Source organism: Bombina bombina, chromosome 3 (assembly GCF_027579735.1).
Source record: "Bombina bombina isolate aBomBom1 chromosome 3, aBomBom1.pri, whole genome shotgun sequence".
Taxonomy (NCBI): domain Eukaryota; kingdom Metazoa; phylum Chordata; class Amphibia; order Anura; family Bombinatoridae; genus Bombina; species Bombina bombina.
Genome location: NC_069501.1, coordinates 710,820,182 through 710,892,270, shown reverse-complemented (window position 1 = coordinate 710,892,270; position 72,089 = coordinate 710,820,182). Strand labels below are relative to the sequence as shown.

The following is a 72,089-nucleotide window of genomic DNA, read 5'->3' as shown; positions in this document are numbered from 1 at the left end:
GCTAAAGTACAAAAAATAAAAAAGAACTAAGTTACAGAAAATAATAAAATATTTACAAACATAAGAAAAATATTACAACAATTTTAAACTAATTACACCTACTCTAAGCCCCCTAATAAAATAACAAAGCCCCCCAAAATAATAAATTCCCTACCCTATTCTAAATTAAAAAAGTTACAAGCTCTTTTACCTTACCAGCCCTGAACAGGGCCCTTTGCGGGGCATGCCCCAAGAAGTTCAGCTCTTTTGCCTGTAAAAAAAAACATACAATACCCCCCCCCCAACATTACAACCCACCACCCACATACCCCTAATCTAACCCAAACCCCCCTTAAATAAACCTAACACTAATCCCCTGAAGATCTTCCTACCTTGTCTTCACCATCCAGGTATCACCGATCCGTCCTGGCTCCAAGATCTTCATCCAACCCAAGCGGGGGTTGGCGATCCATAATCCGGTGCTGAAGAGGTCCAGAAGAGGCTCCAAAGTCTTCATCCTATCCGGCAAGAAGAGGACATCCGGACCGGCAACCATCTTGATCCAAGCGGCATCTTCTATCTTCATCCGATGACGACCGGCTCCATCCTGAAGACCTCCACCGCGGACCCATCTTCTTCCGGCGACGTCCAACTGCAGAATGACGGTTCCTTTAAGGGACGTCATCCAAGATGGCGTCCCTCGAATTCCGATTGGCTGATAGGATTCTATCAGCCAATCGGAATTAAGGTAGGAATATTCTGATTGGCTGATGGAATCAGCCAATCAGAATCAAGTTCAATCCGATTGGCTGATCCAATCAGCCAATCAGATTGAGCTCGCATTCTATTGGCTGTTCAGGGCTGGTAAGGTAAAAGAGCTTGTAACTTTTTTAATTTAGAATAGGGTAGGGAATTTATTATTTTGGGGGGCTTTGTTATTTTATTAGGGGGCTTAGAGTAGGTGTAATTAGTTTAAAATTGTTGTAATATTTTTCTTATGTTTGTAAATATTTTATTATTTTCTGTAACTTAGTTCTTTTTTATTTTTTGTACTTTAGCTAGTTTATTTAATTGTATTTATTTGTAGCAATTGTGTTTATTTAATTTATTGATAGTGTAGTGTTAGGTTAATTGTAGGTAATTGTAGGTAGTTTATTTAATTATTTTATTGATAGGGTAGTGTTAGGTTTAATTATATCTTAGGTTAGGATTTATTTTACAGGTAAATTTGTTATTATTTTAACTAGGTAACTATTAAATAGTTCTTAACTATTTAATAGCTATTGTACCTGGTTAAAATAATTACAAAGTTGCCTGTAAAATAAATATTAATCCTAAAATAGCTATAATATAATTATAATTTATATTGTAGCTATATTAGGGTTTATTTTACAGGTAAGTATTTAGCTTTAAATAGGATTAATTTATTTAATAAGAGTTAATTAATTTCGTTAGATTAAAATATATTTAAGTTAGGGGGGTGTTAGTGTTAGGGTTAGACTTAGCTTTAGGGGTTAATACATTTATTAGAATAGCGGTGAGCTCCGGTCGTCAGATTAGGGGTTAATAATTGAAGGTAGGTGTCGGCGATGTTAGGGAGGGCAGATTAGGGGTTAATACTATTTATGATAGGGTTAGTGAGGCGGATTCGGGGTTAATAACTTTATTATAGTAGCGCTCAGGTCCGCTCGGCAGATTAGGGGTTAATAAGTGTAGGTAGGTGTCGGCGACGTTGTGGGGGGCAGATTAGGGGTTAATAAATATAACATAGGGGTCGGCGATGTTAGGGCAGCAGATTAGGGGTACATAGGGATAACGTAGGTTGCGGCGGTTTACGGAGCGGAAGATTAGGGGTTAATAATAATATGCAGGGGTCAGCGATAGCGGGAGTGGCAGATTAGGGGTTAATAAGTGTAAGGTTAGGGGTGCTTAGACTCGGGGTACATGTTAGAGTGTTAGGTGCAGACGTAGGAAGTGTTTCCCCATAGGAAACAATGGGGCTGCGTTAGGAGCTGAACGCTGCTTTTTTGCAGGTGTTAGGTTTTTTTTCAGCTCAAACAGTCCCATTGTTTCCTATGGGGGAATCGTGCACGAGCACGTTTTTGATGCCGGCCGCGTCCGTAAGCAACTCTGGTATCGAGAGTTGCATTTGCGGTAAAAATGCCCTACGCTCCTTTTTTGGAGCCTAACGCAGCATTTGTTTTAACTCTCGATACCAGAGTTAAATTTATGGTGCGGCCAGAAAAAAGCCCGCGGAGCGTTAACAGCCCTTTTACCGCCGAACTCTAAATCTAGGCCCTAGTGTAATACTGTTTAGGTATTTCAGAATTAGTAGGAATAAAACTCACCATATATCTGTCAACGCGTTTCGGCCTGCCAAGGAGGCCTTTCTCAAGACAGGAATCTCCACACCTCCAACAATGACTTTTTAATAACGTTCCAACCACACCAACTAGTTTGAGTACACACCTGTTGTTCACAAAAGTTTTTTTCATCACTTTTTTCCAATATTTTTATATAATAACTTTTTTTGGCGATTTGTTTGCGATTTGTTTTTGATATACACATATATGTTTTTGTGGATCACATCCGATTTTATTCACATGCTAACTATAATTGCTTTTGTAGATCTCTTTTTTGGAGACTGTTTCTAAATACTTTTATACATAATTTTTTTCACAACATTCACATCTTCTTGGTATACTAGTACTATTGCACTTTCTTCATCACAATTGTTGTGCTTACGATACGAGGGAGGTCACTCATACGACCTCATCATTATACTGTATATGTGAGACTCACAATACTCTGCATCCAGACAGCCATATTCGTTTTTAATCAATTTTTAGGACACATTTATATGTAAGAGGGTTTTATTAACATGGATCCATGTATTTAATTGTTTTAACCATATAATACTCTGTGAATTATACCCGGTTGTTTTTATTGTATGATATTTTGTGCAAATTGTAATAAATATTCTTTGTTAAATACATCATACCTAACTTCTAAATCTATCCTTATAACACCTGATTCCACATAAGAATTTTTTCTAAAACACCTAATATATGCTACCCTAACCCAGGGTCTAGCATCAAAACTGCAATTATCAATCACATAAGACCCTGCCTATTTTTTGGCGCTCCTATCTATTTATTCTTCTTTGAGACATGCAAAGGTCACTCCCATACTAAAAAAAAACCTCCCTTGATCCTAATTCTCCTGCAAACTACTGCCTGATATTACTACTTCCACTAAAATCAAAGCTCATGGAAAAACTAGGTTACAACTACCTAACCCACTTCCTGTCCTCCAACTCCTTGCTTGACCCCATGCAATCTGGATTCCACCCAAACAATCAACTAAAACTGCCCTCACCAAGGTTACTAATGATCTTCTTTCTTCTAAAAGTTATGGTCAATACTCTATACTTATCTTACTTGACCTCTCATCTGCCTTCAACACAGTTGACCACCCCCTCCTCCTACAGACCCTCAGCTCTCTTGGTCTTTGTGACACTGCTCTCTCTTGGATCCACTCGTATCTTTCTCACAGGTTCTTTTCAGTGTCATTTGCTGGTGTCTCCTCCTTTTTAATGCCTCTGTCTTTTGGAGTACCTCAAGGCTCCGTCATTTCTACTTCTTCACTGGGTAAAGTTATCAACAGCTAAGGCTTCAAATATCACCTCTATGCTGATGACACCCAGAATTACCTCTCCACCCCTGCTCTCTAACCCTCTGTCCATTTTTACGTCAGTGACTGCTTATCTGACATTTCTTCCTTAATGGCCTCTCACCACCTAAACATTAACATGTCCAAGACTGAGCTCCAGCGAATCCCCACCTCTAGCTCTACTTTGATTTCTGACTTTTCTATCCCAGTTGATGGCATCACTATCTCCCCATCACCCCAAGTTCGCTGACTTGGAGTTACACTTGACTCAAATTTGTCCTTTATTCCCCACATCCAATCGCTTTCTTCATCCTGCCGCAACCACCTACGCAATATTTCCAAAATTCCCCTTTTCTGAGAACTGACACCACATAATCCACTCCCTTGTAATTTCCCGACTTGACTACTGCAATAACCTACTCACTGTCCTTCCTCTCTCCCACCTCTCCTTCCACCTCTACTCATCCTAAATACCTCTACCCGGCTAATCCACCTTTCCCTTTGCTCTGTATCTGCCGCACCTCTATGTGAGTCTCTTCATTGGTTCCCCATTCACAGCAGAATTAAATTCAAAATTCTCACCCTGACCTGCAAAGCCCTTATCAATGCCGCTCCCCAGTACCTATCCTCACTAGTAACAAAATATATTCCAGCCCGCCCACTAAGATCCAACAATGACTTGCTCCTTGCATCTTTCATTATAACCTCTTCCCATGTTAGACAGCAGGACTTCTCTCGTGCGGCACCTACCCTCTGGAATGCTCTCCCTAACTCTAGTCAGACTTTCCCCTAATCTTCTTCTTTTAAACACTTCCTTAAGACTTTTTGTTCAGGGAAGCCTACCACCTAACTCAGTAACAAATTAATTCCACTTACCCAATAATTGCGCTAATCTAACTCTGTATTAACATCATGCTCACTCTTGCAGTCCTCATCTGCTGTTTCTCACCCTCCTACTCTTCTAGATTGTAAGTTCCCATGGGAATAGGGCCCTCATTTCCTCAAGTATGTGCTTGTCAAATGTTGTCTTGTCTCTTACAACTTTTTTTTAACTTTGTTTTATTTAAATGAATTCTACCCATGGACAGTGCTGCGGAATATGTTGGCGCTTTATCAGTAAACTATAATAATAATAATAATTATACAGTAATAACTATAATAAACATAAGTAATACAATCTCTTTCTTTCTCTGTTCAGTTCAGACTTCAAAGGGGTGGAACTCACTGAATATTCAAGAGGAAAAGGGCAGAACTCTTCAGCACTGTGGATCTCTCATTAATATATATAAAGGGGGGTCAAGCCCAGTACAATACAGCACTGCATGATATAACAATTTTTTACACTTTCAGAAAGTAGGAGGGAGAGAGCAGTTCCCTGGGCTGAACAGGGGAGTTCCCAGGTTATGTCTAAATGCTCTCTCACCAGTCTTGTGAAATCTAAGCATTTTAAACAAACTGGTGTCCCTGATTTGTCTCGCCAGCTGTATGCAGTTGAAGTTTGCTCAAAATTCACAATTGATTTATTTTAACTATTAGAAAAGTAATATATACTAAAATATAGACAAAAACAATATAAATTGTAGTGAAAACATTTCAGTTTAATTTGGAATTGATGCAAACAGAGCCTTTATATGAGCCCCAAGGGTTCTCTATTTACCTTGTCTCTCCCATGTGAAATTTTGTATCCCACAGAGCTTTATTACTTTCTATGGAAGGCATCTCTCATCTCTCTGGGATTTCAAGGTTCCTCCCCTTTTATTAGAAAATTCAGTGAGTTCTGCCTCTGTGAAGTAAGCACTATAATCAGAATTTGTAAAATCACTAAATACATTGCTATACACAAAATAAAATACAAAATAGAAAGTGCAAAGTTTAAATGTAATAAAATTGAATCTGAAGTGTATATAACATAGAAGCACAAAGTGTAAATGCAGCAGAACTGCAATGTCCTGCAATGCTTTATTGCACTGGGCTTGTCTCTGCTTCCCATACAGAAATGCTGGGCAACACCCCTTGTAGAAGCAAAGCAAAATCTGCCTTTTGAATATTTCACTAGGGATGTCGCAGTGCTGGAGGATTATTTTAAAGAGGTTTTTGAATATCAGGACCAGAGAGAGAGAGAGAGAGAGGGAAAGAGAGAGACATAAACAGAGAGAGAGAGAATTGTTTTTTTTTTAAATTTATGTATTTACTGGTTTCTGTGGTAAAACAACAATGTATGGTTGAAACTTGAAAAATTAGAATATCGTGCAAAAGTTAATTTATTTCACTAATGCAACTTAAAAGGTGAAACTAATATATGAGATGGACTCATTATATGCAAAGCAAGATAGTTCAAGCCGTGATTTGTCATAATTGTGATGATTATGGCTGACAGCTCATGAAAACCCCAAATCCACAAATTCAGAAAATTAGAATATTACATGCAATCAATAAAACAAGGATTGTACATACAGGTAGAACAATATCGGACCTCTGAAAAGTATAAGCATGCATACTGTATGTACTCAGTACTTGGTTCGGGCCCCTTTTGCAGCAATTACTGCCTCAATGCGGTGTGGTATGGAAGCTATCAGCCTGTGGCACTGCTGAGGTGTTATGGAAGACCAGGATGCTTCAATAGCGGCCTTCAGCTCTTCTGCATTGTTCGGTCTCATGTCTCTCATCTTTCTCTTGGTAATGCCCCATAGATTCTCTATGGGGTTCAGGTCAGGCAACTTTGCTGGCCAATCAAGCACAGTAATCCCACTGTCATTGAACCAGGTTTTGGTGCTTTTGACAGTCTGGGCAGGTGCCAAGTCCTGCTGGAAAATTAATTCAGCATCCCCATAGAGCTCGCCTGCGGAAGGAAGAATGAAGTGCTCCAAAATCTCCTGGTAGACGGCTGCATTGACCCTGGACTTAATAAAGCACAGTGGACCAACACCAGCAGATGACATGGCTCGCCAAATCAACACAGACTGTGGAAACTTCACACTGGACTTCAAATATCTTGAAGTGTGTGCCTCTCCATTCTTCCTCCATACTCTGGGTCCTTGGTTTCCAAATGAGATGCAAAATTTGCTCTCATCAGAAAAGAGGACTTTGGACAACTGAGCAACAGACCAGGTCTGTTTTTCTTTAGCCCAGGTAAGACGCTTCTGACGTTGTTTGTTGTTCAGGAGTGGCTTGACACGGGGAATACCTTTTGAGGCTTTCCCTCCTTATGAAGGGTGTCAATTATGGTTTTCTGCACAACTGTCAGGTCAGCAGTATTTCCCATGATTGTGATTCCTACTGAACCATTTAAAGGCTCAGGAACCCTTTGCAGGTGTTATGGCTTAATTAGCTGATTAAAGTGGGACACTTTGAGCTTAGAATATTGCACCTTTTCACAATATTCTATTTTTCTGAGATTGTGGATTTGGGGTTTTCATGAGCTGTAAGTCATAATCATCACAATTATGACAAATCACGGCTTGAATTATCTTGCTTTGCATGTAATGAGTCTATCTCATATATTAGTTTCACCTTTTAAGTTACATTAGTGAAATAAATGAACTTTTGCACGATATTCTAATTTTTCGAGTTTCATCTGTACATTCTGGGTTTTGTTTTATTTATTTTTTTAGTATTTCTATCAGAGGTGCACAAGCATGGCAGAATGAAATGTTTAATTATTTAAAAAACAATGAGCATATCTATATCTAGGTGTGGCTGTTTCAGTGTTTTAATTTCTTTACAAGTCTATATGTGTGTCAGTGATATCAGGGCTTGGCAAAAGCTTGGTCACATTAATTAAATAAAAATAAATATGTAAGGAGCTGAATTATGAATGAAGGGACTTGTTTGCGTGAGGATAGGTGTTTATGTAAGAATCTGCAGACTTAGGAAAGGGGTGGAGAGTTAAAGGTAGGAAATCGGATAAGATGTACCAGAAAATAATACTAATAAGGGAATTAATAAAATGATATAGGTAGTAAGAAGATGTGTGATATGTGTGTAGGAAAATCATAGAATACAGTTGTAGATAAGCAGTAAATAAGGGAAAGAGGAAGAAGAATGTGTGGGAGGTGGGATGAATAGAGTGATGCAGATGAGTAGGAGAAAGAGTAAAGAGGTTTCTGTGTGAGCATTGATGTAAGTAGGGAGAGGAGGGTCATAAAGGGGGAAATAGAGAACATAATCAGATTTAAAGGATATTGGAAAAGAAAGTTGTTGAAGTAGAGGTGTGGAAGAGAGAGAAATAAGGAGAAAATGGAAAGAGATACCAGAAATAAGAGGTGATAAGTAGAAAAAGAAAGCCAAAGAGATAGGATGCAAGAAGAAATAAACGAAGCTAAATAAACTTGCGTTAAAGAAAATAAAGGCATTTCACATTAGGAAACAAAGCAAGGTTGACTGGTTTTCCTGGTAGAATATACACAAATATATCAAAACCACATGTATTTCATTGCTATACTTAGGCAGAGTATATTCTGGTTCAGTAGAAGCACAGTTCAGGTAGAATACTTGGGTATGCAGCAGCAATGAACTTTTCAAAAAGCAGAATGTACAGAATTCTCGACAACACAGGGTTCATACAGAATTCTTGAGTATGCAGCAGTAATTAACTTTAAATAAGAGGGAATCATGTCCGCCCGGCATTTGATAAATCAGCCCCTTGGTGTTAATTGAGGTGACTTTGGAAAATTTCTACTTTCATTTTAGTAGCCATTGTTACTGCATATTACCAAATCAATATGTGTAGTAGGAGAACCGGCCCCCACATGGGCCGGATTACGCGTGGCGCACTAACAGTTGCACGCAAGCGATATCAGGTTTATTGCGGCTGTTTGCATTTTTTTCGAAGTAGCGCACACATTAGAAGTTGAATGTAAACGCAATCACTTCAGCACTATTGAATTTAAGGTGTGTCAGAATAGCGTGACCTCAGAGTTCTGGTTAACTATTACGCTCAAATAAAAGTGTCACAAAATACATCAAAAATACATTTTAACCCCTTAATGACCGGACCATTTTTCAATTTTCTTACCCTTAATGACAATGGCTATTTTTACATTTCTGCAGTGTTTGCGTTTAGCTGTAATTTTCCTCTTACTCGTTTACTGTACCCACACATATTATATACCGTTTTTCTCATCATTAAATGGACTTTCTAAAGATACCATTATTTTCATCATATCTTATAATTTACTAAAAAAAATGATAAAATATGAGGAAAAAATGGAAAAAAACACACTTTTTCTAACTTTGACCCCCAAAATCTGTTACACATCTACAATCACCAAAAAACACCCATGCTAAATAGCTTATAAATTTTGTCCTGAGTTTATAAATACCCAATGTTTACACGTTCTTTGCTTTTTTTGCAAGTTATAGGGCAATAAGTACAAGTAGCACTTTGCTATTTCCAAACCACTTTTTTTCAAAATTAGCGCTAGTTACTTTGGAACCCTGATATCTGTCAGGAATACCTGAATATCCCTTGACATTTATATATTTTGTTTTAGAATACATCCCAAAGTATTGATCTAGGCCCATTTTGGTATATTTCATGCCACCATTTCACCGCCAAATGCGATAAAAAAAAAAAAAAAGTTCACTTTTTCACAAATTTTGTCACAAACTTTAGGTTTCCCACTGAAATTATTTACAAACAGCTTCTGCAATTATGGCACAAATGGTTGTAAATGCTTCTCTGGGATCCCCTTTTTCAGAAATAACAGACTTATATGGCTTTGTGGTTGCTTTTTGGTAATTAGAAGGCCGCTAAATGCCGCTGCGCACCACACATGTTTTATGCCCAGGAGTGAAGGGGTTAATTAGGGAGCTTGTAGGGAGCTTGTAGGGTTAATTTTAGCTTTAGTGTAGTGTAGTAGACAACCCCAAGTATTGATCTAGGCCCATTTTGGTATATTTTATGCCACCATTTCACCGCCAAATGCGAGCAAATAAAAAAAAAAACTTTACATTTTTCACAATTTTAGGTTTTTCACTGAAATTATTTACAAACAGCTTGTGCTATTATGGCAGAAATTGTTGTAAAAGCTTCTCTGGGATCCCCTTTGTTCAGAAATAGCAGATTTATATGGCTTTGGCGTTGCTTTTTGGTAATTAGAAGGCCGCTAAATGCTGCTGCGCACCACACATGAATTATGCCCAGCAGTGAAGGGGTTAAATTAGGTAGCTTGTAGGGAGCTTGCAGGGTTAATTTTAGAGATCAGCCTCCCACCTGACACATCCCACTCCCTGATCCCTCCCAAACAGCCCTCTTCCCTCCCCCACCCCACAATTGTTACCGCCATCTTAAGTACTGGCAGAAAGTCTGCCAGTACTAAATAAAAGAGTTTTTTTTTTTTTTAAATAAAAATTATAAAATATTTTAGTTGTGATGGACCCCTGCCTTAGCACCAACCTCCCTGATCCCCCCTCCAGCTCTCTAACCCTCTCCCCTACCTAATTACCGCCATCTTGAGTACTGGCAGCTGTCTGCCAGTACCCAGTTTGGCCCCACAAACCAAACTATTTTAATTTTATTTATAACTTTTATTTGTATGTTTAATTATTTCTGTAGTGTAGCAGCCCCCCCACAATACCCCCACCCCCTCCCCCTCCCAGATCCTTTTAAATGTAAAAAAAATAAAATAATTTTTTTCCCCTTCCTTTTTCATTGGTGTCAGTGTGGCTAAACATCGCGCACACGCTCCCTCCTCCCACCGGACAAAGGCACCATCGGCACCATCACTACCGGTGCAGAGAGGGACACAGAGTGGCTCTCTCTGCATCGGAGTCTTGTAAAGGGGTATTGCAGGATGCCTCCATATCGAGGCATCACTGCAATACCCTCAGAGCTGCTGGAAGTGATTGTGATCACTTCCAGCACTCTGTTAGACAACTGACGTACCAGGTACGTCCATTGTCATTAACTGCTTGTTAATGCATGACGTACCTGGTACGTCAGTTGTCATTAAGGGGTTAAAGTACAGTTACACTCATCATAACACTAGCCAATAAAAATGATTATTTAAAATGTGCATAAAAGAGTTATAAGGGCTCAAAGATAACATAGAGATACAAACATATACTGTACATGTCAAAATATGTATGTATATCTATATATATAATTTATTTAATCTATAACCAGCTAGTGAGGATATGGGTGGCTAAGGAAAGTACAGACACCATCCCTTTAAGAACAAATCAGCGTATACATCACAGTCATATTGAGACAAATCAAATGAATATTTATTAGGGCAAAAAAACGAATTCAACTGAGCCTATATCAGGGATCCCTGAATAAATGTTACCTGTATAAATATTGCAACCTAAAATATATCATAGCCATGTAATGTGGCACAACGTAATCAGCAATCTGTTAAAGTTCCACCTGGAATAGTGAACAATGTATCCACATCATGTTGCAGTTCATAAAAGTGTAACAAAGCAGGGCTAAGTTAGTGACAGGGAATTCACTGTATAAATCCCTGCAGCATGTAAACAGACCAGCGGTCCTACTAAAGACCAAGCTCACCGGATCACCAGATCTTCCGCAGGGACTCACCAGCTCTGACTTGGTATATGTTAATATGCAGGTCTTCTTACCCCTTATGCCAGGACCGACTTTTTCCAAAACACACTGATTCATTGTGTCTGCCTAAAATTCGTGATGTCACTGGCTGGGTGTTGCTGCTGCTTTTTTTCAAGACTGGTGTCCTATTATTAGGAAAAACATGATTCGTACTGAATGAATATTGGTACAAATAAAGTTCAAGTAGAAAGTGTCCCTTCAATCAGTTGAGAGGAATGGGCTCAGTGAACAGAAAATGTAGAATAGAGGTCACCCCAAATCAGAACAAGCTGCACTATCAATCTGCGCTACTATACACAATAGATACAATAGATAGTGTAACACTGACCGCTAAAACAAAAGAAATGATCAGGATAAAAGAATTGCCACAAAGGACTGTTTAGTTACCAAATCAGAGAAAAATGTAGCAAAGAAATGTTTAAGCACCAGAAAGACACTATATATACATAAGACAATACAATAGAATAGTGTTTAACTTGATCCGGATTAACAAAATAATACTCCTACGAGTTGATAAGAAGCATATATCTCCCACATATAAAAGGTATGGTAGGTATCCCACTTACTAGAAACTACCTCAATCATATGAGGTAAAGTGCCACATTAGTGAGGGAGAGACCTCGGTAGTGAAAGACTGTGGGTCGTCTTCTTTTCCTCCTGAAGTATCGTAGACTTGGTTTAGATAGAAAAGTGCTGCCTCTCCCAGTACCTGGCATTCAGAATGTCACAATCATGTAAGGAGACCAGTGATTTACAGGACTGCTTGTTTGACTAAAAATTCCTCTGCTGTTTCTTCATATTGCTTCCAAGTCTAAAATTACAATGTGCAAAATAAAAGGGATATACTCAGTCCCCACTGCGAACAGTGATCATGAGATATACAGAGGCACCAAACAAATCAGGCTGATGATAATTCTACTGTAGGTCCGTAAACCATAAGGAAGCTCTTCACAAATGAAATGGTTCTAGATACAAGAGAAGATAAAAAGAAGGCGCTCCAATGGCGTATTATCTCTGAGATCAAATCCCAACAATGCTAGAAATAGACCCCTTGGAAGGATACTCACAGATTCCTGGCACTTATCACAAAGTGCAATATAGAGTGATCTGGGTAATTAAGAGCAATACAGAAAAAATAATGCAATACAGTCCTGGTCTCCCACACCTTACACCAAACACCATTCAGGAATTGAGGAACAGAAGTGAAATCTCAACAAGTAGTATACTTGGGAAAAAGTTTTAATTAAAAGTGTAATACACATAAAATACACTTAAAAACATAGGCCGGTTAGAGCACTTGAGAATATGCAATCGGGTTTGTGCGCAAGTAGGGTGTTAGGTTTTTTCCACTTTCTTGCTCTATTGACTTCTATGAGGGAATATATTTATATATGCGAGCGTTGAGTTAGCTTGCGAGTGAAAAATGTTTTACTTTAAACTTTGTAATACAAGCGCTACCCCATGTGCTGAAAAAGCTTACTCCTAGTGGAGTTAATGCACAAGCGGGAGTGATAATTAGAGCTCCACTCATCATCTAGCCCATTATTGGCATATCAAAGAGAAGTACAATTGAAAAAAAATACGAGAGCATTTACTACTCCATAACAACACTTGTAATGATAGTTTGTTAAAGGGACATTGTACACTAGATTTTGCTTTGCATAAATATTTTGCAGATGATCCATGTATATAGCTCATCTGGGAGTGTTTTTGTAACAATGTATAGTTTTGCTTATTTTTTAATAAAATTGTGCTGATTTTCAGAATCCTAACCAAACCCCAAATTGTCAGATGTATACGCGCGTTTACAGACTCCTACTAGCTCCTGTATATGTTATCTGTCTTTTCATAAGCAGGGAAGGGGGGGTATCTGTTCCCAGCTCCTTTTACTGGGTGTTCCAGCTAATCTCATCAACAGTGCTAAACTTGGCGCTTCTAAGTCAGGGTCGGCTCCAAGGGGGGGCATTGGGGGCCAATGCCAACCCAAATGGAATGCTGTGCCCCCTCAGAAAATATTGATATGAGCATACGCTTTAAAAATAATAAATAAAATAATGAATTGTTATGTAATACTGCATGCTGGGGGCAGATTTAGCTGCCGAACTGTGAGGTTGCATCACGCATCTGCAAGAAGCTCCTTGGGGGGTAGTTATCAAGCCGTCTACTTTACCTGCCTTCGCCAGTTCAATACACCCGCCTAAGCTCGCCTACCATCGCCGCCGCGGACCTGCAAAATTTCGCCTAAGTTATCAAAAAAGCTGTCAAAAAGCCGCGCACCAAGTACGGGGCGATGAGCAGCGGACTGTGAGAGTTATCACTCATCCGATCTTGCTGCTCTTCGGCTTTTTGACAGCTTTCTTGCTAGCCTGTCACTAAGCACCCACACTAACTACACTGTTCTACCCCCTATACCGGCGCCCCCGGAGCCCCCCGCAACTCAATAAAGTTATTAACCCCTAAACCGCCGCTCCTAGACCCCGCCACAACGCTTATAAATGTATTAACCCCTAAACTGCCGCACCCGGACACCGCCGCCACCTACATTATACCTAGTAACCCCTATCCTGCCCCCCCTATACCGCCGCCCTCTATAATAAAGTTATTAACCCCTATCCTGCTGATCCCGGACCTCACTGCAACTAAATAAATAGTTTAACCCCTAAACCGCCGCTCCCGGACCCCGCCGCAACCTATATTAAACTTATTAACCCCTAATCTGCCCCCCCTACACCGTTGCCACCTATAATACATTTATTAACCCCTATCCTGCCCCCCTACACTGCCGCCACTGTAATAAAATTATTAACCCCTAAACTTAAGTCTAACACTAACCCTAACACCCCCTAACAAATATTAATTAAATAAATCTAAATAATATTTCTATTATTAACTAAATTAATCCTATTTAAAATGAAATACTTACCTTTAAAATAAACCCTAATATAGCTACAATATAACTAATAATTATATTGTAGCTATCTTAGGATTTATTTTTATTTTACAGGTAACTTTCAATTTATTTAAACTAGGTACAATAGCTAATAAATAGTTATTAACTATTTAATAGCTACCTAGCTAAAATAAAGAGAAATTTACCTGTAAAATAAAAACTAACCTAAGTTACAATTACACCTAACACTACACTATCATTAAATAAATTATTCATATTTAAAACTAAATACTTACCTGTAAAATAAACCCTAAGATAGCTAAAATGTAATTAATAATTACATTGTAGCTATTTTAGGATTTATATTTATTTTACAGGTAACTTTGTATTTATTTTAGCTAGTTAGAATAGTTATTAAATAGTTATTAACTATTTAATAACTACCTAGCTAAAATAAATACAAAATTACCTGTAAAATAAATCCTAACCTAAGTTACAATTAAACCTAACACTACACTATCATTAAATTAATTAAATAAATTAACTACAAATAACTACAAATAAATACAATTACATAAACTAACTAAAGTACAAAAAATAAAAAAAATAAGTTACAAACATTTAAAAAATATTACAACAATTTTAAGCTAACTACACCTAATCTAACCCCCCTAATAAAATAACAAAGCCCCCCAAAATAAAAAAATGCCCTACCCTATTCTAAATTAAAAAAGTTCAAAGCTCTTTAAAAAGTTCAAAGCTCTTTTACCTTACCAGCCCTTAAAAGGGCCTTTTGCGGGGCATGCCCCAAAGAAAACAGCTCTTTTGCCTGTAAAAGAAAAATACAAACCTCCCCAACATTAAAACCCACCACCCACATACCCCTAATCTAACCCAAACCCCCCTTAAATAAACCTAACACTACCCCCCTGAAGATCATCCTACCTTGAGTCGTCTTCAGCCAGCCGACGCACCGATAGAACCGAAGAGGAGATCCGGAGTGGCAGAAGTGATCCTCCAAGAAGACTTCCATCCGATGAAGTCATCATCCAGGCGGCACTGAAGAAGTCTTCCATTCGGGCGATGTCATCTTCCAAGCGGCGCTGAAAAAGTCTTCCATCCGGGCGATGTCATCTTCCAAGCGGCGTCTTCAATCTTCTTTCTTCAGGATCCATCTTCATCCTGCCGATGCGGAACATCCTTCTTCCCCGACGGACTAACGACGAATGAAGGCTCCTTTAAGGGACGTCATCCAAGATGGCGTCCCTTCAATTCCGATTGGCTGATAGGATTCTATCAGCCAATCGGAATTAAGGTAGGAAAAATCTGATTGGCTGATTGAATCAGCCAATCAGATTGAGCTCGCATTCTATTGGCTGATCGGAACAGCCAATAGAATGCGAGCTCAATCTGATTGGCTGATTGGATCAGCCAATCGGATTGAACTTCAATATGATTGGCTGATTCAATCAGCCAATCAGATTTTTCCTACCTTAATTCCGATTGGCTGATAGAATCCTATCAGCCAATCGGAATTGAAGGGATGCCATCTTGGATGACGTCCCTTAAAGGAGCCTTCATTCGTCGTTAGTCCGTCGTGGAAGAAGGATGTTCTGCGTCGGCGGGATGAAGATGGATCCTGAAGAAAGAAGATTGAAGACGCCGCTTGGAAGATGACATCGCCTGGATGGAAGACTTCTTCAGCGCCGCCTGGATGATGACTTCATCGGATGGAAGACTTCTTCAGGGCCCCTTGGAGGATCACTTCTGCCGCTCCGGATCTCCTCTTCGGTTCCATCGGTGGGTCAGCTGGCTGAAGACGACTCAAGGTAGGATGATCTTCAGGGGGGTAGTGTTAGGTTTATTTAAGGGGGGTTTGGGTTAGATTAGGGGTATGTGGGTGGTGGGTTTTAATATTGGGTGGGGGGTTGTATTTTTCTTTTACAGGCAAAAGAGCTGTTTTCTTTGGGGCATGCCCCACAAAAGGCCCTTTTAAGGGCTGGTAAGGTAAAAGAGCTTTGAACTTTTTAAATTTAGAATAGGGTAGGGCATTTTTTTTATTTTGGGGGGCTTTGTTATTTTATTAGGGGGCTTAGATTAGGTGTAATTAGCTTAAAATTGTTGTAATATTTTTTAAATGTTTGTAACTTATTTTTTTTATTTTTTGTAACTTAGCTTTTTTTATTTTTTGTACTTTAGTTAGTTTATGTAATTGTATTTAATTGTAGTTATTTGTAGTCAATTTATTTAATTAATTTAATGATAGTGTAGTGTTAGGTTTAATTGTAACTTAGGTTAGGATTTATTTTACAGGTAATTTTGTATTTCTTTTAGCTAGGTAGTTATTAAATAGTTAATAACTATTTAATAACTATTCTAACTAGCTAAAATAAATACAAAGTTACCTGTAAAATAAATATAAATCCTAAAATAGCTACAATGTAATTATTAATTATATTGTAGCTATCTTAAGGTTTATTTTACAGGTAAGTATTTAGTTTTAAATATGAATAATTTATTTAATGATAGTGTAGTGTTAGGTGTAATTGTAACTTAGGTTAGGATTTTTTTTACAGGTAAATTTCTCTTTATTTTAGCTAGGTAGCTATTAAATAGTTAATAACTATTTAATAGCTATTGTACCTAGTTAAAATAAATTAAAATTTGCCTGTAAAATAAAAATAAATTCTAAAATAGCTACAATATAATTATAATTTATATTGTAGCTATATTAGGGTTTATTTTAATGGTAATTATTTAGTTTTAAATAGGATTAATTTAGTTAATAAGAGAAATATTATTTAGATTTATTTAATTAATATTTAAGTTAGGGGGGTGTTAGGGTTAGGGTTAGACTTAGGTTTAGGGGTTAATAATTTTATTACAGTGGTGGCGGTGTAGGGGGCAGGATAGGGGTTAATAGGTATCATGTAGGTGGCGGCGGGGTCTGGGAGAGGCGGTTTAGTGGTTAATACATATATTATAGTTGCGGCGGGGACCGGGAGCGGCGGTTTAGGGGTTAACATATTTAGTATAGCTTGCGGCGGGTCCGGGAGCGGCGGTTTAGGGGGTAATAACTTTATTTAGTTGAGGCGGTGTAGGGGGGGGCAGATTAGGGGTGTTTAGACTCGGGGTACATGTTAGGGTGTTAGGTGTAGACAGCTCCCATAGGAATCAATGGGATGTCTGGCAGTAGCGAACATGAACTTTCGCTATGGTCAGACTCCCATTGATTCCTATGGGATCCGCCGCCTCCAGGGCGGCGGTTTGAAAACCAGGTACGCTGGGCCAGAAAAGTGCCGAGCGTACCTGCTAGTTTTTTGATAACTAGCAAAAGTAGTCAGATTGTGCCGCACTTGTGTGCGGAACATCTGGAGTGACGTAAGAATCGATCTGTGTCGGACTGAGTCTGGCGGATCGAAGCTTACGTCACAAAATTCTACTTTTGCCGGTATCTAGGGCTTGATAACTTAGGCGAATCAGCCTCGCCACAAAAACGCTGCGGAATTCCAGCGTATTTGAGGTTGACGGCTTGATAACTAAGCCCCCTTGTCTTAACCTCTTATTTGGAATTGGAAGTTAATTAGAGATTTTTTGGAGTTGTCTTTAACCCTATTAATTTTACCTAACTATCGTGAGGGCCTAAGATCACAGTGCACTTTTGAGGCATCGATAGAAGCCGGTAGCCATTTAAAAACTTATATTTATATGATACAATCATATTCTTATAGGCTCACAGTACATAGGTTGTATTAAGTAGCCTGATATCCGTTAGTTAGTTAAAACACACAGGTATAGCTAAATCTAATTTACAAAATTACCAGTACCTGAAAACCTAGTATCCTCACTGCTATTGCAAACAAAGGGGTTAATTGCATTGGGGGGTTTGGGGTGCATGGCTGTTTAGGGGACATGATTGAGATTTTTGAATGAGTTTAAGGGTTTGGGCTCATGGTGATTAAGGGGTGAATTGTTTTTAAGGAGCTATTGCACTGGGGGTCTCAAGTTTAATGGCTCTGTTTTAGTGCACTGCATAGGATTTAGACTTCATTCTTTTACCTAGTGATTTAGCACATATTCTCCAAATGTTAATAGTGGGGGATAAGCCAGCCAGAAGCTACACTTTCCTGCAGAATATGTTGGTCTGCTCTTATTTTGACTCTCATACATGCTTTGTAAATGCGTGCCCCCTCATGAAAAAAAATTCCCCCCCCCATTTCATTCTTTCTGGAGCCAACCCTGTTCTAAGTAAGTTTTTAAAAGGTTTTATACTGGACTTTTAGATCAGTGTTTGTGCATATTCTTCTTTAGAGTAGTGCCTATTACAGGCAGTTATATTACAATTGGTGTATACTGTCCCTTTAAATTAATCATTATTTTTTCTCAAAATGTTCATTACTGGTTTGTATATAAACTTTATTGTAAATTATTCTGTTAGAATGTTGTTTTTTAGGAACTGCCATTTATTATTGCCAAAATATAAATATATATAAAAAATAAATAAATCACGGTTTGGGTTTCTTCAAGGTAGACATGTGCACAACGGAAAAATTTCTTTTGGTCCATTTGGGACCAATTCAGATTTTTTTCGAATTTCGTTTCGGATCGATTAGAATTCGGATACATTCGAATGTATTCGATTCAGATTTGAATAAATTCTGATGTATTCGGATGTATTCGTTTTGGATTTGATTCATAAATTCGGAAGTTCGGTATGTGGTATGTTGATTCAGATGGTTCCAAGTTATACACACAGAATTATTTCACTGTGCTATCTTACTAAATCTCACTAAATTTAATTTTTATACTGAATTGTGATTAGTCTATGGCCATTCGAATGTAACTAATGAACTAATTCGGATTTATTTGTTACAAATGCATTCGGATTAGTTTAGTTTAGAATTTTTATTCGGAACGAAATGAAACACACATGTATGTGGTTATTTATTTATGTATTCAATCTAGGGCGAGATTACATATTCAGCACAGGCTTCAGCGCAACTGCTGAAACCCACGTTGCCTGTAATTTCACCTTGCACATTGGGGAATCACATAAACCGTGCCGTAAGTTCATATACTGCTGTATATGAGGATAAACAGGCAATGATTTGAACAGTCAATAGGATTTCAGTAGCTCTCATCCTATTGGCTAATTTGAAAATTTCAGCCAATAGGAATGCAAGGAGACAATGTTACGAAGAGGATTTTTTTATTTTTTGGGGTGACTTTTTTTTTAGATTAGGGATTTTTTTATTTTCATGGGCTGCAAAAGAGCTGATTGTCCTTTTATGCACAACAATCATACAAATGCCCCCTTAGGGGCAATGGGTAGCTTAGGTTTTTTTAGTGTTTAGTTTTTTTAATTTTTGTTTAACTTAGGGCAATGCTCTACAAAGGGCCCTATTAAGGGCTATTGGTAGTTTAGTTTATCTTAGGGGGCTTTTTATTTTCATAGAGGTATAAGATTAGGTTTAATTTTTTTATTTTTTATAATTTGGTTTATTTTTATCTGTAATTTTAGACTTTTATTTTTGTAATTTTAGATTTATTTATTTTAATTTAATCTTAGTTTTTTTTAAAGTAATGTTAGATTTTTTTATTTTAAATTTAACTTAGTATTTTTTTATTTTATCTAATTGGGGTTAATTTAGGGGGTGTTAGGTTAGGGGGCTTAGAGATTAGTTATTTGTGTTGTGGGAGGATGGTGGTTTAGGCGTTAATAGATTAATTAGGTTTATTGCAATGTTGGGGGATGGCGGTTTAGGGTTAATAGGTTAATTAGGTATATTTGCTTTGTGGGGGGTTGGAGGTTTAGGGGTTAATAGGTTAATTAGATATTTTGTGATGTGAGGGTTGGCGGATTAGTGGTTTTAGATTTTATTTAGTTATTGTGGTGGGGGATGACAGTTGACAGGTACATATTTCGCATGCGTTAAGTGTTAGTTAGAACATCCAGGGAGTTACGGTACTTATATATTCAGCGCAAGACTTGCTGTGCCTGCCTATGTATGGCGAGCTGAAAATGGAGTAAAATGTCTCCATTTTCACAGCGTAAGTCCTTGCGCTGAAAATATGATACCGATTTGTGACGCGGTTCTATGTTAGTTTATGGGAGTAAAATTAGCAGGCGATGGGTGAAATATATACGCGCCGTATATATGATAGCAATACCGGACTAAAAACTGGTGATGCTGACTTTTGCGGGCGGCGCGGCATATGTAATCTTGCCCCTAGTATTTAGCAGTTCAGGTGTTTTATAGATATTTGGGGGGATGAAGAGCAACCCTTTGTAGTAGTAAAAATGTTTTTCTTTATGTTGATAGATGCATGAAACAGTAATGTTTTTATTTTTGTTCACTTACTGTATTCTTGAGCTACAAGAGATACCTAGTTCATTCAGGTGTTATTTTTTTAGTTTTCCATTTTTAAATGAAAACACATAAGTGCATAAAAACTCACTCACACCCACACTTGTTTTTTTTTAATATTTGTATTTAGATGAAGAACATTACATGTACATTCAATAAATAGTATGATGATCATTGGTTAACAATCCATTTTGCCATCTTTCTATTGGCGATATTTCTCAGATTTTAATCAGTTCCAGTCTTTGGGTTATGCCAAAGCATTGAATATCCAGTTGAGTGTGTATGTCTTCAGTTTTTCAATTTATATCTATAAACAAAACATATAATATAACATAAATAAGAATACAATTAAACATTTTGCCCCAGGGTGCCATGTATTTACCTTTTGACTGTTTAGATATGAGTATTTTGAGTTATGAGGTCTGTCTATTGAAATCTATTTGCCATTCAACCCTCAGTTGGGCACTAAGTATATATTCTGGGTTCCTTATTGGGTAAACTATTTGGGACTGTTGTGCCTCGCTCAGGGTTAATATATAGCATTCCCATTTTTTCATAAAATGTGCAGTCCTTCCTTGAAGGTCTCCCTGTGTGTCTGTTTGTTCGAATAGTAGCTGTTGAAGTATTTTGCTTTTGAGTTGTGCAAGTGTTGGAGCTCTATCACTCAACCAATGCTGCAAGATAGTATTCCTGGCCTGGAGTATTATATTGTGTACAAGTAGTGTGGTTTTTGCAGGTAGGTTTTTAATATCAAGAAATACTATTTCCTGGGCTGTGAGGCTAATCTTTTTGTCAATTATGGAGTCCGCCCACCTTGTCAGCATTCCCCAATATTTATACAGTCTAGGACAGGACCAGAGCATGTGTAGTAGGTCTGCCGCTGGATGTGAGCATTTCGGGCATTTCCCTTCATGGTTAGGTTCCCAGGTTTTGTAAAGTTTAGGTATTATGTATGCTGTTCCAAGAATTTTAGTATGTGTCTCTCTCATAATGGCTGAGAATGTTGCTTTCCGCGTTTTCGTTATGCTTTGTTGTATCAAAGCAGTGGTTATATCTGTGTCTAGTATATGGGTCTATTTTCTCCTATATGCTGTAATGTGTTTGCATTGTCTATGGCTACTTAAGATTTGTGTATTGGTGAAATCAATTTACTTCCCTGTGTGTTTATGTTACTCAAATGATTTAGACTGCTATCTGTTGCTGGAAGTTTTTTAGAGCGCATGCAGTTCTGTTATGTAATGTTTTACTTGTAGGTATGCATAGTGATGGTTGTTTGTTATGTTGTACTTTGTTTGCAGTTGTAGGAATGTCTGAATGGTTTGATAATTTCCATGTAATAATTTGGAGATTGTGTCTATTCCTTTTTCTTTCCAAATTCTAAATGCTGAAGTAGTAATGCCGGGGATAAAATTGGGGTTACCCTGTAGTGGGAGGAGTTTATTGGTGTCATGATGCATATGTAGTTTACAACAGATTTTCCTCCATGCGTACACTGGTTGTTGGAGTAATGGGTATTTTACTAGGTATTGGTCTGCTTTGGTTGCGCTCATATGCAGTAACATTGCAAGGGACCACAGCCTCTAGTTATCAAAGTCTGGCGGACCTGATCTGACTGTGCGAATGAGGTCTGCCAGACTTCGCTGAATACGGACGAGCAATACGCTCGCCATATTCAGCATTGCACCAACTCTGCCCCCTGCTGACTCGCGGCCGCCAGCAATCGGCCGCCAGCAGAGGGTGTCAATCAACCCGATCGTAGTAGATTGGGTTGATTTGCAGCGATGTCTGTCCGCCTGCTCAGAGCAGGCGGACAGGTTATGGAGCAGCAGTCTTTGTGACTGCTGCTTCATAACTGTTGTTTCTGGCGAGCCTGCAGGCTCGCTAGAAACACGGGGCATCAAGCTCCATACGGAGCTTGATACATATGCCCCCATGGCTCAATCGCTTGTTGCTCTGTTATAGTCTGTTATAGTGAAATACTCCTGACCTGTCATCCAGTCCAGTACATACTTTGCCTGCGCCGCCCAACTATACATCTCAACATCAGGTACTGCCATCCCCCCAGCGTCTACTGTGCTAATCATTCTTGTGTGTTTAATTCTGTGCTTTTTTTTGGCCCATATAAACGAGAATATAAGAGAGTTCCAAAACTTTGCATCTGTTTTACTTAGTACATAGGGTAACATTTGAAGTAGATCAAGCATTTTGGGGAATAAAATAATTTTCACTAAGCTGATTCTGCCTGTCATTGAAAGTGGAAGTTTTGGCCAATGTGCAATTAGGTCTTGAGCTTCTTTTTTTAGTGGTGAGTAGTTTGCCTCATACCCTGTGATAGGGTCTACATTCAATTTAATGCCTAGGTATTTGAAGCTTCCTTTCACTATTTTGAAGGTGAAAGGTTGGGGCGGGGTTCCGTTTACCATTACTGCAGCTTGCAGGGATGTATATAGTGTTTGGATCGTTGATGCAAAGTGCCCTCTTTAACCCAAAGTTTTGAAGTGTTAGAAAAAGATGTTCCCAAAGTGCCCTGTAAAAGGCCTTTTCTGCATCAACCAGCAAAGCACATGCGCTGTGTGGTTTTCTCCTCTCTTGTTGGTTCCAATAGCGGGTCAATATGTATTGCAATGTTCTAATGTTTGTGACCGCGTTTCTATTTTTAACAAAGCCTGTCTGGTCTTTATGTATTAGGCAAGGCAAAACTGTCGCTAATCTGTTAGCAAGAATTTTGGTGAATAGTTTGTAGTCCAAATTCATGAGGGATATAGGTCTGTAGAATGTTGGGTAAAATGGGTCTCTGTCTGGTTTGGGAATTAGACTAATGTTTGCCTCTGTGAATCTTTGTGACATTTTGGCTGTGCCTTTCATGATTCCATTGAATAGTGTTGTGAGGGTTTCAGCCACTTCTGACTTAACTATTTTATAAAACTCACTCATCCATCAGGACCCGGTGGCACCCACACCTGTTTATATAAATATATAATAATCATAATACTGCAGCACATCATGTGCAAAATAATACAATTCAATGTGAATATTGCATGCTAGGGAAACATTATAGGTGGAGGGCTAGTGAGATTTATTTATTTTCTCCACCTTATCTAATTATACTTAGATTGCAGATGTTTCTCATGAATAAATCTTTCATCCATTTATCATTTCCAAGGATTATGCAAGTAAAATATGTGATGTTTTGACTCAAGCACATGATTGAGTTGAAAGATGCATACTGCCAAACTATAATACCAAGAATAGGTGTAACAATTAAAATAATAACTATTATACCTATTTGTCACAGGGGTTTTGTGCAATTTCTGAAAAGCGGTGCCAGCACAGGGCATAGAACCAAAACTGATAGGAGTTAACATGTTACCATGAGTTTAGGGGTTAATAATTTTATTAGGTTGCGGCGGGCTCCGGGAGCGGCGGTTTAGGGGTTAATACATATTTTATTGTTAGGATAGTGAGGGGGGATAGCGGATAGAGGGTTAGACGTGTCGGGCTATGTTAGGGAGGCGTGTTAGACTTGTCGGGCTATGTTAAGGAGGCGTGTTAGACAGTGCGGGTGATTTAGACTTTAGTCAGGTTTTGTAGGCGCCGGCAGTTTCTAACGTGCTGTAAGTCACTGGCGACGCCAGAAATTTGTACTTGCGCAGATTTCTGGACATCGCTGGTTTGTCAGACTTAAGGCACTTTAGCATCTGAAGGCGCAGTATATGGGATAGCTCGAGTTGCGAGCTGAAACTGCGGGCGACGCGGGTTCCCTCGCTTGCGCCGCAAACTACGATCTATATCGGATCGACCCCATAGTCAATGTCAGTTCTGAGACAGCAATACACATCTGTGCAGACCCAGATGGGCTCATAGGACATATTTATTGACAAGCCATTAGTGTATTGCTTTTCTGGAGATTACTTTGACTATGTGCTTAACACTTTGTTGGAGTTAAACACAGTTTTGTGTAAACAATAGCAATATTAAAACTAGCAGCATGCAAGCTCATCAACAACCTTTGCAGCCAGTGGAAGAAAATATAAAATGTAGGTCTTTTTTCCACTACATGAAAAAAATCTTGTGAACTCTGATATTTTTGGTACAAATACACACAGATGTTACATTTATTTTTTTCTGAAATATAAATATAATATGATGTTGCTCTTAAAGGAAAACATGGAATGTTGTAGATTATATGTAATCCAGGGGTCAACAAATATGTTTAAAATTAGAAATTAGAAATTCAATTTACCACAAAACACAAACATACCACACTTACTTGATAAAATAACAGATTAGCAATTTTTAATGTGATGTGTGTGTGTGTATATATATATATATATATATATATATATATATATATATATATATATATATATATACAAACAAATATGCCATGTGAGTGGTTTACACACATACACATTTTACAGCCTTACAGTCTACAAACTTTGTTGTCAAAGTGCCCTAAAGGCTGTAAATCAGCAGCTTGTAATAAAGAGAAGAGCAGCTAGTCCCACTTAACCTCCACACCTCCAATGCCTTTATAGAACAAAAACATTAATCCTGAAGCAGAATTTAACCCCCTGGCTATCAAAATGCACTACAGCACATAACAAGTGAATACACTGTAACCCTCTCTGGTAGCCAAGGGGTTAAAATGCTCTGCTTGTTATGTTGTCATTCTAGGCAGCATTAGAAGCCTTGTACAGTCCTAACCTGTTGTTCTGAAGCTTTCATTCCTCAACAAAAGTATCTGCTACACATCAGCATGGAGCTTGGCTGTGTGAGGCAACAGAAGTACAGAAAATAAAAGTGAAACTAAATATGCCTGGCGAAAATGGGAGGGGTTTAGTTTTAATCTTTGCCCTTCTCTCCTTCATGGCTCCCTCAACTGCTGTAACATATTCCCAAACTGCTGTAACATATTCCCAATGAAACACTCGACTCTGTAAGCACCTGGCAGCACAATTCTTACTAAAATTAATGCCCTCACATTTACTGACAGGCAGGCGCCCCTCACTGCAAGGCGCCTGTAGGCACATGCCTACTGTGCCTAATGGTAAATCTGGCCCTGCAAACCTGTGATAATCACACAGGATTCGGGACAGTTGGGAAGACTGATAAAGTGATATAGGGGGGCAGAGGAGGGGAAGGGGTGAGAAGGGAAGAAGAGGAATAGAGACAATGGTATGATAGAGTTAGTAGATAAAAAAAAATGAATAGCGTGGAAAATAGACTAATAAAATCATTAAAAATGCAGACATTACCACATTTTCTTTATTGCAGATGGATATTAATTAATGACTGCAACTAAGCTTGTAAATCTGACATTTGTTTTCAGGCTGTATTCTGATGTGGTGATGTGGTGACTTAGCTTATATTATTGCATCAGAAGTAGCGCACTGGTTCCAAGTTGAAAGTAAACTCGTTCGCTCAAGCACAATTTAAATTAACACATGTCGGGATAGCACAACTTCAGAGCTTTGGTTAACTGTTACACTCAACTAAAAAGTTGCACAAACCACATTAAAAATACATTGTACCATACAGTTACACTTATAATAACTCTGTCTAATAAAAATTATTACAAAATATTGCATAAAAAAGTTATAAGGGGTCAAAGATATGAGGTCTCAGGTGTTAGAAAAAAATGCCTGAAAAAGGCTTTAACATAGAGATACTGATACTTACATATACATGTGTGTTTATATGTGTGTACATATGTATTTATTATACATGTGCGTTTCGTTTCGGCTGAATTTCGTTTTGGGCCAAATTTTGTCCAATTCAGAAATTCGAATGCATCCGAATTTCCGAATTGGAAAATCCTGAAAAATTCCGAAAATGAATAAATCAGTTTCCGAATTTTCAGATCCATTATTCATATTTGGAATTTTTTTATTGTTCTAATCTAAACGGCAGTTACCCAACATTGCCGACACTAACTAAATCACTAAATAAAGGTATTAACTCCTAAACCGCCATTCCCAAACATCGCTGACACAAACTAAACCTATTAATTCCTAAACCGCTGTTCCCAAACATTGCTGACACAAAGAAAACCTATGAACCCCTAAACCGCAGTTCCCCGACACTAAAAAAATCACTAAATAAAGCTATTAATCCCTAAACCATCGTTCCCTGACATCGTCGACACTAACTAGACCTGTTAACCCCTAAACAGCAGTTCCAAACATCGCCAACACTAACTAAACTTATTAACCCCTAAACCACCATTCCCAAACATTGCCAAAGTTAATTAAACCTATTAACTCCTAAACCGCAGTTCCCAAATATCGCTGACACTAACTAAACCTATTAACCCCTAAACCGCCGGCCCCCACATTACAACAACCTAAATTAAACTATATTAACCCCTAAACCTAACACCCCCTAACTTTAACATAATTAAATTAAACCTAAATTAAAGTTACAATTAATAACTATTTAAAAATAAATATAAACTTACCTGTGAAAATAAAATAAAACCTAAGCTAGCTACAATATAACTTTTTACTAACTACCTAGTTAAAATAAATACAAACTTACCTGTGAAATAAAAATAAAACCTACACTTACACTAATAAAACCTAACATTACTAAAAATAAAAAAAACTAAGATTACTAAAAAATTATAACTACAATTACAAAAAATATTAAACACTAAAATAAAATAAAATAAAAAAACTACCATTACAAAAGATAACAAACAATAAAAAGTATCCCTATTCTAATACGTCATTTTAAAGAAAAAGAAAAACACCCCAAAATAAAAAAAAATAATCTATAATAAACTACCAAGGGCCCTTAAAAGGTCGTTTTGTAGGGCATTGCCCTAAAGTTAACAGCTCTTTTGTATAAAAATAAAAACAAACACCAACTGACATTACAAATCCCCATCCCTCAAACTCACAAAATAAAAATAAAGGGAATTCAGCTCTTTTTTGGCCCATTAAAAATAAAATATGCCTAATCAAAAAAAAAAAAAAATAACACCCCAAAAATAAAAAAATCCCATTGCAAAAAATAACAAACAAAATTATCCAAAATAAAAACAATTATACCTAATCTAATAGCCCTATAAAAATAAAAAAGCCCCCAAAATAAAAAAAACCTAGCCAACAGTAAACTACCAATAGCCCTTAAAAGGGCCTTTTGTAGGGCATTGCCCTAAAGAAATCAGCTCTTTTACCTGAAAAAAATACAAAGACGCCCCAACAGTAAAACCCACAACCCAACCAACCCCCCAAAATAAAAAACTAAACTCTAACAAAAACCTAAGCTACCCATTGCCCTAAAAAGGGCATTTGTATGGGCATTGCCTTTAAAAGGGCATTTAGCTCTTTTGCATTGCCCTTAAAAGGGCATTTAGCTCTTTTTTTTAAAAACAAACAAACCCTAATCTGAAAAAAACCCACCCAAAAAATTGTCATCCGATTTGCAATGAAGCCCATTATCCTTATTGGATTCTCTCTGCTTTGGCTTCACTTCACGTCAGGTAATACCTGTTTTTCAAATCTATGGGATATATAAGTGAGAGCTTTATTTACATCAAGCTCCATCTCTAATACAAACATACCCCCTATATCAAGATGGTGGACTGAATGGGAGTATATTATAATCTAATTGATAGACAATTGATAGAAAGATAGTTAAATGTTTCTACACAGGCTTCTTCCTAACTATATGATGCCACAAACATTTCAGAGAGAATATATATGTTTGAAAGACTTTATACATTTTATGCATACTATATACAGTATGTAGATATCTGTAGCAATTTGAGTATATCTTTATCATTAACCAGTTGGGTTATATTGAAATCACTTTCAAATATATGCAAAAGAAAGAGGAACAAGCACATCCGCGATTCACCGTATCAATCTTTATTCAGTCAGATCCCTGACTATAACAAAATGCACACTTACAAGATACACAAATAAAACAAGCCCATAATATTGATATCGTCACACAGAAGTTCAGGTCCGGCTTTAATCGAATTACAGGGCTGGATTTCTGTTATATGTGTCTCTCCAATGATATAACATTTAGGGCTGCCAACGATAAGTAAGTAGTTACGCCAGCAAGGGTTTATAGTCTTTCAAGATATCACTCTCTACCTGAGGCTCTGTTTGTTGATAGGCTATTTTATCTGTAGTTCAGCATTTAGTTGTGCTGCTCTTTTTTTGTAGATAGTAACTTTCAAATATATATATATATATCGTGTGCATATATTTCGGGTTCCTACATTTTTGGGCCAACCCCCACATTTTGATCAAATTTGTCAAGTCTTGACATACGTACAAACATGCTGCTCATTTGTATACATTTGTATACATTTCTATATCTTATTATTAAGCAATATGTCATTCAAGGGGAAGTTTAAAAAAAATTTAAACTTTTCTTTGACTCAGTGATTACAGATTTTTTCTTCTTGTTTTCATAGCATTGAAGATTGTAGATATCCGATTGCCAATGGCTGATATAAAATCCTATGCTACTACACAGACAGTTATTATATTGTGTATTTCCTCTGCAGTGGCCAATATTATAAATTGCTGTCAGAAGAAGACAGTATTGTAAGAATGGAAGAAGGCTCATCAATTGAAAATGAACCAGAAGGTGACCTCACATCTGATGAGAGCTCGGATTAACTTCTATCTCCACAGGAAGACACTGTGCTCCCCTTAGTGTATCTGCAACATCATGAGATACCTGCAAGCTTTGTTTTTTTTATTTATCTAATAATGATGATTTGAATAAAATAATTTAGAAAAGCAGCAATGTCTCTTTCACTTGATTTATTTTTTATATACTTTAATGGTAGCTTGTGTGTGTCTGTGATGCAAAAGGTGCCTCCTTTATTTTTTACACACCTCTCTATCTCTATATATGTCTATTTTTGATCATATATAATATATATCATATAATACAATTTTCAATCTTCTTCTTTCCTATATTTAAATGTATTAAGGTCTTTAACTATGGCTGCTTTTAAGATGAGCTGACCACTTTAAAATGACACAAATGCAGGTTATTTTTTAAAAGCCCTACTCTGGGTTGGATAAGTATCTTACGCTTGTTTGAGTAAGTTTAAAATCTCAGCAGACAATTCAGAGCACAAGGGCATGATTCCTGTAGAACACAGGGCATAAAGTTTCTCTACCTCACAGATGTTAAAGTAATGGTAAATCTGAGTGTCTAAAAAACGCTAGGATTTACCTTCCCTAAAAATAAACTGGACTTTTATTGATCACTTATTAAAAAAAAAGAGTGCTAAACTTGCCCTGTCTGTGCCACGGCAGCTCGCTAAAGTCAGAGCCTCCGGCCGCCCACTGCACAGCGCTCTTTACCAATGAGGTGACGTTTCTACCTCTAAACCAATAGCTGTACTAGTATACAGAACACTGTCAGATGACAAGCACGGCTATTGGGAGAAGAGTGATGTGCCGTGTTTTTTAAACGCTTGGATTTACCATCACTTTGACAATGTAGAAAGTGTTTGGGTAACTATAGAAACTGAAGCGAAACAGGTGTTTAGATTATGAGTAGTATATAGACCACCATTACAGGATGAAGCATCAGACAATTTATTAATTGATAAAATAGCCAAAATTACAATGAAGGGCAATGTTATTGTAGACTGGGAAGTACCTGTTGCCAAATCAACTAGAAGTAAATATATCCGGGAATCTCTTGAGCAACTAGTAAAAGAACCAACATGAAAAGGAACTATATTAGATTTAGTACTTACAAACAGTGATATAGTATCTGAGGTGTCTGTGGGTGAGAACTTAGGCTCTAGTGATCATCAGTCTGTATGGTTCAATATTCAGGCAAAGGTACTAAGCAACCATAGTAAAACAAAAGTCTAAGGCCTAGATTTAGAGTTTGGCGGTAGCCGTCAAAACCAGCGTTAGAGGCTCCTAATGCTGGTTTTAGGCTACCGCCGGTATTTGGAGTCAGTCAGGAAAGGGTCTAACGCTCACTTTCCAGCCGCGACTTTTCCATACCGCAGATCCCCTTACGTCATTTGCGTATCCTATCTTTTCAATGGGATCTTTCTAACTCCGGTATTTAGAGTCGTGTCTGAAGTGAGCATTAGAAATCTAACGACAAAACTCCAGCCGCAGAAAAAAGTCAGTAGTTAAGAGCTTTCTGGGCTAACGCCGGTTTATAAAGCTCTTAACTACTGTGCTCTAAAGTACACTAACACCCATAAACTACCTATGTACCCCTAAACCGAGGTCCCCCCACATCGCCGCCACTCAATTAAATTTTTTTAACCCCTAATCTGCCGACCGCCACCTACGTTATCCTTATGTACCCCTAATCTGCTGCCCCTAACACCGCCGACCCCTGTATTATATTTATTAACCCCTAACCTGCCCCCCACAACGTCGGACCGCACCGCTATTATAATAAAGTTATTAACCCCTAATCCGCCTCACTAACCCTATAATAAATATAAGAAAAAAATTAAGGAAAATAATTCAAAGGAGAGTAGCCTTTGGTGCGGCGTGCTTCGCAGTAGAAATTACAACCTGCAGTTCGCATATACACAGTGCTCTCATAACAAGTCTGGAGCACTGGTTTCTGAGGAGTCAGGTCCCATCCGGTTTCCTTCCCAAACAAGTTCCAATTACTATAGGCCCACCGCTATATCTAGGTAAGTCCCAAGAGGTATGTAACAGAAAAACTGTACAATGTTCAAGGCTGAGCAAGCACGTACCTCCGATCCATATGACCCTCGCCAAGACTCGTCCTGTGTGTACCGGTTACTGCCGTATGGCTAGTTTCTCCATCCGTGGCAGGGTATTGTGCAGCTCCCAAGCAACCTCCGTAGTCGGTGAGGTGTATAGCTCCTCCTCTCCAGGTGTCTCTGGCAACAAGCTAGCTTTGCGGTCAGGATATTGCGCTCACCCCACACCTGTGCTCACTCAAAAATGGCCATACATAGCGTGTAAAAAAGAGAATGCGAGGAGCACAGGTATAAGTGTGTTGAAAAAAATGTTTTATTAAACATGCGCTAATGAGTGAATAAACACACACAAAGCGGTTCATCAATATTGAACAAAAAGCAGACAAACAGTGTGAGGGGGGGAAAACAGAACCACCCCGGGGTTAAGACTGAACAGAAAAAACTGCTATATTTACAGACTGCAAGTGAACAGGTATACGCGTTTCAGCATATTGCCTTACTCATTACCTGATTAAAACAATAGTGTGTGCTCCTTAAAAAGAGAAGCAGTCCGCTCCCATTGGCTAGAAGGGACCCACCCCTTTACTATAGGCACCAATAGGAACAAATATCGAAAATAATGCACAGTGATTCCTACTAAACTCAAAGTAAGGATATTAACTCCCAATGCACAGATGATAACTAAACTTAAACATCAAAAATAAAGATATCGACTAGTTGCTAGAACCTAATGGATAAGTTGAATTATAATTAATATTAATAATGTCACTATTACACATTACAATTTATAACAGTCATGCTATTGCTTCAATCTCTTGAAAGTTGCTTGAAAATTGCTCAGATCATCGATTCCCTGCAGCTCAAAAATGGGGCCCCTGCATCCATACATTCTGAAACATAACATGATAATAAAACAAAATAAATAAAACATGCTATGACGATGTATGTTTCAACAGTGTAAGCAAAATCAATAAGTAAGTGAGATAATATACATAACCTGAGTATACATGCCCTATACAAATTATGAATAGACATGAATAAACAAGTACCCTACTTAAGTTTTGTGTTTATGAGCTGTCCCCTGCATTAACTCCCCGTATTTCACAGGGCTGTCATGCCCTCACTAGATACCCATAGAGTATAAAAATAGGGTACTCTAACCATATGCAGTGTCCCTATTGGGTCAACCGATGGGCCACAGTTGTGTGAGATATGAAGCTACTAGTAGGATATTGTCAATAGAAAGCGACTGTGACAGTTAATGTATCAGTGGGTAAGTTGATATATAAGATTTAGAAAGCTCAAACAGCATAATTACTACAGATGATAAGGTGTTCATAGACCTTTGGAATGGCCATTTAACCACCTGTTCACTGAAACTAATGAACTTGATCTGTGAGTTTAAGAAGAAGTCCCTGGATGAGCTAGCAATTAAAATAAAGGAAGTTCAGAGGGAACTGAATAATAGGAGCAAGGAGACAAGCTACATTAAATTTGATACTACATTACAACAAATTGTAGCAGAAGCTAAGACCTTATTACTTGAAGTGAAACATAATAAATATCTGCGTGACCAATCGGACTATGACCTAAATCGGGTATATGTCTGGAATAAGAGGGACAGATATATGCTAAAAAAGGATCAAAACAAAAATACGTATTTTCCCAACCAACAGAGGGGAAGGAACAAGCAAAGACGAAATAGAAGAAGAAGGGTCAATTTCTATGAGAGTGAGGGGGAGTCATATGACGAGGGCTCTGGATCAGGTGGGGAAGAATTACCACCTAGAGAACAGGCGACAAGACCGAAGGAGAACACAACATTAATATCACTCCCACCTCCCATACTGAAGACCCAAGCAGCTCAATCACATTCACACTACAGAGAAGAACCAGGATGTGCAGGGGCCTCCCCAAGAGATACCAGGGAGACAGAGAATGCACAACTGGAACAGGTTTTTCGGGTCCCCCAAAGATTACCAGACGGGGGGGGAGGAGAAACACTCGAGTCAAACACACAGTTCAAGGACCAAAGGAGGTACCCCCAGAGAAGGGGACGACGAAGGGGCAACTACAGAATGTTCTGAATCTTTCCACCCATGTGTTAAGTAAACATGAGCAGGAGGTACTGAGTCTGGGACTGTCATTCACACCTACCGCGGACTTTAATTTATTCAGAACATTACTTGATGTTAACAAGCTAATTCGAAGACTCACGCTAAAAAAGTTTTACCATTCCCAACAGGGTGGAGAGCATGAGAGCCACGTTTCCATTCCTGTGAATAGGCCCACAGAAGTAAGGGGTGGGGGGGGGGACTTGATTTCCAAGAGTATTGTGACATCAGAACCCTAGAAATATTAGAGGGAGGGGGTGATCCAACTGTTGGAGGGACGGTATCAATTCCGTCCTTCAAATGCAAGTCATCCTTCTACCCATTACAAAATAGAGGTACAATTTTAGAGAAATTTCAGCAGAGAGTGGAGCAAGATCTCACCAAGCTGTACTATAGTTCAGAGAGAGGACAAAGAAGTAACATCTCTATCAACCACAAGAGAGCTCTAGATAGCTTGGCTAGTAATGATAACATTGTAGTGAGGGCCGCCGATAAGGGTGGCACTATAGTGGTGCTCAATGCAGATAGCTTTAGGAAGGAGGCATATAGACAGTTGGGCAATCCCGATGATTATGCCACTCTGGCAGGTGATCCTACAAGGGTATATCGGCGGCAGTTGGCCTCCCTTGTGGATGATGGTGTGGAACTGGGCTACATAGATGAGAACACACAGGATTACCTGATGGTGTCTAATCCAGCCATACCAACATTTAATCATCTGCCCAAGGTCCACAAGTCTGTTGACAATGTGCAGGGGAGGCCAATTGTCAGCGGCATTGGTTCCCTCTTGGAGCACCTGTCAGAGTGGCTGGACCAGGTATTACAGCCGTTGGTGAGTTCCCTGTGGAGCTTCCTTTCGGACACTAAGCATGTTCTCAATCTCCTCTCGCGTGTGGAGTGGGGAGAGAATTTTGTATGGGTAACTGCTGATGTTAAGTCATTGTACACCTCCATTCCACACGAGAGGGGATTGGAGGCCATACGTTTCTTTATGGAAAGGCAGTGTGGACCAGACTCACCCTTTGTGAACTATGTAGTGGAAGTTACCCACTTCCTACTGAGCCACAATTACTTTGAATTTGAAGGGGATTTCTTTCTCCAGAGGAGTGGGACAGCTATGGGGGCGAAGTTTGCCCCCTCCTATGCCAACCTGTTCATGGGTTGGTGGGAGCTGTCCCACGTCTTTGGAGACAGGAATCCCCTCAAAGAAGGTATCATCTGGTACGGCCGTTTTATAGATGATCTCCTATTTATATGGGGGGGCAATAGACCTGACTTGCAGACCTTCTTGGAGAGTTTGGATGATGAGGAAATGGGCATTCACTTTACCCATGAAGTCCAGAGTGAAACCATCAATTTTCTTGATGTGTCACTGACAGGCAAACATGGACAGGTTATAGCATCAGAAACCTATCGTAAGCCAATCTCAGGCAACTCCCTTTTACATGCAGAGAGTTGTCATCCACAGGGGGTGTTCAAAGGGGTTGCTAAAGGACAGTTCATCCGCCTGAAAAGGAACTGCAGCGATGCAGCAGTCTTTAGTAAACAGGCGGATGACCTAGAGAAAAGGCTTAAGGAAAGAGGCTACAAGAACTCAGTTATTTCGAGGGCAAGGAATGTTGTTAAAAGCATACCCAGGGAAAGACTACTTGAAACCTCTAGGACCAAAAAAAGAGGTTCTAACCTACCAAGCATGAAAGATGACAAAATTACCTTTCTTACGGAATATTCCAAACAATATGATGACATTTGTCAAATATTAAGAAAGAATTTTGGCATGTTGTCTGCAGATGATAAATTACAGGAGGTGGTAGAGAGAGGTTTGAGGGTCTCTTATAAGAAGAACAAATCCATAGGTAATATGATAGCACCTACCAGGCTGAGAAAGCAAGGTGAGCACACCTCGTCATGGTTGAGTTGCAAAGGTACTTTTCGCTGCCACCATCGTACCTGTGTGGCCTGCGAAAAGGTGGCAACCGGAAGACAGTTTAGCTCACTGATAACAGGCCAGGTATTCGAAATAGATTCATGTCTGAATTGTAGATCTACTTATGTGGTGTATGTCATCAGCTGTAAGATTTGTTTCCTTCAGTATGTGGGTCTCACCACAAGAGAGGCTAGGGTCCGTATTAAGGAACACCTAGCTGATATCAGGGCTGGGATACTTACCACACCACTTATACAGCACTTTTCAGGTGTACATTCTAAGGATACAGCATCCTTCTCTTGGACCATTATAGAGAGAGTTCCCCCAGTTAAGGGGGGACAGGATAGGAACCGCAGGCTGGGGGAGAGAGAGGTTTTTTGGATCTTTAAACTGAGGACAAGGGTCCCAGAGGGTCTCAACTCTGAATATGATTTGATCAATTTTTGGTGACCCTCTGTTCATCCACTTTGCGATGATCCACCTCCCTCCTCTGGCCTGGGTTTTCCCCTTTTTCCTGTCTCCCCACCTCTTTATGGTAACCCAGGATTAAGATTAAATAAATAAATGTTCTGTCCATTGGTCTGGTGACCATTCTGATGGGGTCATTTCACATTAACGTGGCCATGTAGTAGTAATTACCTGTGACCCTGTAGTTACACAACCTAGCTTCCATATCTCTTAATCATTGGACCCTTGAGGTCTGACTATTCATCTGAATATATATAAGCTGGTAGTAACTTGTCCCAACTATTTGGACCAGTAACCCCTCATGTTCATGTACATATAGTAATTATGCTGTTTGAGCTTTCTAAATCTTATATATCAACTTACCCACTGATACATTAACTGTCACAGTCGCTTTCTATTGACAATATCCTACTAGTAGCTTCATATCTCACACAACTGTGGCCCATCGGTTAGAGTACCCTATTTTTATACTCTATGGGTATCTAGTGAGGGCATGACAGCCCTGTGAAATACGGGGAGTTAATGCAGGGGACAGCTCATAAACACAAAACTTAAGTAGGGTACTTGTTTATTCATGTCTATTCATAATTTGTATAGGGCATGTATACTCAGGTTATGTATATTATCTCACTTACTTATTGATTTTGCTTACACTGTTGAAACATACATCGTCATAGCATGTTTTATTTATTTTGTTTTATTATCATGTTATGTTTCAGAATGTATGGATGCAGGGGCCCCATTTTTGAGCTGCAGGGAATCGATGATCTGAGCAATTTTCAAGCAACTTTCAAGAGATTGAAGCAATAGCATGACTGTTATAAATTGTAATGTGTAATAGTGACATTATTAATATTAATTATAATTCAACTTATCCATTAGGTTCTAGCAACTAGTCGATATCTTTATTTTTGATGTTTAAGTTTAGTTATCATCTGTGCATTGGGAGTTAATATCCTTACTTTGAGTTTAGTAGGAATCACTGTGCATTATTTTCGATATTTGTTCCTATTGGTGCCTATAGTAAAGGGGTGGGTCCCTTCTAGCCAATGGGAGCGGACTGCTTCTCTTTTTAACCTTTTAACGCCGTTATGCCGTTCTATTCCGTCATATTTACACTGGGCTTTAAAGCCGTTATGACGGAATAGAACGTCATATCAAACGGCTGTCCTGAAGCCTTCTGCGCTTCAAGGACTTGATCGCGGTCTGGAGGGCGTTCCTAGGGTTGTAGGGACGCCCCCCAGATGCGATCCAATAATTGAAATCTCGCGATCGTGTGCACGATCGCGTAGTTTCAATTTGTCTACATCGGAACAGGTGTTCCGATGTAGACACTTTAACCCTGTCACGAAAGGGTTAAGGAGCACACACTATTGTTTTAATCAGGTAATGAGTAAGGCAATATGCTGAAACGCGTATACCTGTTCACTTGCAGTCTGTAAATATAGCAGTTTTTTCTGTTCAGTCTTAACCCCGGGGTGGTTCTGTTTTCCCCCCCTCACACTGTTTGTCTGCTTTTTGTTCAATATTGATGAACCGCTTTGTGTGTGTTTATTCACTCATTAGCGCATGTTTAATAAAACATTTTTTTCAACACACTTATACCTGTGCTCCTCGCATTCTCTTTTTTACACCCTATAATAAATAGTATTAACCCCTAATCTGCCCTCCCTAACATCGCCGACACCTAACTTCAAACATTAACCCCTAATCTGACGACTGGAGCTCACCGCTATTCTAATAAATGTATTAACCCCTAAAGCTAAGTCTAACCCTAACACTAACACCCCCCTAAGTTAAATATAATTTAAATCTAACGAAATTAATTAACTCTTATTAAATAAATTATTCCTATTTAAAGCTAAATACTTGCCTGTAAAATAAATCCTAATATAGCTACAATATAAATTATATTTATATTATAGCTATTTTAGGATTTATATTTATTTTACAGGTAACTTTGTATTTATTTTAACCAGGTACAATAGCTAAAATAGTTAAAATAATTACAAAATTACCTGTAAAATAAATCCTAACCTAAGTTACAATTAAACCTAACACTACACTATCAATAAATTAATTAAATAAAATACCTACAATTACCTACAATTAAACCTAACACTACACTATCAATAAATTAATTAAATACAATATCTACAAATAAATACAATGAAATAAACTAACTAAAGTACAAAAAATAAAAAAGAACTAAGTTACAAAAAAATAAAAAAATATTTACAAACATCAGAAAAATATTACAACAATTTTAAACTAATTACACCTACTCTAAGCCCCCTAATAAAATAACAAAGACCCCCAAAATAAAAAAATGCCCTACCCTATTCTAAATTACTAAAGTTCAATGCTCTTTTACATTACCAACACTGAACAGGGCCCTTTGCGGGGCATGCCCCAAAGAATTCAGCTCTTTTGCCTGTAAAAAAACACATACAATACCCCCCCAACATTACAACCCACCACCCACATACCCCTAATCTAACCCAAACCCCCCTTAAATAAACCTAACACTAAGCCCCTGAAGATCTTCCTACCTTATCTTCACCATACCAGGTTCACCGATCGATCCAGAAGAGCTCCTCCGATGTCTTGATTCAAGCCCAAGCGGGGGGCTGAAGATGTCCATGATCCGGCTGAAGTCTTCATCCAAGCGGGAGCTGAAGAGGTCCATGATCCGGCTGAAGTCTTCTATCAACGGCATCTTCAATCTTCTTTCTTCCGGATCCATCTTGCAGACCTCCGACGCGGAACATCCTGCTGGCCCGACGGACTACCGACGAATGAAGGCTCCTTTAAGGGACGTCATCCAAGATGGCGTCCCTCGAATTCCGATTGGCTGATAGGATTCTATCAGCCAATCGGAATTAAGGTAGGAAAATTCTGATTGGCTGATGGAATCAGCCAATCAGAATCAAGTTCAATCCGATTGGCCGATCCGATCAGCCAATCAGATTGAGCTCGCATTCTATTGGCTGATCAGAACAGTGAACCTGGTATGGTGAAGATAAGGTAGGAAGATCTTCAGGGGCTTAGTGTTAGGTTTATTTAAGGGGGGTTTGGGTTAGATTAGGGGTATGTGGGTGGTGGGTTGTAATGTTGGGGGGGTATTGTATGTGTTTTTTTTACAGGCAAAAGAGCTGAATTCTTTGGGGCATGCCCCGCAAAGGGCCCTGTTCAGGGCTAGTAAGGTAAAAGAGCTTTGAACTTTAGTAATTTAGAATAGGGTAGGGCATTTTTTTATTTCGGGGGTCTTTGTTATTTTATTAGGGGGCTTAGAGTAGGTGTAATTAGTTTAAAATTGTTGTAATATTTTTCTGATGTTTGTAAATATTTTTTTATTTTTTGTAACTTAGCTTTTTCTATTTTTTGTACTTTAGTTAGTTTATTTCATTGTATTTATTTGTAGATATTGTATTTAATTAATTTATTGATAGTGTAGTGTTAGGTTTAATTATAGGTAATTGTAGGTATTTTATTTAATTAATTTATTGATAGTGTAGTGTTAGGTTTAATTGTAACTTAGGTTAGGATTTATTTTACAGGTAATTTTGTAATTATTTTTAACTATTTTAGTTATTGTACCTGGTTAAAATAAATACAAAGTTACCTGTAAAATAAATATAAATCCTAAAATAGCTATAATATAAATATAATTTATATTGTAGCTATATTAGGATTTATTTTACAGGTAAGTATTTAGCTTTAAATAGGAATAATTTATTTAATAAGAGTTAATTAATTTCGTTAGATTTAAATTATATTTAATTTAGGGGGGTGTTAGTGTTAGGGTTAGACTTAGCTTTAGGGGTTAATACATTTATTAGAATAGCGGTGAGCTCCAGTCGGCAGATTAGGGGTTAATGTTTGAAGTTAGGTGTCGGCGATGTTAGGGAGGGCAGATTAGGGGTTAATACTATTTATTATAGGGTTAGTGAGGCGGATTAGGGATTAATAACTTTATTATAATAGCGGTGCAGTCCGCTCGGCAGATTAGGGGTTAATAAGTGTAGGCAGGTGGAGGCGACATTGTGGGGGGCAGATTAGGGGTTAATAAATATAATATAGGGGTCGGCGGTGTTAGGGGCAGCAGATTAGGGGTACATAGGGATAATGTAAGTAGCGGCGGTTTACGGAGCGGCAGATTAGGGGTTAAAAATAATATGCAGGGGTCAGCGATAGCGGGGGCGGCAGATTAGGGGTTAATAAGTGTAAGGTTAGAGGTGTTTAGACTCGGGGTTCATGTTAGGGTGTTAGGTGCAGACATAGGAGGTGTTTCCCCATAGAAAACAATGGGGCTGCGTTAGGAGCTGAACGCGGCTTTTTTGCAGGTGTTAGGTTTTTTTTCAGCTCAAACAGCCCCATTGTTTTCTATGGGGGAATCGTGCATGAGCACGTTTTTGAAGCTGGCCGCGTCCGTAAGCAACTCTGGTATCGGGAGTTGCAGTGGCGTTAAATTATGCTCTACGCTCCCTTTTTGGAGCCTAAGGCAGCCATTCTGTGAACTCTCAATACCAGAGGTATTTAAAAGGTGCAGCCAGAAAAAAGCCAGCATTAGCTACGCGGGTCGTTACCGACAAAACTCTAAATCTAGGCCTTAGACTTTAGATCAACTGATTTTTCTTACATGGGCAGATACCTAGATGAATCCCTAAAAGGGATGGCACAGATTACAGGAGTACAAGAAAAGTGGGAATATTTTAAAAATGCTATTCTAGATGCAACTAAACACTGTATTAGGCTTGTTGGTAAAGGTAAAAGAAAAAGAAAACCAATCTGGTTTTCAAGAGACGTAGCACATGCAGTTAAGACAAAAAAGACAGTCTATAAAAAATTCAAACTCACTGGCTCAGAAGAGGATAAAGAAAAATGGAGAACCCATCAAAAGATGACAAAGCAGTTAATCAGAAAGGCTAAAGCTGATGTAGAAGAGAAAATAGCACAATCGGTAAAAAACGGTGACAAAACCTTCTTTAGATATATCAGTGAAAAGAGAAAAGCTAACAGAAGGATAGTTAGACTCAAGAATGAGGATAGAGTAGTGGAAGAAGATAAACAAATAGCAAACTGTTTAAATGATTACTTTTGTTCAGTCTTTACAACAGATGGTAAAGATAGTGAGATTCTATTAAGGGATGTTACTGTAAATAATAATGTGAGTAGTACTTTTCTTTTTACAGAGGAAGAGGTTGCAAGGGCTTTATCAAAAATAAAAGTTAATAAGTCTGTGGGTCCAGATAATATTCATCCAAGGGTTCTAAGAGAACTTCAATCCGTAATAGCTTTTCCATTAGCTGATTTATTTAATCAGTCACTTCTAATAGGAGTTGTTCCAAAAGACTGGAAAATTGCCAATGTAGTCCCTCTTCATAAAAGGGTAGTAGGGAAGATTCTGCTAACTATAGGCCAGCCAGTTTGACCTCAATTGAAGGGAAAGTAATGGAAACTCTTTTAAAGGAAAGACTTGTATCTTTCATTCAGACAAACAACTTAGAAGACAAAGGACAGCATGGTTTAACTGCTGGAAGATCATGCCTGACTAATCTAATTGATTTCTTTGACCACGTAACTAAAATAATAGACCAGGGAGGAGCCGTTGATGTTGCATTCTAGACTTTAGCAAAGCATTTGACACCATCCCACACAACAAACATATTCACAAAATGTATTACATTGGAATAGATGCTAAGATTGTTAAGTGGGTAGAATGCTGGCTTAAAGATAGACGACAGAGGGTTTCAATTAATGGAGTACATTCAAATGAGGCATCAGTTACTAGTGGTGTTCCCCAAGGGTCAGTTCTTGGGCCTGTTTTGTTTAACATGTTCATAAGTAATATTGGAAGTGGGCTTAAGGGGAAGGTTTGCTTGTTTGCTGATGATACAAAAATTTGTAACAGGGTAGATGTTCCAGGAGGAGTTGATCAAATGAACTGTGATATTAATAAACTAGAGGACTGGTCAAATGAATGGGATCTGAAATTTAATATTACCAAAATTATGCATATAGGATCCAAAAACACAAAGGCCAATTATAGTCTCAATGGTACATTACTGACTGTAATTAAAGAAGAAAGGGATTTGGGAATTATTATTTCAGATGATTTAAAATTTGGTACACAATGCCGCAGTGCAGCCAGCAAGGCCAGTCAAATGCTTGGTTGCATTGGAAGAGGTTTTAGTAGCAGAAATAGCAAGGTTCTTATGCCACTTTACAGATCATTAGTTAGACCAAATATGGAATACTGTGTACAGTTCTGGAGACCATATCTTCAGAAATATATAAATACACTAGAAGCAAAGGAGGGCTACTAAAATGGTACATGGTCTAAAATATAAAACGTACAAAGAAAGACTCTGTGATCTAAATATATATAGTTTAGAGGATAGAAGGGAAAGAGGTGACATGATAGAAACCTTCAAATATATGAAGGGATTTAATAAAATAGAAGCTGAAAGCATTTTTCACAAAAAAATAAATGCCAAAACGGGTCACAATCTAAAGTTAGATGGTAGTAGATTCAGGAGAAATTTGAGGAAGCATTTTTTTACAGAAAGGGTGGTGGATTAATGGAATAAACTTCCATTTGAGGTGGTAAACACAAAGACTGTTAAGGAATTTAAAAATGCCTGGGACATGCATAAGGCTATCCTAAGGAAAAAGTAACATGGTATATGGGTAGACTTGATGGGCCTTTTTGGTTCTTATCTACCGTCAAATTCTATGTTTCTATGTTTCTACTTTAACTCAAGAACAGGGCCTTCTGCCTTTTTACTTCCTGTGTATTTGTGTTTTTATAATTGTTACATAATTGTGTAATTATTGCACAATCTGATAGAGCATAAGGGATACATTTGGTAGCTTGGAAATCAATGATAAAGATGGAAATTTGATGATGATAATAAAATGTTGCAGATTTGATTTTTATTATCTGAATTTATAGAAGGTCCATTACAAAGTTTTATAGTGGCAGGAGTAATCGCCATTTCTATCACCCTAACTCTATAAAAACATACTTTATATAGGACTAAACACGTAGCATTAGCTTACATTTGAAATGGATGGAACAGCTCATCTGTACATGAAGGGATAACATGTTATTTAAGCACAGTGTTTTATATAAGAATAATTTGTTGTCATTGAAATTGTACTGATATATGAAATTCATTTTAATTACATTAAAATGTGTTGACATTTTTTTAGATTATACTTATATGGTCCTCAAGAATGGGACTGGGGTTTTATTGGCAATATGGATGCTCAGTAAATGTTTAGGTGTCTATAAGGTGTTTTTGTGTTTTCTTTTTGTTTGATTTTTTAAAATAAAGCAACAGATCACAATTTATTTGTGCTTGTGATTGAGAGTATAGTACACATATAAATGTGATCATTTTTCAGTATTTAACTGGCAATAAATAGTGTTCTTTATTATTTTGACTGTGTAACCCTGTGTACCCTCTATAAATGGTTCTAAGAGATGCCTATGATGCATATGCATACTACTTTATGTCTTTTTTAATTCATTAACTTTAAATGTAATAAAAGTTAGAAATTAGATTGTAGAGGATGCATTATCTATTTCTATATCTATTTTTAGTCACAGGAGATTATAAAAAGCTGATCAACATTATTATGACATCATCAAAATAACTTTTCAGTTACATTGCCTTTTTATGAAGTCATCCCATTGTGAATACATTATACTAAATCATTCAGCAACACTTCAGATAAACATTAATTTTACTCTCAACCTTTTTGAAGGAAGGAAGTAGTGTGCGTTGTCAAGCAAACCATATACAAAAAGATATATCTGTTGATCACCTGGGTAACATTGTCATCTGATTTGCAATGAAGCCCATTATCCTAATTGGATTCTCTCTGCTTTGGATTCACTTCACGTCAGGTAATACCTGTTATTTCATATCTATGGGATATGTAAGTGAGAGCTTTATTTACATCAAGCTCCATCTCTAATACAAACATACCCCCTATATCAAGATGGTGGGCTGAATGGGAGTATATTATAATCTAATTGATAGACAATTGATAGACCCCCACATTTTGATCAAATTTGTCAAGTCTTGACATACGTAAAAACAGAAAGAGCTGCTGCTCATTTGTATACATTTCTATATCTTATTATTAAGCAATATGTCATTCAAGGGGAAGTTTGAAACATTTACACTTTTCTTTGACTCATTAGTGATTACAGATTTTTTCTTCTTGTTTTCATAGCATTGAAGATCGTAGATATCCGATTGCCAATGGCTGATATGAAATCCTATGCTACTACACAGACAGTTATTCCCTGCAGTTTCACCACAGACAACCCTGACCAGAAGCCACAACATCTGATTCTGGAATGGGGGCTTGTCCCAGAATACAGTAACGTCTACGTTCCTATTCTGAGACTAAATGGTAACAAACTGGAGGAAATGAATACTATGAATAAAAGGGCTGGTATTTTCAAGTCTCTGCTTCCCAGTGGGAATTGTTCACTGGCCATAAACCGCACCGAACTCAGAGACGCAGGCATCTATGTGGTCCATCTGACTCTCAAAGTGTATAAAGAAGGTAAGGTCTAGTAGAGCTAATTATGTATGGGACTTACTAGTAGTCAATATTTGTCTGATATGAAAAGGGGATGGTAATATTGTTTTTCAGTTTTACCCTATGTCACTAGATCCATTTTCTGCTGGAAAATATATCTTAAAATAATGAGAAAATCAATATGAGCTGTATTTTTGTTTATGTTTAACATGAATATTTGTAAAACAAATCTATAAAGCAAGGCAAGAGATTTCTCTCTAAGCATCCTTAGTATTAAGCAACATATAATCTGCAACTATCTCTAAAATGTTTTCATTATTTAAAAGTTAAAATAACAGGAAAAATTTGACTTTGGTTTAAAGATAGTAAAAAACATAATTTATGTAAGAACTTACCTGATAAATTCATTTCTTTCATATTAGCAAGAGTCCATGAGCTAGTGACGTATGGGATATAAATTCCTACCAGGAGGGGCAAAGTTTCCCAAACCTCAAAATGCCTATAAATACACCCCTCACCACACCCACAATTCAGTTTAATGAATAGCTAAGAAGTGGGGTAATAAGAAAGGAGCGAAAGCATAAAAAATAAGGAATTGGAATAATTGTGCTTTATACAAAAATATCATAACCACCACAAAAAAGGGTGGGCCTCATGGACTCTTGCTAATATGAAAGAAATGAATTTATCAGGCAAGTTCTTACATAAATTATGTTTTCTTTCATGTAATTAGCAAGAGTCCATGAGCTAGTGACGTATGGGATAGCAGATACCCAAGATGTGGAACTTCCACGCAAGAGTCACTAGAGAGGGAAGGATAAAATAAAGACAGCCAATTCCGCTGAAAAAATAATCCACAACCCAAATCAAAAAGTTTTAATCTTATAATGAAAAAAACTGAAATTATAAGCAGAAGAATCAAACTGAAACAGCTGCCTGAAGTACTTGTCTACCAAAAACTGCTTCAGAAGAAGAGAAAACATCAAAATGGTAGAATTTAGTAAAAGTATGCAAAGAAGACCAAGTTGCTGCTTTGCAAATCTGATCAACTGAAGCTTCATTCCTAAAAGCCCAGGAAGTAGAAACTGACCTAGTAGAATGAGCCGTAATCCTTTGAGGCGGGGACTTACCCGACTCTACATAAGCATGATGAATCAAAGACTTTAACCAAGATGCCAATGAAATGGCAGAAGCCTTCTGACCTTTCCTGGAACCAGAAAAGATAACAAATAGACTAGAAGTCTTTCTGAAACCTTTAGTAGCTTTAACATAATATTTCAAAGCTCTTACTACATCCAAAGAATGTAAAGATCTCTCCAGAGAATTCTTAGGATTAGGACACAATGAAGGGACAACAATTTCTCTACTAATGTTGTTAGAATTCACAACCTTAGGTAAAAATTGAAATGAAGTCCGCAACACTGCCTTATCCTGATGAAAATTCAGAAAAGGAGATTCACAAGAAAGAGCAGATAACTCAGAAACTCTTCTAGCAGAAGAGATGGCCAAAAGGAACAAAACTTTCCAAGAAAGTAATTTAATATCCAGAGAATGCATAGGTTCAAACGGAGGAGCCTGTAAAGCCCTCAGAACCAAATTAAGACTCCAAGGAGGAGAGATTGACTTAATGACAGGCTTGATATGAACCAAAGACTGTACAAAACAATGAATATCAGGAAGATTAGCAATCTTTCTGTGAAAAAGAACAGAAAGAGCAGAGATTTGTCCTTTCAAGGAGCTTGCAGACAAACCCTTATCCAAACCATCCTGAAGAAACTGTAAAATTCTAGGAATTCTAAAAGAATGCCAAGAGAATTTATGAGAACACCAAGAAATGTAAGTCTTCCAGACTCGGTAATAAATCTTCCTAGACACAGATTTACGAGCCTGTAACATAGTATTAATCACTGAGTCAGAGAAACCTCTATGATGAAGAATCAAGCGTTCAATCTCCATACTTTCAAATTTAATGATTTGAGATCCTGATGGAAAAAAGGGCCTTGAGATAGAAGGTCTAGTCTTAACAGAAGTGTCCAAGGTTGGCAACTGGCCATCCGAACGAGATCCGCATACCAAAACCTGTGAGGCCATGCTGGAGCCACCAGTGGAAATCACTTTTGGAAGAAGAAATAGAGGCGGAAAGATATAAGCAAGGAAGCGACAACGCGTCCACTGCTTCCGCCTGAGGATCCCTGGATCTGGACAGATACCTGGGAAGTTTCTTGTTTAGATGAGAGGCCATCAGATCTATTTCTGGAAGTCCCCAGATTTGAACAATCTGAAGAAATACCTCTGGGTGAAGAGACCATTCGCCCGGATGTAACGTCTGGCGACTGAGATAATCCGCTTCCCAATTGTCTATACCTGGGATGTGAACCGCAGAAATTAGACAGGAGCTGGATTCCGCCCATACAAGTATCCAGGATAGTTCTTTCATAGCCTGAGGACTGTGAGTCCCACCTTGATGATTGACATATGCCACGGTTGTGACATTGTCTATCTGAAAACAAATAAACAATTCTCTCTTCAGAAGAGGCCAGAACTGAAGAGCTCTGAAAATTGCATGGAGTTCCAAAATGTTGATTGGTAATCTTGCCTCCTGAGATTCCCAAACCCCCTCGGGGTTGAGATCACAGTCCAGGTTGGACGAACAAAAGAGGCCTCTTGAATTAAACGATGGTGATTCAACCACCAAGTCAGAGAAGATCAAACATTGGGATTTAAGGATATTAATTGTGATATCTTTGTATAATCCCTGCACCACTGGTTCAGCATACAAAGCTGAGAGGTCTCATGTGAAAACGAGCAAAAGGGATCGCGTCCGATGCAGCAGTCATGAGACCTAGAATTTCCATGCATAAAGCTACCGAAGGGAACGATTGAGACTGAAGGTTTCGACAAGCTGAAACCAATTTCAGACGTCTCTTTTCTGTTAGAGACAAATTCATGGACAATGAATCTATTTGGAAACCCAAAAAGGTTACCTTTGTCTGCGGAATCAAGGAACTCTTTGGTAAATTGATCCTCCAACCATGTCTTTGAAGAAACAAGTTGATTCGTATGAGATTCTGCAGAATGTAAAGACTGAGCAAGTACCAAGATATCGTCCAAATAAGGAAATACCGCAATACCCTGTTCTCTGATTACAGAGAGAAGGGCACCCAGAACCTTTGAAAAGATCCTTGGAGCTGTTGCTAGGCCAAACGGAAGAGCAACAAACTGGTAATGCTTGTATAGAAAAGAGAATCTCAGGAACTGATAGTGATCTGGATGAATTGGAATATGAAGATATGCATCCTGTAAGTCTATTGTAGACATATAATGCCCTTGCTGAACAAAAGGCAGAATAGTCCTTATAGTCACCATTTTGAAAGTTGGTATCCTTACATAACGATTCAATATTTTTAGATCCAGAACTGGTCTGAAGGAATTCTCCTTCTTTGGTACAATGAAGAAATTTGAGTAAAACCCCAGACCCCGTTCCAGAACTGGAACTGGCACAATTACCCCAGCCGACTCTAGGTCTGAAACACATTTCAGAAACGCCTGAGCCTTTACTGGGTTTACTGGAATGTGTGAGAGAAAAAATCTTCTCACAGACGGTCTTACCTTGAAACCTATTCTGTACCCTTGTGAAACAATGTTCTGAATCCAAAGACTGTGAATTGAATTGATCCAAACATCTTTGAAAAATCATAACCTGCCCCCTATCAGCTGTGTTGGAATGAGGGCCGCACCTTCATGCGGATTTGGGAGCTGGTTTTGACTTTCTAAAAGGCTTGGATTTATTCCAGACTGGAGAAGGTTTCTCCTTTAGGGGAAGGGTCAGGCTTCTGTTCCTTATTCTGACGAAAGGAACGAAAACGATTAGCAGCCCTATATTTGCCTTTAGATTTTTTGTCCTGAGGCAAAAAGGCTCCTTTCCCCCCAGTAACAGTTGAAATTATTGAATCCAACTGTGAACCAAATAATTTATTACCTTGGAAAGAAAGAGAAAGCAATGTTGACTTAGAAGTCATATCTGTATTCCAAGATTTAAGCCATAAAGCCCTTCTAGCTAAAATAGCTAAAGACATATACCTGACATCAATTCTAATGATATCAAAAATGGCATCACAAACAAAGTTATTAGCATGTTGAAGAAGTTTAACAATGCTATAAGCATTATGGTCTGACACTTGTTGCGCTAAAGCCTCCAACCAGAAAGTGGAAGCTGCAGCAACATCAGCCAAAGAAATAGCAGAAGATTACCTGAACATAAATAAGCTCTCCTTAGAAAGAATTCAAGCTTCCTATCTAAAGGATCTTTTAAGGAAGTACTATCTGCCGTAGGAATAGTAGTACGTTTAGCGAGAGTAGAGATAGCCCCATCAACTTTGGGGATTTTTTCCCAAAACTCTAATCTATCAGAAGGCAAAGGGTACAATTTCTTAAACCTTGGTGAAGGAGTAAATGAAGTACCCAGACTATTCAATTCCCTAGAAATTACTTCTGAAATAGCATCAGGAACTGGAAAAACTTCTGGAATAACTACATGAGGTTTAAAAACTGAATTTAAACGCTTAGTAGATTTAGTATCAAGAGGACTAGACTCCTCCATATCTAATGCAATTAACACTTCTTTAAGTAAAGAACGAATAAACTCCATCTTAAACAAATATGAAGATTTATCAGTGTCAATATCTGAGGCAGAATCTTCTGAACCAGATAGATCCTCATCAGAAACAGATAAGTCAGAATGATGGCAGTCACTTAAAAATTCATCTGAAATACAAGGTTTTAAAAGACCTTTTACGTTTACTGGAAGGAGGAATAACAGACAGAGCCTTCCTAATAGAATTAGAAACAAATTCTTTTACATTAACAGGAACATCCTGAACATTAGATGTTGAAGGAAAAACAACAGGTAAAGGATTATTACTAATGGAGACTTTGGGGGGTAGTTATCAACGCGTCTACTTTACCTGCCTTCGCAGGTTCAATACGCCCGCCTAAGCTCGCCTACCATCGCCGCCGCGGACCTGCAAAATTTCGCCTAAGTTACCAATAAAGCTGTCAAAAAGCCGCGCACCAAGTACGGGGCGATGAGCAGCGGATTGTGAGAGTTATCACTCATCCGATCTCGCTGCTCTTCGGCTTTTTGACAGCTTTATTGCTAGCCTGTCACTAAGCACCCACACTAAACTACACTGTTCTACCCCCTATACCGGCGCCCCCGGAGCCCCCCGCAACTAAATAAAGTTATTAACCCCTAAACCGCCGCTCCTAGACCCCGCCGCAACTCTTATAAATGTATTAACCCCTAAACCTCCGCTCCCGGACACCGCCGCCACCTTCATTATACCTATTAACCCCTATCCTGCTCCCCCTATACCGCCGCCCTCTATAATAAAGTTATTAACCCCTATCCTGTTGATCCCGGACCTCGCCGCAACTAAATAAATAGTTTAACCCCTAAACCGCCGCTCCCGGACCCCGCCGCAACCTATATTAAACTTATTAACCCCTATCCTGCCCCCCCTACACCGTCGCCACCTATAATAAATTTATTAACCCCTATCCTGCCCCCCACTACACCGCCGCCACTGTAATAAAATTATTAACCCCTATCCTGCCCCCCCTACACCGCCGCCACTGTAATAAAATTATTAACCCCTAAACCTAAGTCTAACACTAACCCTAACACCCCCCTAACTTAAATATTAATTAAATACATATAAATAATATTTCTCTTATTAACTAAGTTAATCCTATTTAAAACTAAATACTTACCTTTAAAATAAACCCTAATATAGCTACAATATAAATAATAATTATATTGTAGCTATCTTAGGATTTATTTTTATTTTACAGGCAACTTTCCATTTATTTTAACTATGTACAATAGCTATTAAATAGTTATTTACTATTTAATAACTACCTAGTTAAAATAAAGAGAAATTAACCTGTAAAATAAAAACTAACCTACGTTACAATTACACCTAACACTACACTATACTTTAATAAATTATTCCTATTTAAAACTAAATACTTACCTGTAAAATAAACCCTAAGATAGCTACAATATAATTAATAATTACATTGTAGCTATTTTAGGATTTATATTTATTTTACAGGTAACTTTGTATTTATTTTAGCTAGTTAGAATAGTTATTAAATAGTTATTAACTATTAAATAACTACCTAGCTAAAAGAAATACAAATTACCTGTAAAATAAATCCTAACCTAAGTTACAATTAAACCTAACACTACACTATCATTAAATTAATTAAATAAATTACCTACAAATACCTACAATTAAATACAATTAAATAAACTAACTAAAGTACAAAAAATAAAAAAGCTAAGTTACAAAAAATAAAAAAAATAAGTTACAAACATTTAAAAAATATTACAACAATTTTAAGGTACTTACACCTAATCTAAGACCCTAATAAAATAACAAAGCCCCCCAAAATAAAAAAAATCCCTACCCTAGTCTAAATTAAAAAGTTCAAAGCTCTTTTACCTTACCAGCCCTTAAAAGGGCCTTTTGCGGGGCATGCCCCAAAGAAAACTGCTCTTTTGCCTGTAAAAGAAAAATACAACCCCCCAACATTAAAACCCACCACCCACATACCCATAATCTAACCCAAACCCCCCTTAAAAAAACCTAACACTACCCCCCTGAAGATCATCCTACCTTGAGTTGTCTTCAGCCAGCCGACCATCAATGGAACCGAAGAGGAGATCCGGAGCGGCAGAAGTCATCATCCAAGGGGCGCTGAAGAATCTTCCATCCGATGAAGTCATAATCCAGGCGGCACTGAAGAAGTCTTCCATCCGGGCGATGTCATCTTCCAAGCGGCGTCTTCAATCTTCATCCATCTGGAGCGGAGCCATCTTCAGATGAGCCGACGGGGATCCATCCTCTTCTTCCCGACGACTACTGACGAATGGATATTCCTTTAAGGGACGTCATCCAAGATGGCGTCCCTTCAATTCCAATTGGCTGATAGAATCCTATCAGCCAATAGGAATTCGACGGACGTCATCTTGGATGACGTCATTTAAAGGTACCTCATTCCTAGTTCAGTCTTCGTGCAGGATGGATGCTCCGCGGCGGAGGAGCGAAGAAAGAAGATTGAAGATGCCGCTTTGCTTGAAGACATCGCCGGATGGAAGAAGACTTCACTGCCGCTTGATTGAAGACATCGCCGGATGGAAGAAGACTTCCCTGCCGCTTGATTGAAGACATCGCCGGATGGAAGACTTCACTGCCGCTTGATTGAAGACATCGCCCGGATGGAAGAAGACTTCACTGCCGCTTGATTGGACATCGCCCGGATCGGATGAAGAGTTCTGCCCGGCTGGGTGAAGACAAGGTAGGGAGATCTTCAGGGGGGTAGTGTTAGGTTTTTTTAAGGGGGGTTTGGGTGGGTTTAGAATAGGGGTATGTGGGTGGTGGGTTGTAATGTTGGGGGGTGGTATTGTGTTTTTTTTTACAGGCAAAAGAGCTGTTTTCTTTGGGGCATGCCCCGCAAAAGGCCCTTTTAAGGGCTGGTAAGGTAAAAGAACTGTGAACTTTTTAAATTTAGAATAGGGTAGGGAAATTTTTTTATTTTGGGGGCTTTATTATTTTATTAGGGGGCTTAGAATAGGTGTAATTAGCTTAAAAATATTGTAATATTTTTTTTATTTTTTGCAATTTAGTGGTTTTTTTTTTGTAATTTAGTTTAGATTATTTTATTGTATTTTAGTTTAGATATTTGTAGTTTATTTAATTTATTGATAGTGTAGGTGTATTTGTAACTTAGGTTAGGATTTATTTTACAGGTAAATTGGTAATTATTTTAACTAGGTAGCTATTAAATAGTTATTAACTATTTAATAACTATTGTACCTAGTTAAAATAAATACCAAGTTACCTGTAAAATAAATATAAACCCTAAAATAGCTACAATGTAATTATTAACTTTAGCAACAGAGAACTTCCCAAGCTGTCAATGGTGTCACAGAAGATATCATAACTTGGTTAACACTTTGCAAATACAGCTCTTGCAGGCACCTGAACAGTCAATATAGTGGAATAAACCTCTCAGTGTGATGTGGAGCACTACACCCCCCCAAAATAAACTAGACCAAGGGCATCCACTAAAGCGGAATAGGGTGTAACATATCACTCAACCTTCTGCCAATGTCTTTCGCTGGAGAACAGTCACTCATCCGGTGTGTAAATTATGGGAACCAAAAAAGGTGCAGCCCCTATCTTCAGCATGTGTCCGCTGTTACTGCTGCCGCTCCAAACATTTCTCCCAAACACGCCGGGGTCTGACGTCAGCGTAAAGTAGGGGGTGTGTGTGAATCCTCCAACCGCTATTCGTGATACCGGATCTTCCAGACTTCAGCTGTGCTGATGCAGGCCAATTAGAGAACCAAGGACGGGTACTGTCTCTGATAGAGATTGCAGGAGGGATTCCTTGTAATCCCAGGTAAGGCAATAAACAAAGAGAAGGCACAACCTCTTACAGATAAAAGTAAAAACTTCTTTATTGAGTAACGGATAAAATTCCAGCAGCTGGAAAACATGAGACAAGGTGCAGGGTCTGACTAGTTTCGGCTTGTGGCCGTAATCGTAAACCTAACACACCATAAAACAAAATTAGTTTAAAAAGGATTCACTACTCTCTAATTGGTTAATTGACATAAGGGGTTGGAATTCATGTTTACAAATTTAACACTTGAAGTACCATGAATAATCACCTTAAACATAGTAGCACATACTTTTCTACTTAACATAGACATCAAAAATAAATATAAATAGTCATTGGTAAAAGCAATAATGTGCATATAATTTCAAAGGTTTCAACAATACATAAATAAATAAATAAACAACATCCCCCAAGCAGAGTTTGTCCCTAAACATAATTCAATAAATTGCTTACCAAGAAAGGTAGGAATATAATACTATTCCCTTTCTATTTTGCCTAATATTATATGCTAGCAAAAATATATATATTTAATTAGAACAATACATTCTGTGTGTAAAAGAGTGATTAGAGAAAAATTCCTTTATTATATATATATAAATCCATACATATAAATTTTCCCTAACCCTAGGATGTCTAGATATCATGTATAGCTGTAAAACCCTGTATTGTGATTATACATATAGATGTGTATATAACAAGGTGCTAAATTAGTAGTATGTACCCTAAATGAGGAAATGGTAATACCTGACTATAATTCACTTTAAGCACAAATGTATACATGTCCTATCACATATAGTTGTCTCACTTCTAGTAGATGTATAAAGTGAGTATATATGTATAGAGACAACATTAGATAGAACATATATACACAATGTAACTGGTTCAATACACAAGAGGCTTATGAGTTTGCACAACATATTAAAGTTAGCCAATATCAGCATCAGCATCCTTTTGGATATTTAAATTGAGGACACAGATACCAGAAGGGTATAACTCTGAATTTGACCTAATTAATCACTGGTAGCACATTTACACGGTTTATCATAAACTTCAGTTGATCAGAAACATTGTGTTTCTAAATGTTTTGTTTCTGTGTTATTGTGTCTGGGACCCTCTGCCACCTTTGGCTCACTTGATGCCCTTTACATGTTTCATTATGTCGCCTGCGGCCGATACCCCCTAATGCTGATGCTGATATTGGCTAACTTTAATATGTTGTGCAAACTCATAAGCCTCTTGTTTATTGAACCAGTTACATTGTGTATATATGTTCTATCTAATGTTGTCTCTATACATATATACTCACTTTATACATCTACTAGAAGTGAGACAACTATATGTGATAGGACATGTATACATTTGTGCTTAAAGTGAATTATAGTCAGGTATTACCATTTCCTCATTTAGGGTACATACTACTAATTTAGCAGCTTGTTATATACACATCTATATGTATAATCACAATACAGGGTTTTACAGCTATACATGATATCTAGACATCCTAGGGTTAGGGAAAATTTATATGTATGCATTTATATATATAATAAAGGAATTTTTCTCTAATCACTCTTTTGCTACCATATAATATTAGGCAAAATAGAAAGGGAATAGTATTATATTCCTACCTTTCTTGGTAAGCAATTTATTGAAATATGTTTAGGGACAAACTCTGCTTGGGGGATGTTGTTTATTTATTTATTTATGTATTGTTGAAACCTTTGAAATTATATGCACATTATTGCTTTTACCAATGACTATTTATATTTATTTTTGATGTCTATGTTAAGTAGAAAAGTATGTGCTACTATGTTTAAGGTGATTATTCATGGTACTTCAAGTGTTAAATTTGTAAACATGAATTCCAACCCCTTATGTCAATTAACCAATTAGAGAGTAGTGAATCCTTTTTAAACTAATTTTGTTTTATGGTGTGTTAGGTTTACGATTACGGCCACAAGCCGAAACTAGTCAGACCCTGCACCTTGTCTCATGTTTTCCAGCTGCTGGAATTTTATCCGTTACTCAATAAAGAAGTTTTTACTTTTATCTGTAAGAGGTTGCGCCTTCTCTTTGTTTAATGTAATTATTAATTACATTGTAGCTATCTTAGGGTTTATTCTATAGGTAAGTATTTAGATTTAAATAGGAATATTTTAATTAATAATATTAATATTAATTAGATCTATTTTAATAAGAATTTAGTTAGGGATGTTAGAGTTAGATAGGGTTATTATACTTAATATATATATAATATAATAACGATATTAACTATATTAACCCTAATATAATTAGGGTTAATATAGTTAATATATATAATATAATAACTATATTAACTATATTAACCCTAATATAATTAGGGTTAATATAGTTAATATATATAATATAATAACTATATTAACTATATTAACCCTAATATAATTAGGGTTAATATAGCTGGCGGCGGTGTAGGGGGATTAAATTAGGGGTTAATATTTTTAAAATAGATGGCGGCAGTGTAAGGGGCTCACTTTAGGGTGTAGGTAAGATAGATGGCGGCGGGATAGGGGCTCACTTTAGGGGGTAGGTAAGGTAGATGGCGGCGGGGTAGGGGCTCACTTTAGGGGGTAGGTAAGGTAGATGGCGGCGGGGTAGGAGCTCACTTTAGGGGGTAGGTAAGGTAGATGGCGGTGGGGTAGGAGCTCACTTTAGGGGGTAGGTAAGGTAGATGGCGGTGGGGTAGGAGCTCACTTTAGGGGGTAGGTAAGGTAGATGGCGGCGGGGTAGGGGCTCACTTTAGGGGGTAGGTAAGGTAGATGGCGGCGGGGTAGGGGCTCACATTAGGGGGTTATAGATTTAATATAGCTGGCGGCGGGGTCCGGGAGCGGCGGTTTAGGTGTTAATACATTTTTTATTGTTAGGATAGTGAGGGGGGATAGCGGATAGAGGGTTAGACGTGTCGGGCTATGTTTGGGAGGTGTGTTAGACAGTACGGGTGATTTTATAACTTTAGTCAGGTTTTGTAGGCGCCGGCAGTTTCTAAAGTGCCGTAAGTCACTGGCGACTCCAGAAATTTGTACTTACGCAGATTTCTGGACATCGCTGGTTTGTCAGACTTACGGCACTTTAGCCTCTGACGGCGCAGTATATAGGATAGCTCGAGTTGCGAGCTGAAACTGCGGGCGGCGGGGGTTCCCTCGCTTGCGTCGCAAACTACGATCTTTATCGGATCGTGCCCTTTATATGCACACTTTCAGAGGCACCAGCATCTTCTGAGCATGAGAGAGAGTTCACAGTGTATACGCATATTAGTCTGTAATAGACTGATGGCGGTCACATGATACAGTGCGCATGGCAATAGAGCAATCTTTGAAATTTTTAAGAAAAAATATATATTTGTGTAGCCACCAGGTTAGCAGCTTTCTCCCATTAGTGCATTGCTGATCCTGAAGCTACCTAGATATGCATATCAACCATGAATTTGAAGAACAAAGTCCTATACTGTGCCCTGTAGGAACTGGATTGTATATTTGCAAATCTCATGAAACATGTTACAAATATTTAAAAAAAAAAAAAAAAAAAAAAGTTTAGTACATGCTGTACTGAGATATCTGGAATTCTCTTACAGGGTTACCTCTCTTGAAAGTGACCCTGACTAACCATTTCAGTCAAATACCAATACTGTATACACTTGAAATATCACATTTCTCTTTGTTTATACAAACATGTCCTTAAGACAGTTCCTGTTATCCTTGGCATTTCAGCTGGGTTCAATAGAGTTTCTGCTAATACACATTTGGTGAGGTTCTCTTGAGTAGACATTAAAAGTAAGTTGAAACTGAACAAGCATTTAAAACATGGGCACTTTCTGTCCTTTATTCAGATTTAAGGAAAGTTAATAAAACTGTTGGTTTTACAATAATATTTCTATTGAACATGCATAGGTGTAATGTAAAGAAAAACACAGTGCACGAATTGTAGCACATCGTGAGGAAACTTTAAATTAATATATAATAATCATTAGTTTAAGGAGACATGAAACCTGACATCCAGAGTATAATGTCAATTATTAAATATACATAATTCTCCTAGTATCCTTTGTTGAAGAGCATGTAGGTAGGCTAAGGAGGCTAAGGAGCATTATATGGCAGCAGTTTTGCAAGAATTCATTAAACAATGTTATATATTTGCAAGAAAACTAGATGGCAGCAGTGTTTGCTGCCATGTAGTGCACTACACATGTGCACGCTACCTACTGAAGAATGCCCTGCAACAAAGAATACCATGAAAACAAAGCAAATTTAACAAAAGGGGGCCGATTTATCATCGGTCTGTCCGACATGATCCGCTCAGCGGATCATGTCCGACAGACATCAATGAATGCCGATAGCATACGCTGTCGGCATTTATCATTGCACAAGCTGCTTGTGCAATGCCGCCCCCTGCAGATTCGCAGCCGCTAGCAGGGTGTGTCAATCAACCCGATTGTATTTGATCGGGTTTATTGCTGTCCGCTGCCTCAGAGCAGGCGGACCAGTTAAGGATCAGCAGTCTTAAGACTGCTGCTTCTTAACTCCTGTTTCCGGCGAGGCTCGCGTAGAAACAGGACGAGTTGGCCCCATTTGGGGCATAGTAAATTGGCCCCTATGAGTAAATTGGAAATCTTTTGTGGCCATACAATTTTTGGTCAGGGTAACGTTACTTTTATTTTTTCACTGCATTCACAAATTAAATATTTACCATGGCTTGCAAAACACATACATTCAGGGGGACTGAATGTTCACATGTGTAGGTGGAATTACAACTTAAAAGTATTTCATCAGAATGCTAGGTATTGGACTATGTTATATATATATATATATATATATATGGAAAGACTAAGGCCATTAAAAATACACTTGTGACATGGCTGTGGGATGCCTACCTTTCTACTGGGGACTCCTGCTTCCTGTCTTCACTTCAGAACCTGCAACGAGGCTCCTCTCAAATCACGCCCTATCTGCTCTACAGTTCTCATTGTACTGTGCACAGGCGTTTAGAGAGAGGGCATATGGGTGCAGTGACAAACACTCTGTAGTTTTGGCTTTGCACCCTCAGTTTGTAATGCTGTTTGTAGGTGATTGAACTGTCAGTGGCAGCGCTATGCCTGCTGTTCATTACATGCTGCCCCTGTGTCTATTGAACCCCCGCACCCTCCTTAGCTCGCCCCTGCCCTTCAATTTGCAGCGCTGCTGCAGAGCATCAGCACCAGCCAAGGGCCCTAGGCAGCCGCATTGGTTGCCTTGCCCAAAGGCTGGCCCTGTCCACCAGAGTGACAGCCAGATGCTGCCCCATGCTCCAAACAGCTAACCCGCTCTAGTGTCGGCCTAGGGGTAGGAACTGCAGCTACATAGAAACTGTAGCTGAGGTCCTATCTTAAGGGAGCAGACAGCAGATGTAGTAGGGCTTAGAATTGACCTGGCTGGAGTGGATGTGAACAGTCACACACAGACAGTACCACAGCCTGCAAAAGTTCAGTCACGCCCCCCCAAATTTGCCGCCCCGCAATCTGCCGCCCTAGGCACGGGTCTTGTTGGACTAGGCCTTAATATGCCCCTAGCCTGAAAAAATGGGTTTCATGCCCCTTTAGGTTTGACCACACCTCACTCTTAGGCTACCACATAAATACTGCACTTTATTTATTTTCCAGTTCAGTAACAGGTTTTATTAATAGTGCAACCAGTTAAAAGAAAATTCTAATGGATATTTGATGCAGTTTAACCACTAAAAGATGTTGGACTGTTGTTCAAGAAACTTTTTTGATGACCTTCCCATACCTAATAGCAGAAATTATTATAAATAATAATAATATTAATCATCATAATAATACAAAAACTGATTTAAATCTAAAATAGAAAAATAAATATTTAGTTATTCAGCAAATACTGAGGCAAAATGGATCAGCTATATGCTCAAGTAAGAAGCCCCCTTTATGTCACCTAGATTGCAAAGTGATAAGTTAGATAAAATGCATGACCCCTTAAAGAGATATGAAACCCAAAATTGTTCTTTCATAATTCAGATAGAGCATGCAATTTTAAACAACTTCCCAATTTACTCCTATTAGCAAATTTGCTTCATTATCTTTGTATCCTTTGTCGAAAGAGCAGCAATGCACTGCTGGGAGCTAGCTGAGCATATCAGGTGAGCCAACAACAAAATGAATATATGTGCAGTAAGCAATCAACTACTAGCTTCCAGTAGTGAATTGCTGCTCCTGAGTCTACCTAGGTATTTTTTCAACAATGGATACCAAGAGAACAAAGCAAATAAGATAACTGAAGTAAATTAAAAAGTTGTCAAAAATGATATCCTCTATCTAAATCATGAAAGAAAAATGTTGGATTTCATGTTCCTTTAAGCCCCATTATGACAGCTGAATTAACAAATCAGACCTCAGAAAAGATACGTTTCCACACAATTCCCATAATGCCTGCTGGATGTCTAGGCTAGGTTTCAACCCATATGCATGGCCCTTGCACGTGCTGCACCTCCTATTGTGCTGCACCACCTATTGTACTGTCCCTGGATTGCAACAGAGATAGCTCAATAGTTATATAGATAAATAATTATATATTGCAAAATAACTCACATTAACCAGAAATTCCACACGCTAAATGTGTTAGTTATTATGAGTCATTTAGGGCGTGTCTTGGAGTTGAGATGAGTACAAAGTAAATATAGGCCATGAGACTGATCCAAGAAAAATATATAGATGATAATATAATACCTCCCCCAGATTGCATTTGTGTATTCATCTGTCAAGGTCAGGTGCATAATCAAACTATACAGTTTTTATGTTTCCTTTGATGTTAGCATTGAGAGATAGATGATAAGATCTATTTCATTACTTGTTAGATAAATATTATACATTAAACATAATAAGATAATATATTTTATAATATTTGCCTGCATTAATTGTACACTAGCTGATAAAAAATACGTTCTGGGATTTCTGGAAGGCAGCCAGGCAGCCATACTAGTGGGTTACTAATACAGATAGTATTTAGAATCTGCTTTATATCAGCCCCATATACTGTATCCACCAAAATTGCTCCACACTAAGTATATTTTACAAGCTACAGAGAGATTATAAACTTCTCATTCTGATCCAGAACACATGGGCTTGGTTTTATGAGTATATTTTTATGATTTTCAGTATTAGCCTTTCCGTTTTCTACCATTTCATTTCTCTCTTCTTACAACTGGGACACAGCCCATTCTAAATAAACTAGAACTGCGAATCTTCACTTTATGTATTTCTGAATACACTAGGCTGCCTACTCTACGCTGTACTGCATCTAGACCTTATTAATCTTTCCCCAACACATTTAGAGGCTAGCCTAATTTGTATTGTGACTCTTACCTCAACTCCTAACATGTGTGAATCTTTGGGGTCGATTTATCAAAGGCAAGCCTTTCGACCAACTACGCCGTATTTAACAAGCAGCGGTCATCAGACCGCTGCTTCCCTAATCTTTTGCCACCTCTAAAGTGGCGAAATTCAATCTCCGTGGTCTAGTCCGACCGGGGAGATTGACAGCTCCTGCATGCACGTGATTGGCTGTGCGCGGGCAGAGGGCGGGATTGCACGCAAGCGCAAAATAGCGCTCGTGTGCAATGCTGAATTCCGCCAGGGGAATTCAGCCCGCCAGAGACGAGCTGCGGTGGACAGGGACGTCTCAGCTTGATAAATCGCCCTCTTAGGGTATTGATGGTTGGCAGGGGGTAGAATCAATGTAGTGAGTGTGTGGTTGAGTGTCGGTAGGTGGTTCGGTGGTCCATGTGCAGGCCATGGGCCCAGACATGGTGGTATGTGATGGTTTTACATTGTAAAATTGGAACAAAAATAAGGTAGGGGAAATTATCAGAAGGGACAGCAGCATAGAGAAAAGAAAAGAACATGCCAAAAGTTAAAAACACTTTTTTTTATATATATTGAACTTACTTTAAATACATAATATAGCAATTTATAGTATAATACATGCATATAGCCCACTGCTTTTAAATGTACAATATACCTATAACCCCCCACTATTCTAAAGAACAAATGGGAGATCTTATGTTCGGATGAAACCCTTCCCTTCAGGAATATGGCAGTTCCTAGGATAGGATTTTGTAGGGGGCGATCGTTAAAAGATAGCTTACAACAGACAGACCCCGTACATTGTTTTTAAAAAAAAACTGTCTAGATAACCAGAAGCCAGGATGCTTTTGTTGTAAAAAGTGATACTTCTTGAAGCATAGCGTTACTTGCACTACTCCTTATATAGTGTACTTACTCCATTGTCCCTGTAGTTTTTTCTATGTCGGTAAAATGAGTGATACCTTAAAGACAAGAATGGTGAATCATCAGAGTGCCATCTGCCAAGCTATAGAAAAAGGAGAATCCGATCAACCAGTGGCACGCCACTTTCAGGAAAGTGGACACAGAGTATCAGACCTAAGATACTTTATCATTGATCACGATCAGACAGAAACAAGTTGCTCCTGCAAAGAGAAACTAAATGGACAGTTGAGCTTGAAACATTGTCCCCTAAAGGTTTAAATAAGAAGTTAGAATGGCATAGCTTTCTGTAATTTTTTCCTTCTTTCATTATTTCTTTATCTTGTTGCCCAGACTTCAGTTGGTCTGTCTCCTATAGCTGCATCAAGTAAGGAGATCCTGCAATATATGTGATTGACCGTGCTCAGTAAGCAGCTTATATTGTCAGCACATATACAGTATACTAGCAAGTAACGGTAAAGCATATGAATAGATTTTTGCTAGTTAGAAGTTTTGTTACATTGTATGGATCATAGCTGTTTTTCCTATTTTAGATTCTATATTTCATTTAAGTCTTCTCTAAGACCTAGTTTTTCCTCCCTATCATCTCCCCTTTTCCAAATTGGGACATGATCTATTGCTTGTATACTTAACAAGGTGACATTTGAATTATGATTTTCCCTAAAGTGTCTTGCTATAGGGGTGTCAGAATCGGGATCCTCAATAGATCTTACATGAGCTAGAAACCTGTTCTTTAGGGATCGTTTGGTTTTTCCTATATACTGCTTATAGCACCCCCTGCAGGTCAACAGATAAACTACATGTGTTGTAGTACAATTAATATAAAAATTAATTTTATGTGTCTTATTTGTACTGGTTGAAACAAAGGTGTCACCTTCCTTTACACTTTATAGGGAAATCCTGGGTGAAATTATTAAAAGAGCAAGATACAACAATGTAATTACACAATCTGCAGAGGAAATGTTAATACCAGACAACCCGGTCACTCCAATATTTCATTATTTTCCGAAAGTCCACAAGGACATGGAAAAACCACTGGTAAATAAGTTACCTAGTTATATACAAGATACGACAGATTTACTTTTGAAGTTGCAGAAAATTGAATTCAAATCTAGTTATAGGTTTCTGGTAGTAGATGTGAATTATCTATATACTTCCATTACACATCAAAATGGCCTTACAGTAATAGAGTTCTTTTTAAAGAATCAAAGTAATTATGATGAAATGACTAAACAATTTATCATGTGCTCTATAGAGTAGTTGCTTACACATAATTTTTTCTTGTTTGAGGGGGGTTTCTATCTCCAGAGGCGTGGAACCGCTATGGGGGCCAAATTTGCCCCCTGTTATGCCAATCTCTTTATGGGATGGTGGGAGCGGTTCCACAGCAATCCCCTGAAGGATAATATTGTCTTATATGCAAGGTTTATTGATGATCTAATCTTCATCATAGACAGTGATGAGCATAATGTGGAAAAATTTGGTGAGTATCTGAATATGAATCGTAGTGGAATCAGACTCGTGGGCGAACAAAATGCTCACAAAATTTGCTTTTTGGACATAATTATATCAGGAAATGATATTGCAGGTTCTATAGAAACCGATTTGTACAGAAAACCCACTTCTGGAAATACCATATTAGAGTTTAATTCTAATCATCCGAGACACACCATATATGGCATTCCAAAAGGTCAATATATTAGAGCCAAAAGAAATCGCTCTAATATAGATGACTATAAGAAGCAAGAAGACATTATCACAAAGCGGCTATTGGATAGGGGATATGACCTAACTATCTTAAATAATGCACGTACAGAAGTGGACACACTAACTAGAGACGAACTATTGGTATATAAGAACAAACACAGTAACATACATAATAGGGATAAAAAACAAAAGCCTAAGTTTATTACAACATATATAGAAATATTTGCAACATTGTTAAACAATGTATCCCTATATTACATACCAATCCAGGACTAAAAGCAATTATGAAAGGTGGTTGTGACTACATATCTAGGAAGGGTAAAACTATAGGGAACTATGTATCACCCTCAGACTGTTCAAAAAAATCTACCAATATTTGTTGGTTGAAACAGAGAAAAAGGTTTCTTTAAAGGGACATTAAACACTAAATACATGCTAGATAGAATGATGCATTCAAAGAAAAGATTAGTCCATGACTAACATGTAGATGTATTTTTTAAAGTTTCATTAGTTGTTTAAAAAGTGACAAAATAAGTGTAAAGTTTTAGTGTCTATAAAACACTGGGAGCTGCCATGTTGTAACTTGTGTTACCTTCTCTGCTGTGGCCAATTAGGGACAGTTATACATAGGTCATTAGAGTGTGCAGCCAATGGTTGTGCTGGATTTAACAGTGTTCTGCACTTCCATTTCTAACAGGAACTGAAAAGCTCACAATTTCAGAATGGAATTACAGGCAAAGAGGACAAAATAAATAATGAAAGTATATTGCAGAGTTGTTTTATTATATACAATTTATTATTTTATATTACCATCTCAAAGTGTTTAATGTCCCTTTAAGTGCAGAAAAAAGATTTGTAAAACCTGCGATTATGTAATGGAAGGTGACACCTTTGTTTCAACCAGTACAAATAAGACACATAAAATTAATTTTTATATTAATTGTACTACAAAACATGTAGTTTATCTGTTGACCTGCAGGGGGTGCTATAAGCAGTATATAGGAAAAACCAAACGATCCCTAAAGGACAGGTTTTTTGCTCATGTAAGATCTATTGAGGATCCCGATTCTGACACCTCTATAGCAAGACACTTTAGGGAAAATCATAATTCAAATGTCACCTTGTTAAGTATACAAGCAATAGATCATGTCCCAATTTGGAAAAGGGGAGGTGATAGGGAGGAAAAACTAGGTCTTAGAGAAGTCTTTTGGATCTTCACTATGAATACCTCCATACCTTTAAGTTAATTAATTATATTACATGAAAAATGCATACAATATTGGATTTTTATTATTATATAAATATTCCATGTACTTCCATTTTTGTTTGGAATAATTGTTACTCAGTGCCCATATATAATTGTTTTAAATGATGTATAATGAGGCCTTATTATTGTGAGCATATATGCCTTTAAGAAATGATTACTTAAGAACTGAAGGAAGCTGGGTATCCTGTGAGCAGTGAACAAGTGCTGTTTGAGCACGAAACATGTCTGCTGCATAGGATCCCAGCAGTCCTCATTTACTGTGTATGTGCTAGTGTCATCGTGTGGAAACTTTGTCTCTGAGCTTGAGACTACATACGGTCATTGACTTTGCCTGTTTTTACAATTATATTTGAATACATTTCTACGTTTTACCCTAAGGAGTGCCCGAGTATCCTATGTTGTATTGTGTGCATTTGACACTGTGTACAAGCAGTGTTGTCCGCGGAGCATTCCTAGCAAAGACGTCTGACATCAGCTCCCACGCTCCAGTGTGCCGTTGAAGCGTGCAGGGTAAGGCAGAGTGCGACGCTACAAATCTTGTTTTGGTATATATATATATATATATATATATATATATAATAAACAGTACAGAAATTATGTGTTGAAATAGCAATAATCATTTAATGTAGTAAAAATTATTTTAGAATGTAGCCATAAATTTATTTTAAAGTAAATAAATAAAATTAAAAACACACATAAAACACATTTCCCTTTGTTTTAACCCTTTAACGCCGTTGTATTCCGTCCGAATTTTTCTGGGCTTAAGCGCCGATGGACGGAATACAACGTCCTAGCGGCTTGACTTTCCTGAAGCCACTGGCACTTCCCTGATGGGATCGCGGTCTGGGGGGTGCGTGCCTAGCATCATAGGGACGCCCCCCTGACGAGATCCCATCATTGAAATCTCATGATCACGTGCACGATCACAAGATTTCAAATTGTTTACATCAGAAAAGTTTTTCCGATGTAGACACTTTAAACCTAGCAGGAAAGGGTTCAAGCCCAAAACGCAGTGGTGGGATTCAGTTGGTTCTCATCGGTTCTTGCAAACCTGTTCATAAAATGTCTCCGGTTTGCAAGAACCGGTAGTTTGAAAAACTTTGTGAAACAGTGAGGTTGAAAGTGTAAATGTTCTAACCTGTTGCTAAAAGAGTGATCATCTAGAATGATAAAATGAGTGTTTATTTGAGTAGAGGCTCATGGAAGTTCCTATGTGCACATCAAGGTTATATAACTATTTCCAAAGGCACTAATTTACATGAGGAGAACCCCTTCTTTTCTCATATGGGTATGCTGAAAAATGGCCTACAGTAGGGCCTATATGTAAATAGATGTGATCAGCATCTAAAATCTCTAAAACAGCTCAGCACAGGGGTGGAAATGGCTCAGCAGTTAAGGGGTTAAGTAGCTGTACTCTTCAGAGCGGATGATGCTACTGAGCATGTTCTAACTTATATTTCATTTTTATACCTTCACTTCTCAACAATCACTGCTTGTTTTTTCATAAAATATTGGTGTTGTATATTTTTAATATTAAAGGGAGAGTAAAGTCAAAATTAAACTTTCATGGTTTAAGCAAAACATGCCAATCCTATAATATAAAAGGCCAAGTGTGTTTGTTCGAAGCTGTCATGCGCAGTAGAGACTGCACAAGGACAAACACACCTGGCCTTCAACAAATTGAACTGGGCTGGCTGCTGGCACCTAATCTGTGAAGAGGGCAGAGCTGATTGGCCGTGAAGGGGGCGGAGCTGACTGGCAGTGAAGGGGTGTGGCCACACAATGAAGGGGCGGAGCTGGGCATGAAGGGGTGGAGTCTAAGTATGACAGGGGCCGGGCTGGGCGGGAGATGCCGTGGCTGTTTGAGTGCATCAGAGAAAGACCAGCACATTAGGGGAGATATAGAGCAAAAGAGGGGGAGAGAGAGCAAAAGAGATGGGTGAGAGAGAGTAAAAGAGAAAGGTGAGAGAGAGCAAAAATGAGGGGTGAGAGAGAGCAAAGTACAGGGGAGGGAGAGAGCTAAAGAGGGGGAGAGAGAGCGCAAAAGAGGAGGAGAGAGAAAGAGAGCAAAAGAGGGGGAGAGAGAGAGCAAAAGAGAGGGGGGAGACCGAGAGCAAAAAAGAGGGGAGAGAGAGCAAAAGAGAAGGTGAGAGAGAGCAAAAAAAAGGGGAAGAGAGAGAGAGAGAGCAAAAGAGAGAGAGAGAGAGAGCAAAAGAGAGGGGAGAGAGAGCAAAAAAGAGGGGAAGAGAGAGAGAGCAAAAGAGTGGGGAAGAGAGAGAGAGAGAGAGCAAAAGAGAGGAAGAGAGAGAGAGAAAGGGAGAGAGAGAGGGAGTGAGAAAAAGAGAGAGCAAGCAAAAGATAGGGGGAGAGAGAGAGAGAGAGCAAAAGAGAGGGGGGAGAGAGAGAGCAAAAAAAGAGAGGGGGTTAAAGAGAGCAAAACTGAGAGGAGAGAGTGCAAATGAGAGGGGAAGAGAGAGCAAAAGAGAGGGGAGAGAGTGCAAAAGAGAGGAGGGAGAGGGACCAAAAGAGAGGAGGGAGAGAGACCAAAAGAGAGGGGGGAGAGAGACCAAAAGAGAGGGGGAGAGAGACCAAAAGAGTGGGGGAGAAAGAGCAAGAGCAAGCAAAATAGAGGGTGAGAGACAGAGTGAGCAAAAGAGAAGGTGAGAGAGAGAGTGCAAAAGAGAGGGGGGAGAGACAGAGAGAGTGCAAAAGAGAGGGGGAGAGAGCACAAAAGAAAGGGAGGAGAGAGCAAAAGAGAGGGGGTAGAGAGAAAAAGAGAGGGGTAGAGAGAGCTAAAGAGAGGGGGAGAGAGAAAAAAAGAGATGAAAAAGAGCAAGAGAGAGGGGGAGAGAGAGCAAAAGAGAGGGGGAGAGAGAGCAAAAGAGAAGGGGGAGAGAGCAAAAAAATTGGAGAGAGAGAGAGCAAAAGAGAGGGGGGAGAGTGCAAAACAAAAAGGGGGAGAGAGAGAGCAAAAGAGAGGGGGGAGAGAGAGCAAAAGAGAGGGGAGAGAGAGACCAAAAGAGAGGTGGGAAAGAGACCAAAAGAGAGGGGGGAGAGAGACCAAAAGAGAGGAGGGAGAGAGACCAAAAAAGAGGGGGGAGAGAGACCAAAAGAGAAGGGGAGAGAGAGCAAGAGTAAGCAAAATAGAGGGTGAGAGAGAGAATGCAAAAGAGAGGGGGGAGAGACAGAGAGAGTGCAAAAGAGAGGGGGAGAGAGCACAAAAGAAAGGGAGGAGAGAGCAAAAGAGAGGGGGTAGAGAGAAAAAGAGAGGGGTAGAGAGAGCTAAAGAGAGGGGGAGAGAGAAAAAAAGAGATGAAAAAGAGCAAGAGAGAGGGGGAGAGAGAGCAAAAGAGAGGGGGAGAGAGAGCAAAAGAGAAGGGGGAGAGAGCAAAAAAATTGGAGAGAGAGAGCAAAAGAGAGGGGGGAGAGTGCAAAACAAAAGGGGGGAGAGAGAGAGCAAAAGAGAGGGGGGAGAGAGAGCAAAAGAGAGGGGGGAGAGAGACCAAAAGAGAGGTGGGAAAGAGACCAAAAGAGAGGGGGGAGAGAGACCAAAAGAGAGGAGGGAGAGAGACCAAAAAAGAGGGGGGAGAGAGACCAAAAGAGAAGGGGAGAGAGACCAAAAGAGAAGGGGAGAGAGAGCAAAAGAGAGGGGGGAGATAGAGAGCAAAAGAGAGGGGGAGAGAAAGCAAAGGAGAGGGAGAGAGAGCAAAAAAGATGGGTAGAAAAAGCAAAAGAGAGGGGGAGAGAGAGCAAGAGGGAGGGGGAGAGAGAGCAAGAGAGATGGGGGAGAGAGAGCAAAAGAGAGGAGTAAGAGAGTAAAAGAGAAAGGTGAGAGAGAGCAAAAAAGAGGAGTGAGAGAGAGCAAAATACAGGGGAGGGAGAGAAAAAGAGGAGGAGAAAGAGAGCAAAAGAGGGGGAGAGAAAGCAAAAGAGAGGGGAGACAGAGAGAGAAAGAGCAAAAGAGAGGGGAGAGAGAGCAAAAGAGAGGGGGAGGAGAGAGAGCAAAAAAGAGGGGAAGAGAGAGAGCAAAAGAGTGGGGAAGAGAGAGAGAGAGAGAGCAAAAGAGAGGGGAAGAGAGAGAGAGAGCAGAAGAGAGAGGAAAAGATAGGGGGAGAGAGCAAAAGAGAGAGCAAGAGTAAGCAAAATAGAGGGTGAGAGAGAGAGCGGGCAAAAGAGAAGGTGAGAGAGAGAGTGCAAAAGAGAGGGGGAGAGAGACCAAAAGAGAAGGGGAAAGAGCGCAAAAGAGAGGGGGAGAGAGAGCAAAAGAGAGGGGGGAGATAGAGAGCAAAAGAGAGGGGGAGAGAAAGCAAAGGAGAGGGAGAGAGAGCAAAAAAGAGGGGTAGAAAAAGCAAAAGAGAGGGGAGAGAGAGCAAGAGGGAGGGGGAGAGAGAGCAAGAGAGATGGGGGAGAGAGAGCAAAAGAGAGGAGTGAGAGAGTAAAAGAGAAAGGTGAGAGAGAGCAAAAAAGAGGAGTGAGAGAGAGCAAAATACAGGGGAGGGAGAGAAAAAGAGGAGGAGAAAGAGAGCAAAAGAGGGGGAGAGAAAGCAAAAGAGAGGGGGAGACAGAGAGAGAAAGAGCAAAAGAGAGGGGCGAGAGAGCAAAAGAGAGGGGGAGGAGAGAGAGCAAAAAAGAGGGGAAGAGAGAGAGCAAAAGAGTGGGGAAGAGAGAGAGAGAGAGCAAAAGAGAGGGGAAGAGAGAGAGAGCAAAAGAGAGAGGAAAAGATAGGGGGAGAGAGCAAAAGAGAGGGGGGAGAGAGAGCAAAAGAGAGGGGTGAGAGAGTAAAAGAGAAAGGTGAGAGAAAGCAAAAAAGAGGGGTGAGAGAGAGAGCAAAATACAGGGGAGGGAGAGAGCAAAAGAGAGGGGGAGAGAGCGCAAAAGAGAGGGGGAGAGAGAGCAAAAGAGGAGAGAGAGAGCAAAAGAGGGGGAGGGAAAGCAAAAGAGAGGGGGAGACAGAGAGAGAGCAAAAGAGAGGGGAGAGAGAGCAAAAGAGAGGGGGAGGAGAGAGAGCAAAAGAGAGAGAGAGAAAAAGAGTGGGGAAGAGAGAGAGAGCAAAAAAGAGAGGGGGAGAGAGAGCAAAAGCGAGGAATAGAGAGAGAGCAAAAGAGAGAGGGAGAGAGAGAGAGAGAGCAAAAGAGAGAGGGAGAGAGTGTTAAAGAGGGGGGGAGAGAGAGCAAAAAAGAGAGGGGGAGAGAGAGCAAAAAAGAGGGGGAGAGAGAGCGAAAAAGAGAGGGGGGAGAGAGAGCAAAAAAGAGAGGGTGAGAGTGCAAAAGAGAGGGGAAGAGAGAGAGAGTAAAAGAGAGGGGGAGAGAGAGTAAAAGAGAAAGGTGAGAGAGAGCAAAAAAGAGGGATGAGAGAGAGCAAAATACAGGGGAGGGAGAAAGCAAAAGAGAGGAGAGAGAGAGAGTAAAAGAGAGGGGGGAGAGAGAGCAAAAAAGAGGGAAAGAGAGAGAGAGCAAAAGAGAGGGGAAGAGAGAGAGAGAGCAAAAGAGTTGGGGGAGAGACCAAAAGAGAAGGGGAGAGAGAGCAAGAGTAAACAAAAGAGAGGGTGAGAGAGAGAGCGGGCAAAAGAGAAGGTGAGAGAGAGAGTGCAAAAGAGAGGGGGAGAGAGAGCACAAAAGAGAGGGGGAGAGAGCGCAAAAGAGAGGGGGAAAGAGTGCAAAAGAGAGCGGGAGAGAGAGCAAAAGAGAGCCGGAGATAGAGCAAAAGAGAGGGGGAGAGAAAGAGCAAGAGAGAGGGGGAGAAAGAGCAAGAGAGAGGGGGAAAAGAGCAGGAGAGAGGGGGAGAGAGAGCAAAAGAGAGGGGTGAGAGAGAGTAAAAGAGAAGGGTGAGAGAGAGCAAAAAAGAGGGGTGAGAGAGAGCAAAATACAGGGGAGGGAGAGAGAAAAAAGAGAGGGGGAGAGAGCAAAAGAGGGAGAGAGAGAGAGCAAAAGAAGGAGAGAGAGAGAGAGAGAGAGCAAAAGAAGGAGAGAGAGAGAGAGAGAGAGAGCAAAATAGGAGGAGAGAGATCAAAAGAGAGGAGGGAAGACAGAGAGAGAGAGAGAGCAAAAGAGAGGAGAGAAAGAGCAAAAGAGAGGGGGAGAGAGAGCACAAAAAAGAGGGGAAGAGAGAGAGAGCAAAAGAGAGGGGAAGAGAGAGAGAGCAAAAGAAAGGAGAAGAGAGGAAGAGAGAGAGAGCAAAAGAGAGGGGAAGAGAGGAAGAGAGAGGTAGAGAGCAAAAGAGAGGGGGAGAGAGAGAGAGCAAAAGAGAGGGGAGAGAGAGAGCGAAAAAGAGAGGGGGAGAGAGACCAAAAGAGAGGGGGGAGAGAGACCAAAAGAGAGGGGGGAGAGAGACCAAAAGAAAGGGGAGGGAGAGAGACCAAAAGAGAGGGGGAGAGAGAGCAAGAGCAAGCAAAAGAGAGGGTGAGAGAGAGAGAGAGAGCGGACAAAAGAGAAGCTGAGAGAGAGAGCACAAAAGAGAGGGGGAGAGAGTGCAAAATAGAGGGGGAGAGAGAGCAAAAGAGAGGGGGGAGAGAGACCAAAAGAGAGGGGGGAGAGAGACCAAAAGAGATGGGGGAGAGAGACCAAAAGAGATGGGGGAGAGAGACCAAAAGAGAGGGGGAGAGAGAGCAAGAGCAAGCAAAAGAGAGGGTGAGAGAGATAGCGGGCAAAAGAGACAGTAAGAGAGAGAGTGCAAAAGAGAGGGGGGAGAGAGAGAGTGTGCAAAAGAGAGGGGGAGAGAAAGCAAAAAAAAGAGAGGGGGAGAGAGAGCAAAAGAGAGGGGGAGAGAGAGCAAGAGAGAGGCGGGAGAGAGAGCAAAAGAGAAGGTGAGAGAGAGAGTGCAAAAGAGAGGGGGGAGAGCGAGAGCACAAAAGAGAGGGGAGAGAGAGAAAAAGAGAGGGGGAGAGAGCAAAAGAGAGTTGGAGAGAGAGCAAAAGAGAGGGGGGAGAGAAAGCAAAAGAGAGGGGGGAGAGAAAGCAAAAGAGAGGGGGGAGAGAAAGCAAAAGAGAAGGGGGAGAGAGAGCAAAAGAGAAGGGGGAGAGAGAGCAAAAGAAAAGGGGGAGAGAGAGCAAAAGAGAGGGGGAGAGAGACCAAAAGAAAAGGGGGAGAGAGACCAAAAGAGAGGGGGGAGAGAGACCAAATGAGAGGGGGGAGAGAGACTAACAGAAAGGGGGGGAGAGACAAAAAGAGAGGGGGAGAGAGACCAAGAGTAAGCAAAAGAGAGGGTGAGAGAGAGAGCAGACAAAAGAGAAGCTGAGAGAGAGAGCGCAAAAGAGAGGGGGGAGAGAGAGAGCACAAAAGAGAGGGGCAGAGAGAGCAAAAGAGAGGGGGAGAGAGACCAAAAGAGAGGGGGGAGAGAGACAAAAAGAGAGGGGGGAGAGACCAAAAGAAAGGGGGGAGAGAGACCAAAAGAGAGGGGGAGAGAGAGCAAGAGCAAGCAAAAGAGAGGGTGAGAGAGATAGCAGGCAAAAGAGACAGTAAGAGAGAGAGTGCAAAAGAGAGGGGGGAGAGAGAGAGTGTGCAAAAGAGAGGGGGAGAGAGAGCAAAAGAGAGGGGGAGAGAGAGCAAAAGAGAGGGGGAAAAGAGCAAGAGAGAGGGGGAGAGAGAGCAAAAGAGAGGGGGAGAGTGAGCAAAAGAGAGGGGAGAGAGAGAGCAAAAGAGAAAGGGGGAGAGAGACCAAAAGAGAGGGGGAGAGAGAACAAGAGCAAGCAAACGAGAGGGTGAGAGAGAGAGCGGGCAAAAGAGAAGGGGAGAGAGAGAGCACAAAAGAGAGGGGGAGAGACAGCACAAAAGAGAGGGGGGGGAGAGAGCCAAAGAGAGGGGGAGAGAGAGCAAAAGAGAGGGGGAGAGAGAGCAAAAAAAGGGGGAGAGAGAGAAAAAGAGAAGGTGAGAGAGAGAGCGCAAAAGAGAGGGGGGACAGAGAGGCACAAAAGAGAGGGGGAGAGAGAGAGCAAAAGAGAGGGGAAGAGAGCAAAAGAGAGGGGGGAGAGAGAGCAAAAGAGAGGGGGGAGAGAAAGCAATAGAGAGGGGGAGAGAAAGCAAAAGAGAAGGGGGAGAGAGAGCAAATAGAGGGGGGAGAGTGCAAAACATAAGGGGGGGGAGAGCAAAAGAGAGGGGGA

General features: G+C 39.2%; 1 long non-coding RNA gene across 1 annotated transcript; it reads right to left on the bottom strand.

The window, feature by feature from the left end:
* Positions 1-20,582: 20,582 nt before the first annotated feature.
* Positions 20,583-61,565, bottom strand: LOC128653944 (uncharacterized). The gene is made up of 2 exons (XR_008401407.1): positions 61,016-61,565; positions 20,583-20,786 (listed from the first exon to the last, which is right to left on the bottom strand). It is a non-coding gene; the product is annotated as an uncharacterized LOC128653944 (long non-coding RNA).
* Between the last annotated feature and the right edge of the window lie 10,524 nt (positions 61,566-72,089).